General features: G+C 50.2%; 1 protein-coding gene across 2 annotated transcripts; it reads left to right on the top strand.

Annotated features, from left to right (window-relative positions):
• Positions 1 to 18,984: 18,984 nt before the first annotated feature.
• Positions 18,985 to 60,513, top strand: JCAD (junctional cadherin 5 associated). Of its 2 annotated transcripts, none has more exons than XM_022580664.3 (4): positions 18,985 to 19,036; positions 32,963 to 33,304; positions 47,005 to 50,531; positions 55,217 to 60,513. In XM_022580664.3, the coding sequence occupies exons 2-4, from the start codon at positions 33,021 to 33,023 to the stop codon at positions 55,249 to 55,251; spliced, it is 3,846 nt and encodes a 1,281-aa protein (XP_022436372.2). In that variant the 5' UTR covers positions 18,985 to 19,036; positions 32,963 to 33,020; the 3' UTR covers positions 55,252 to 60,513. The 2 variants fall into 2 exon arrangements, with proteins under 2 accessions (XP_022436372.2, XP_022436373.2); XM_022580665.3 differs by lacking the exon at positions 18,985 to 19,036 and adding an exon at positions 19,507 to 20,117.
• The last annotated feature ends 435 nt before the right edge of the window (positions 60,514 to 60,948 follow it).

Genomic DNA, 60,948 nt, shown 5'->3' on the forward strand with positions numbered 1-60,948 from the left:
CCAAGCATAGGGGGTGGAGTAGGGATGGACTGGGAGTTTGGGATTAGCAGATGCAAACTATCATATATAGGATGGATAAACAACAAGGTCCTGCTGTAGAGCACAGGGAACTATATTCAATACCCTGTGATAAACCATAATGGAAAGGAATATGAAAAAGAATATAACTTTGCTGTTCAGCAGAAATTAAACACAATATTATAAATTTTCTTTAAAATGAGTTTCAAATAAAGCAGATGGTTCACACAGAACAGGGCCTCAAAATGTGCTCATGATGGATCATTTTAGTTCAGCCTTGCTTTTCTCCTCAATTTTACAATTTGAGGGACTCCCTCTTTAACACCAAGTATGTAAGCCATACCAGAAAGACATTACTCCTCTGAAAGAGTAAACACATAAAAACTGAACTTGAGTTCATAAAGAAACCAAAAGATTAAAAAGAAAAAATTATGTAACGGGAAGAAAAGACACCAGTGATGGCAGAATACCCACCAGTATTTTAGAATCAGGATTCTAGTATTCCGCTAGGTCTAATATCAGGATTGTTACTTTATTTTGTGGGAAGGATATGAGGACAAACTAATCTGAAAACTGTATAAAAGTAGAGAACAGAGCAAACATGGATTGGGTAACTGTGATGATTTCCAGAGTGCAAATAATCACGATTTTTATTAAATTAATTTAACTTACTCTCCCACCTCATGACTAATAGACGTTTACAGATTCTTTAAATCTGCTTTGCTCATTTGCATGTTTTCTTTTTCTTATGATTTCGATGCCTGTATTTCTGTTCTGATTCTTGACTGACCTGTATTAGGGCTAATAGACAGACAGTTCAATTCATCCTCATGTAAAATCATGGATTCGGTTATTTAAACACAGATTTGATGGCTTAGTAAATAGGCATTTAAGCTTTAGCTATTAAATTAAACTTCTTCCAGTTATCTGTAGACCCCGTATTCTGGGCTGTACAAAGAACCTGCTATATCTATCGAGTACAGCAGGACACCCATAAATATACTTACCTTGAAAACTGTTTGTGGTCATGTAAAATGTTCTCTAAAAATCTTTTATCGAAGCATTTAGTAGATCCACATGAATATACATATAAGAAAATCTGATATGAGTGACTATTTATAGAAACAGTCCTTTAGGAAGTAACTTCTTAGCAGTGAAGGGAGGTAGTGGAAAGATGCTGGAGAGGGAACTTGTTTTCTGGTGCCTGCTCTGACTCTGAACTGCTGTCTGACCTCAGACAAGTCATTTTCTTCATCTGTAATGACTTCTAAGGTTTTTCAGTTCTAGAAAACTCTGCTATTTTTTACTGGTATTTTTCTTTCTTTTTTTAATTGAAGTATAGTTGGTGCACAATATTATATAAGTTACAAGTGTACAATACAGTGATTTGCAATTTTTAAAGATTATACTCCATTTATAGTTATTGTAAAAATATTGGCTATATTCGTGTGTTGTACAATATATCCTTGTAGCTTATTTTATACCTAATAGTTTGTACCTCTTAGTCCCCTTCCCTGTCTCCACTGGTAACCACTAGTTTGTTCTCTGTATCTGTGAAGAAAACTCTACTTTTGTAAAATAGGAGATTAGCTCTTCCTCCTTCTTATGGTTAACAAGAAGATAAAGATATTAAACGTTTCTGCAAATGGGGACAGGAAAATAATGCATATTTGGAAAACCTTAGAAATTTGCACCATTTGGCCTGGAATCAGTGACATCAGTTTGAATTAGGTTTTATATCATTTGATAAGGGAAGCCTTTTTTTTTTCTTCCAGTTTGTGACCTTCAATAACAGTGAGCTGTCATAGTTCTTCCCATGGCAAAACTTTTACAAAAGAATTCATATCTTAAGGTATTAGAATAAGTGGGAGTTTTTCTTAGCACTACCTGAGAACTGACTCTGTTTTTCATCCTACGGGTAGCTGGATTTGACAGCTAATTGGTCTGTTTTGTTCTAAAACTACCATCTGTTCCAAGGCACTTTTAAAGGTTTTCATCATCACCATTATGTGTGAGATGTAAAATATATATTCATAATTATTCATTTCTAAGAAAAAGGTAAAAAACAATTACACTTAGGCTTCAAAGATATAACATTTATACAAATGCAGCTGTTTAAATTGCAGCAAATAAAGAAATTTGATATACCCGTAGACCTTCTAGTTATGTACACATTTGATTGATATCTCTAAAAACTAAAGGAACATCTTTTTGCACCAGAATTGCAGTCAGTGCTGGAGGTTATAGTACTACATGCAACTTCTAAATGTGTGTCTCCTAATTCCAGGAGCTGCTCTGCAGCAACTGTGTGCTGTCCTCATGGGTGTGTCTCAGTGACACTGATTTCTCTTCTCGTCAGAGCCCTGCTAGGACCATGGTTCTACCTGCTGCCATTTGAATTCCAGGTTCTGATTCAACTCCACGCCTTTACTTACCAGATTTGTTTGTTCAACCCTTTCTTCAATTCCGTGATCCAATTTAAGCTCCCCATATGACCAAGCTAGTTCTAACTGGGTTTTCTTCATTTTACACTACGCCCCACTAAAAAAAAAACACCAAGAAAAAAAGAAAATCCTGACTGATATATCAAATATCAAACTACAGTGGCCCTTTGTTCTAGTCTTTATTCCTTATTCTCTAGCTAATCTGGTTAATTAGTCCATGGTATGAGTTCACTATGTGCCAGTAATATCTTATCCCTCCCAGGTAACATAGATGCCTCTTAAACTTGACCTCTGGGGGAATTTGCCTTCATCTGGGACGTGACAGATGGTCAGCAGTAAGGAGATTTGGGCCAGAGTAAGGATGTGTCCCGTTCTTCAGTGAGTTTAGAATACAAACATCACCTGGTATAACTCTACAGTAGAGCTGCCCCGGTGAAAAGAGAATCGGCTTTCCTCTTTCTGGAGGCCAAGAGCAAGTCTTGGTAGACTCCCATGTGGGAGAGGAGCTTAATGGAACCAACAGGACAGCAGGCATCATGGACAAGAAGACGCAGATTGAGCTGTAAGGAGGACAGTTAAATGAAGGCATGGGTGTATCGGGTCTGTGGTACAAGCTGGGGGCTTGCTGTTGGACTTGGGATTGCACGGGGCCCTGGGGGTGATGATGCGGGGTAACATACTAGAGAGGCGATGGCCTGTAGAAAGATGAGAAGGGGAGGGGTCAGAGGCGGGGCCATCCTACAGAATGGGGGTGGAATTGAGATAGTCTGGGACCTGGACAAACATCTCCTTGAGCAACAAATACAAAGGAACTATAAGGGACTAAAAATAACTGCATGCATGCACAGTTGGGGCAAATTATGGACAAGAAGACACAAAAAGACCAAAAGGACCAACTGCCATTTCTGAAGAGCCGGGAGCAGAAGCAGGGTGTCGGGAGCAGAAGCAGGGCACTGAGCACGCCCCCTGCACACAACACCACCTGAGGGGTGGGCGAACCACCTAAGCCACCCCTTCGGCCCGACCCCTGGACCCACCCCTATCCTTACCCCATATAAGGAAGCAGCTTGCCTCACTCGGGGAGTGAGCAAGCAAGGGAACCCCTTACTTGATCTTGCACCCCTCAGCTGCAGCAGGGGCCCCAATAAAGCCTTGCCTGAATTTCTTGTCTGGCCTCTGATCAATTTCTGTTGATTAAGGAGGCCAAGAACTCTGGTCGGTAACAGGTTGACAATCCATGAAGCACGTGATAAGGAGCTTTAATGTAGAAAGTGTGCAAAGTAGCATTTGAATTTGACAGAGGCTGTACCATAGGTTTGCAAAGAGGGGAGTGGACTGATCCAAGTGAGATTTAAGCTTTGTGTAGGAAGTCTGAGGGAGTAGAGGAAGGCCAAAGGCAGAGCCCCAGATGGGACACCTGCCAAATTTGCAGGAATATATTGGAAGGGATAGGTTGAAGGATATGAAGACAGGACTCACTGATGACTTCTGTTGGGGAAAGAGAGGAGAGAAGGGAAGGGCTAAGCTGACTCAAAGCTGTGAGCCCCAGGAACCAAGAGGAGAGTGCCATTAAGGTAGCTATTTGAAGGTGGGGAGGAGAGAAGAGGGGCAAAGGACAAACAACTGAATCTTGAAGAAGGAAGATGCAAGTGAGGCTTCAAAACTTGGTGGTTCTTCTAAGAAGAGACTTCCAAAATGAGAGAAGAATTTTTTCTTTCACTCAATCACTGTTAAATCAAACTACTGGACAGTAGGAGAATTAATTCCATCTGGACTTACTCTGGGAAACATCTAAACTACTCAACTCAGACAACTCATTAAGGAAACCCTCTTACAGATTTTTTTTTTCTGCCAAGAGATTTATATGAATATTCATTTTTATTCCTGTTCTCTCTTTGGGAGGGAGGGGTTGTTTGAAAAACTAAATAGTGATGAATAATGACAGGAATAATTGTGCAAGTAAGACTTGAGCTATATATTTTTTATAACTTATTCTCATAATCTGCAGAAGCTGTTCTAAGCAGGGGAGAGAACTGTGAAAACCTAGTGTCTGGTTTCTGTAAGTGCAGACTTAGGTGTGAATGTATTAGACCCACCAACCATGGATGCAATTCAAGGTCGCCAACTCCTGAAACTCTCTTGCCCACTGCCCTTCAGTATCTGAATGGGAGCAGCCATGTGGTGTATCAAGTGATCCAGGCCCCCAGACACAGCTGATTGGAGCCTGGTCAAGAAACTGACACAAGGTCAGCCAATCCATGGCCAGAAATCCTAGCAGAGGTTTTGTGGGGAAAAAAGAAAAAAAAAAGCTTTGCTCAGAGATAATGGTGATTAAACGCACTCATCAATTTCTGCCTCTTGGAAATTTTGCTCCTTAGAAACTCAAAAAGCCCATCGAGAGTAGTAATATCTCCATCACTAAGCAGTTCAACTGCACCTTTCTGCACTCGGCTGCCACAGGCCAGAAGCTCCTATAATCACTACTCTCCTTGGCTACAGACAAACACAGTCACATCCCTGGAACAGCAACCGTAGTGGAGGTGAGTTTCATTGGCATTGACTGGAATAGCCTCACCAGTGTCTGACAACTGGAGCCCAGAACCAGATTTGTAGAGCCCTTCCCTCCATCCCAACAGCATCAGATAAACTTTCCTGCTTCTAGGGCACACAAAAGAGGATGCCTATGACCTCTGACCATCCATTACCAAGGTGTGTTTAAGAATACTGTCTGCACCCCTTCCCTCCTGAATGCCGCCAACATCCCTATTCCAGCGGCACCATCCCCCTAAGCGTCATCAAGGAGGAATGCCTGGGGCAGCTCCGATACCTCTAATTCTGAAGAGCAATGCATTATTGTCCTGTGGACTTTCCAAGTAGTAGTGTAAAAGGGCCTGCTGCCATCAGCCAATCACTAGGGAAGAGATTTCTCTGATTGATTCTTCCAGATCCAGCTCTTTCCAATCATCACAGGTATAATTTACGGATCTTGCTGTTGCATTAGAGTAATCGGCTCTTCCCTCCAAAAAAGCAAGGCTTGCACCGCTCACCATTGTCTAGCCTGTCAGCCATTAGAGCAGCTATTTCAACCATCTTCACAGGCTTGATGGGTGAAGTGCCTGGTTTGCACTGAATGGCAGATCTCTGATGCTGCTACATTAAAAGGAAAAGGGAGGAAGGAAGGAAGGAAGGAAGGGAGGGAGGGAGGGAGGGGAAGGAAGGGAAGAAAGGAAGGAAGGAAGAGAGGGAAGGAGGGAGGGAGGGAAGGAAGAAAGAAAGAGAGAGAAAGAAAGAAAGAAAGAAAGAAAGAAAGAAAGAAAGAAAGAAAGAAAGAAAGAAAGAAAGAAAGAAAGAAAGAAAGAAAAAGAAAGAAAGAAAGGAAAAGAAAGAAAGAAAGGAAGGAAGGAAGAAAAAGAAAGAAAGAGAAAGACCGCCATCTGGCCCAGGAGCACAGAGTGCCTTTCCTGATCCAGTCTGCCTTCCTACAATTGCCATCAGTCTCTGTGTGCTATGTGGTTGTGAGGGTTACAAGGTGAAACCCCTCCAGAGCAGCTCTGAGACTTGTCAGGAAATAGGCTTCATACACACCCTGTTTGGTTGACCAGGGTGAGCTGCTGGAATTTCAAAGGATAAGCCATACCTGTCCTTAGTGACTAAATTATTAAGAACATGGAATGCAAATCAAAACTACAATGAGATACCACATCACACCCCAATTAGGATGGTTATTTTTTAAAAAGAAAATTAAAAATTTCATGGGCTTCCCTGGTGGCACAGTGGTCAAGAATCCGCCTGCCAATGCAGGGGACACGGGTTCAAGCCCTGGTCCGGGAAAAACCCACATGCCACAGAGCAACTAAGCCCGTGAGCCACAGCTACTGAGCTTGTGCTCTAGAGCCCACGAGCCACAACTACTGAGGCTGTGTGCCACAACTACTGAAGCCCGCACACCTAGAGCCCGTGCTCTGCAACAAGAGAGGCCGTGGCAATGAGAAGCCCACGCACTGCAACCAAGAGTAGTCCCCACTTGTCTCAACTAAAGAAAGCCCGTGCCCAGCAACGAAGACCCAACACAGCCATAAATAAATAAATAAAATTTATTTTAAAAAAAGACCAATCATAAAAAAAAAATAACAAGTGTTGGCAAGGATGTGTAGAAATGAGAACCTTCATCTATTGCTCGTGGGATGTAAAATGGCGCAGCTAGTGTAAAAATAGTTTGGCAGTTCCTCGAAAAGTTGAACATAGAGTTACTGCAGGATCTTTAACTCCACTGCTAGGTACGTACTCAAAAGAATTGAAAGCAGGGTCTCAAACATATATTTCTTCACCAATGTTCACAGCAGCATTATTCACAATTGCCCAAAGGTGGAAACAACATGAGCATCCACTGAGCAACAGATAAATGGATAAACAAGATGTGATGTATACGTACAATGGAATATTATTCAGCCCCAGAAAGGAAGGACATTCCGACTCATGCCGCAACATGGATGAACCTTGAGGACATTATGCTAAGTGAAATAAGCCAGACACAAAATGAGAAATAGTATATGATTCCACTTCTGTGAGGTACGTAGAATAGGGAAATTTATAGACAGAAAATAGAAGAGAGGTTAGCAGGCGCTGAAGGGAGGAGGAATGAGGACTTACTGTTTAACAGGTAGAATTGCTATTAGCATTGATGAAAAAGTTCTGGAAATGGATAGTGGTGATGGTTGTACAAGATGGTGAATGTATTGATACTTAGTGCCACTGAATTGTATACTTAAAAATGGTAAAAAAAAAAAAAAAAGTATGGAAAAGTACATTTCTTTGTTCAATTCCTTGCCAAGGGTGTAGACACCTCAGTTCCAGGTACCGCCTTCTGCCCACACCTGTGTGTCATCTTGCCGCAGAGAACCACCGGGAGCTCTCTGAAGGCAGGTGGCGCCGGACCAGTCCAGGTGCCTTGCAGCAGCGTGGTTAATATTCTGCAATTCCCAATGTCTTCTTCCATTTTCCCCAATTCAATCACATACATGTCCATTTTTCTGCCTGCCATTCTGGGCAAGTGAATTCTGCTGGGGAATGTCCCTTTTTCTCTCCCCGAGAAACCCTTCTCAAATGAATAAAACATGGGCCCGAGCAATTCAGCCTTCGCAGCTGGTCTCGCCAGGTTATAGTGCATCTTTTGTTTCCTTCCATCCTCGACAAGCATGATGGCTTTGCTCTCAGGCTAACTTTGATTCCTGGGAAGTTGAGGCTGGCAGGCGCCTGTCGGTCCCATCACGCCCGAGTTCAATTTAGACTAATGATTAGCAAGGCCACGCTCCCCAGGGTTACACGTGTGTCCTTCTGTTGTCCTAACCCCCCAGAGATGGCCCTTCACAGTCCCACTGCATAATTAGAGAAGGGATGACTGGGCAGTGCTGGGATGCTGTCCCTTGCCGAAACAGGCAGCCCTGCTTCTCTGTCTGGCAGAGTGAGCTCCACAGTCTTGGAGGATCTGACTTTGAAACTCATTCCCAGCTGTGGTTTCTGCCACCAAGGACCGCCTGGGCAGTGTAGCTATTCTGATAAAATGCAAACACAGGCGTGCGAACTCTAGAAAGAAATCACTCTGTCAGATTTCTGGGTGGGTACCAAATGCTCCAAAAGTGCCTGCGTGAACCATGTTGCTAAATTCGAAGTGAAAACACATTTGCCCCAGGAAACATCAGGCTAACTCCGATCGTCATCTCAGTGGAGAAGATTCAGAACAAATGACAGCTCTGGGAAGTGCGTGTTCACATGAAATGAGGATGCAGGAGTGGCAGGCTGGGCAAACGGAGGCGTGACATCTCTTTGCTTTTTCCTCTAATTCTTCCAAGGGATGTCTTCCCCCTTTAGCAGATACTAGAGAAACAAAGACAAGCCGCCCTCATTTCGAGTGCACTTTTCCCTTCCCACTCGCTCTGGCTTTTTCCACTGAGCTGCTCCATAATCTGATGGCATGGTTCTGGCAGGTTGGCTTCTGCCAGGGTTTTTGGCGTTTCTGATGTGACATTGGCTTCATTGGATGCAAGAATTTTTCTCTGGAATAAATGTAAGTTTCTAGAGTGGGTTAAGGGGACAGCTTTGCTTCGAAACCCACCAAAGTCAGAGCAAACCTTGGGCACCTTCTCTCCTTAGTCACTTATTATATAACAATTGCCCAGTGTCACTGCTGCTGACAGGAAGATTAGATCAATGAGGCCATTCCCTGGAGCTGGGATAAAACTGTGTGAAATGTCACCAGGCTAATGGGTTTAATGAGGAGAGGAAGCAAGTATTGAAAGCAGGTGTGTTGGGACGGGATGGACACAAGACAGGGCCCGGGGCGTTGACAGAGCTTCCAGCTGCCCTGCCACCTTCCACCACAACCTTGTTCTGAGGATTGCAAGGATTGTCATGACTTCTGCCCTTTCTGGATTCCTGTCCCCTGTGGGGATCATGGCAGCTGCAGATCTCCGGAAATCGCTGCTGTTGTGTGTCCGAGTGGACGCAGAGCTGTGCCCATCAGCTCTACCCCTGCTATGACGCACTCACACGTGAGGTGAGACACGATCCACCTGGGAACGTTTAAAAAAGCCAGGCCACATAGGCAGGCTGGCTCTTCGGAATGTCCAGGCCAGAGAATCTGGCTCAAGACACACAAAGAGGACTTGAACTTGAAATTGCCAAAACTTTCAGTGAGTTTTTTCTTTTCCTTGTTTTTGGCCGCGCTGAGTGGCTTCTGGGACCTTAGTTTCCCGACCAGGGATTGAACCCGGGCCCTTGGCAGTGACAGAGTGGAGTCCTAACCACTGGACAACCAGGGAATTCCCTCAGTGAGTTTATAATATGGTCACATTACGTTCATCTTGGCCAGTTGCCTGCTTGGTGCCCTCCCACTGAATTGGGAAGAAAAGGGTGAAAGGTCAGTGCAGTAATGTCCTAGCCGCAGGTCCACTGTGTGGTGATATCCAAAGGAAGAGTCATGCAAACTGGCCCCATCAGGGATGCTTCAGACACCTGATTTAGACTCAGAGAGCTTTTTTGTCCACAGTATTTTTGTCAAGATTTCTAACACGTTTCTCCATTCTGTCGTCATTGGGTTAAAACTACTTCTCTAAATCCTGAAAGCTAGTTCTTTTACTGGCCTCTTCTCTCTCCCTCTCTCTCTCTCTCTCTCTCTCTCACACACACACACACACACACACACACACACACACACACACACACGGAGCCATATGCTCAGATTAAGCTCTGAGCCTTCCTTTACATTTTACGGTAGGTAACAGTCCTCTCACTAAAGTGTTCCCTTGGGGTCTTGTGGTATCTGGGATCCCTGGCAGAATCAAGGTAGCTCTAAGTATCCTGCCTTGCACAGTCTTTTAACTAAATTCGTTATGATATTTCAGTAGCTTTAGTTAAAACCTTTGTTTTAACTTAAAAATGCAATGCTCTTTGAGATACCATTCTCTTGTCTGCAGAGCAGGAAGGAAGGAAGGAAATCACAGTCTTGCCTTTCAATTAAGAGGCTAAGTGGAACAGTCCCTACAATCTGTTAATCACCTAATATCTCTGTAACGTTTTTCCTACCACAAGCAAATGAATACCGGCAAGCCTCAGAGATCTTGTGGGTTCAGTTCCAGACCACCTCAGTAAACTGGAGATAGAAACAAAGCAAGTCATACAAAGTTTTTTGTTTCCTAACGCATATATAAGTCATGTTTACACGTCTCTTAAGAGTGCAATACCATTATGTCTAAAAAAAGTACATACATTAATTAAACGTTTTATTATTAAAAATACTAACCATCATCTGAGCCTCCAGTGAGCTGTAATAACAAAGATCACTGATCACAGATCACCATAACAAATATAATAATGAAAAATTTAGAAATATTGTGAGAATTATCAAAATGTGACACGAAGTCAGCAAATGCTGTTGGGAAAATGGCACCGATAGACTTGCTCAACGCAGGGTTGCCACAAACCTTCCATTTGTAAAAAACACAATATTTAGGAAGCACGTTAAAGCAAAATGCACTAAAATGACGTCTGCCTGAAGAGAAAGAAGTTTCTCCCTTGGTTCTCAACAAATGAGGGGATGTGTTCAGCAGTTACATTTAGTCCCCAGGACTTGAAGACGCTGGGAGCGCTTGTTGAGAGTGTGTGATGGCCAGGAGTTTCCATCTCTCTCGTTCATTCTCACGTGAGCCCCAGGAAAGGCGCAGCCTTCAACATTTATAACAGCTAACATTTATGGAATGTTGACTCTGTTCTGAATGGTTTCATAAAAGATCTCATTTGATCCTTGTAACCACAATGTGGTTTGTTGTCCTGTAAGGAAACTGAGGCTCAGAGAACAAAGTGATTTCCCTAAAGACACACAATCAATAAATGGCAGCCTGAAGACCCAACCCAAACCCTCAGTTATGTCACCGCCTGACAAGCAGGGGAACTGGGACGCATGTCACTGTGAACGCATCCACTCCCCACACTGGGCAGCCGGTGGCTTTGTAGGTAACGAGATCTACAGGGCAAGTGAAGAAGCATTACTAAGAGGACCTGTCAGTAGCAAGTTAATTCCAGGATATGTTGCAAACCGCGGCTCCTAAACTTTGCTGCTCATTTGAACCAAGGAACTTAGGTAAAATGCAGATTTCTGAGCCCCAGCTCTGGATTCCTAGCCAATGACAGCTACCCACTTCTTTTTTTTCAAACGGCCCATTACTTTAATAAAATCAGATGGTGACATTTTCAGCCTTAATGGTTTCTGTTGTGAATGGTAGTTGTCATCGGGTATCTTGTCATTTAGAAGCTTACAGTCTGGTGTGATGAAGGAGGCCTTTGTGTGTGTAGGTTCTGCAGGAAGCATGCGCTTATTCTGAGATATTAGTAAACATAGTGTCTCTACTATAGCGTGGAATACAAAGTGTAGCACACAACCTAGAAAATGGGAATGCTCAATAAATATACTCTACGAAGTAGCAGTGGGAGTTAACTGTGCACTAAAGATGTTTCATGGCCTTTAATTTAAATGTCATGTAAGTTTTTATGATACTAACCTGTGGTCGGCCAACTTTACTAGAAAGAAGAGAGTATTATTTTGTTTTCCCAAAGCAGTGATGTACTGGCATCTGGGGGGCTCCTTCTTATTTTCTTTATATTAAACTTTCAAACCTACATCTAAGAAAACCTATCTGTCTTTTAACTTTTAAATATATTCCCTTAAACATAGGTATTAAGACCTTAAAATCTAGAGATTATCATACTAAGTGAAGTTAGCCAGACAAAGATCATATCATAACGCCTATACGTGGTGGCTTACAAAAAACAGAAGCAATACAAGTGAACTTATTTACAAAACAGAAATAGACACACGGACATAGAAAACAAGCTTACAGTTATCAAAGGGTAAAGCGGGGGGATAAATTAAGAGTTTAGGATTAACATATACACACTACTATATATAAAATAGATAAACAACAAGGACCTAGTATATAGCACAGGGAACTATATTCAATATCTTATAATAACCTATAATGGAAAAGAATCTGAAAAAGAATATATATATATATAACACACACATATATATATATGTATTACATAACTGAATCACTGTGCTGTATACCTGAAACTAACACAACATTGTAAATCAACTATGCTTCAATTTAAAAAAAGACCTTAACATTTTACATCAAATGGCTGAAAGTCAGATTTACCCTCCAGCAATTGCTTCGACATTAGAATATTTAGTCCTTATATTCCTCATTCTGTCACCATCTCTGCTTCCATGTGCTGGTGCCCTGTTCATACTACAGTTCATTAGGAAAGCTGGGGAAATTAAAAATAAAAATAAATTAATAATTATGATGGAACAATTTATTGTGAGTTAGCAGCAGAGAATTAGTAACTAGGAAATGTTCTACATTTTAAATTCACCTTTCCACGTATAAAATCCATCATAACCTCATATGTAGATTTGCCCACTGATAAGCAGGTGGGCCCTGACCACAAATCAGGCAGTGTTCTCTGGAAAAGATATTAGTTTTGCTTATGAATAGCATCTGTTCCAAGAATGTATAATATTATGGCTCCAGCGTATGCTGTGTAGAGAGGAAAAGAAACAGGGGTGGATTTAATACTACATCTGTGACTAGTTAGTTATGGTAACCTTCAGGTATTTGGTGGTTTCGGCAAAAGTTCTAATACACGTTCCAGGCGTCAAGAGCTGTAGCGAAGGCTGTAAAAATATTGAGACAAAGAATTAATGCATTTGCTAGTTTGAGAAAACTAGAAGGTACATACAGCTCCCTGCTGACTTGAAAACTACGCTCAATTCATCCTCTCCAAGGGAGGTTCGCTGTGGGGTCCCACGCGGGGGCGGAGGCTCTGGCCCAGGTAGATGCTGAGATGGGGGCAACTTACCCGTGGTGACCCCGAACGATGGACTAATTTCCATTTATCCAGGGGGCAGTGGGTGACAAAAGGAACACTGCAGGAGTTAAGGTGTTACCCAGGAGCTCACTAACAATCGTCCCAGCCAAAGGACACACTGGGTTTGGACTTTTATTGTTATTTTTCAACCACTGCTGATGAAAAGCTGACTTTCACTAATGATTTATTTTCTTTTCTCAGGCTTACGCTTCGTGTCTATTAGATGCTTTCCTACAAACCACTAATTATTCTCCTTGACTCTCTTATTTGCATGTTTTACATTATTTGCTTCTAGAAAATTTAATTTTTGTGGGATTACACCAAATAGCATGCAATGTGATCTATCTATATCTATATCTAGTGATAGAGTGGATCAATCAATCAATCACCTGGGTACTTAAGAGACTAATAAACAAAGGAACAGTAGGCTGGGTTTAAGACGGAACACGGAAATAGCAGAAGTAAAACTCAAAACAAACTGAAAACCAATAGACCAAAACCTTGAGAAACCCTAGGCACTTTCTGAAAGTGTTGGTCATTTTTCCTTCAGTGGCACTCAGCCCTCTGCTCACTGATGTCGCTCTGTTCACATGGTGAGGAATTATAACTCAGGATTTGCACAATGTGAGTTTAGGTGGCCATTTTCCACTCAGAGATATTCAACAATTCAGTTCAACCCTATGGTGCTGGGTGTGGTAAACAGAGGGATTGATTTGGGTCTTAATTTATAAAGGTGAGTGAGTGACAACTCAGAGAGGTCAATGCCTTTGACAGAAAAGTTTAATGTCCCTCACAGATCCCCTAGAAAGGAGAGGCATGCCACGGCATGCAGGGCCACGGGGGTCCAGAAAGCAGTGATGGGAAAGCAGAGGCCACAGCTTTTACTGGGGTCTCCGTGGGTAAGGCAAGACAGGGCTGGGAAACAGCTTGGGATTGGCTGGTTTGAATGACTCTGGTGGGCTCTGGGACATCAGGGCTGTCCCTTGTTGTCTGGGTTGATTTAGGGCATGGAAAACATTGGCTTGGCGTGTGAGGGTTAGATAAGGAGGCTGTCTACAGCATGGACTCCAGATCCCAGAAGAGTTATAAACAATGGAGGCCACTGCTTTGGCCCTGTGATTAATGGATGACAGACAGATAAATATGGGACCTAAGAAAACACAGTTAGGACAGGGCGGAGCCAATCCCTTCCATCAGGAACTCAGAATCCAGTAGCTGAACTAGATATGTAGGCTGACACAGCAAATCCAGGTGTATCGTGATAAACACTATCCTAGCAACTTAGGCCAAATGCTGTGGGAGTTTTATGAAGGCCAACAAGCAGAGATGTGGAAAGCTTTCTTATACGGGGGATTTACAGTCTCTTCAGCACTCGACTTGAATCACTCCTTCAGAATCATCCAACCCTGGTAATGAATCCATGGAAGAGCTTAAGTCGAGGCCTAGCCAAGTGCCTGGCACACAACGAACACGAAACGAAAGGAAGGTCTTGCCTCTCCCCACCCTGGTGTCCTTTTTGTATGCTAGCCATCACCTACTCAATGAAAGCCTGATATCTTATTCTCTCCCCTGATGGAAGCTTATTTATTTATTTTTTTTGCAACTAATGTTGATAACCAACTTGTTTCATAGTTGTTCACGTATCTCCTTTTTTTTTTTTAACTTTATTTTATTATTTTGGCTGTGCCACTCGGCTTACGGGATCTTAGTTCCCTGACCAGGGATCAAACCCGTGCCCCCTGCAGCAGAAGCACAGAGTCTTAACCACTGGGCCGCCGGGGAAGTCCCTCCCATTTTTTAAATTGAAAGTCACACAGGGTTAAAGAAAATACTCAGTTTTGGTTGCTTCTCGATCAGCTGGTGTGAGATGTCGGGAGAGGAGGCCACAGTGCCTGTGCCTGTGCCTGTGTCTGGACACTGCGGTACTGGCCTACGTCACTGTCCTCCTAAAGCCACATCTGTATCTCCCGTGTCCCAGGTGCTCCCAGCCAGCCACTGTCATTCCCCGGAGGACAGGAAAATTGCGTTTTCCTTATGAATCTGGCAAAGACTTGTAGACCGCAGGCAGGGGGATGCTTGGAATGAACTGCACCTCTGCTCCGGGGGCAGGTGGCAGGGCTCGGGAGGGAGGCCGAGAGGCTTTCCCGCAAGTGCGTGGCCTGATGGAGGAGAAAGTGGACAGAGAGAAAACAATGAAAAGTCATTTTTCTCATGCAATAACCATGCAGATTCAATCTCCTTAGAGTGAAGGTATAGGACTGAAATATATTTGTCATCCTTTTTCTTAATCCCCAGGGTTGTAAAATTTCTGTTGGGGGTGGTGCCCAGTCTTCTAAGTCTGCAGTTAACAGACCTAATGCACTTTATTCCCCCAGGGCATCCGCCAGCATCATGTAATGATGACGACGGCTGCTGTTCTGTGAATGTTTATTACGTGCCAATCATTCCGTTAGGCCCTCGACACACTAGCTCTGTTTCTTGTGCTCTCTCCCTGCTTCTCAAACTTTCCAGTGTATGCGAATTATCTGGGCATTCATTGAAAGTACAGGTTCCAGGCTTTCAACTGTAGCAACTGGAAATTCTGATTGTGTCCAATGAGGCCCAGGAATCTGGCTTTCAGGCAAACCCCCTGGTTGATCTGGAAGTAAGTGGTCCAGGGAGTACATTTGGGAAAACAGATTTCTAGCTCTTGGTTAAAACTAATAATGCAGCATAGCATCTGAATTAATAGAAAGTATGTCGAGGTCTAAAAACAAGTTTTCTTAGCACCTGTTGCTATAAAACCCTTTCTAGTTTTTGTATAACTATTATTGTCTGACTTTCTAGAGCAAGCCAACAAGAGGGACTTCAAGATCTTATCGAGAACATTAATCTTTTTAGAAAACGAGAACTGGTAGTGTTTTTACAGACTGAGAAAAACATCAAAAAATAGTAAGTTAAAAGAAACCTTGTGGTAGGGTCATCACCGAGGCCCTAAAGCAAGGACGGCGGGGGGGGGGGGCAGGTTTCTAGGTCCTTATAAAAGCAGCAAGTCAAAGGAACAAGGGTTTTGTCCTTTTTATTATTTTTTTCCTTAAGAAGGCCGTTAAGCATTCTCTCTCTGGTCATCGCACATCTGCCCTGATGACTCAATAATCCAGTTCCTTCCTGAGTCTGTGAAATCCCTTCTCCAGGACTCGGAGAGAGGCGGAGACGTGCGGGCATCCGGGGCTGGATCCTGGCACAGGGTCCCGCTCAGGGTTGCTTTAAACCACATTTTTTGTTTTCTCACAATTGCATAAGCAGTAGATAGATTTTTTTTTTTCCTGTGTTTAAATCTCCCAAAATCAAGTAGATGAGAGAGAGGGAGTGAAGTTACACCAAAATGAGAGTGGGAGGTGATGGGGGAAAGGGGTTCTCTCTGCAGTCAAAATAAAACCTATGCAGGTGCTTTCTGAGTTACAGAGACCTGCCTTTCTTTTCTTTTCTAAAAACAATAACAAACATACGTATACACGCGTGTATATATAAAAGGCAGAAGACCACATATACGCACATGGATACACAGCTGGTTCGCACATCTGTCCACCACCCCTGGTCTATGTACTGGTGACCAGTGTGGGAAATGGGCGCAATGGATTTTCCTCGCCAGGTTTTACCTTCATCTGGGGAAACACCATGCTCCCGTTCACCTCTGTTTTCTTCCGTTTATAATTCCCCAAATCTGCAGAAAAGTCTCCCAGCTTCTTCCTTGCTTCCCACTGCCCCATCCTCATTTGTTCATTCTGCTTGTTCTTCTGAAACGGCCTTAGTCATGGCCGTGATTAGAGCAGGGCCAGTGATGTGTCTGTGCTGAAGAAAGAGGGAAGGCGAACACTCTGAACGAGGTTGTCATGATAAAGAGGCAGTGTCAGGAAACCACAGGAATCTTGGAAATCGTGAAGCCATCTTCTCCGGCATCTCCAATATCGCAGTCTCGGTACCTCCCTCTAATGAAAGCTGCCTTTGCCCTACCTTTCTGCTCCCACCGTTTCTTTCTGAAGAAGCTTTATGTGGGTTAGTTGAGTTTGTTTCTCCCACTGCTTCAGAGTTGTCTTCTTCTGCAACTACACAGCATTTCAGCTACATTAGGAAGTTTCCGTGGGGCTGACCCAGAAACCCGACAATATAACATTGTTCTATGGGGAACCGTGTCCTGATCTCAATGCGCTGGTTGATAAATGATCTTGCGGGAACATTTGGCTTCGTGTGTGCACATATGTGTACTGCTGGGCACATGTAGATGTTCCACGCCCCAAAAAAGTTATTTCATTGTGTTGACAAATTGAGGACAAACGGGAGTGGTGTGTCATTGAAGCCGTCTATCCCTGAGAGATGCTTTTATAACAAGAAGTAATGTCACCGCTGTATATAACTGCGATTTCCCAGAAAAGCCCCTGCATTTTATTTTCTTTGCTTTTTTCTCATCTTATTTTCCCAGCCCGGAGATGATCGCCTTCCTCTTTGCCTAAGTGCAACCTACCGGGCCTTCAGGGCGCTCCCCTCAAAGCCTTCCCACAGACCACTATTAGGACAGGTGTTAGCGGTAGGAGCTAACATTTCTGCGTTCTTACCATGTGCCAGCAGTATGCTGAGCGCTAAAAAGGCATTATCTCACTTAACTCTCATGGCTTCCCTATGAGGTGAGCACTGTCGTCATCCCCATCTCAACAGACAAGAAATTGAGGCTCACGGAAGTAAAGTGACACATCTAGAAAGTGGCAGAAGCGCCCAGGATCAGGACCCAAGCCGTCTGCCTCTTGAGCTCCTGGTCATGCAGTCTGCTCCCATCTCCCGGTCCTGGTTTCCTCGGATGCACTATGGATAAGGCACGACACGGCCCTTGATCATATTCTCTTTCTTTCCCAGCACTGGCGTGTTTGGCTTTTTTTTTTCTCTCTCTCTCTCATAGACTGCACACTCCTTGTGATGAGGGTTCAGAATGAGAGTCTTGGGCCAGATTCTGAGATTTGCTAACTGTGGGGCCTCCCCGAGACCCACCATCTCAAAGGACGGTGGTGAGGATTAAAAGAAAATAATGCATTTGAAGGGCTCAGCCTGGGGCTGCCCGCGGTGAGAGTACAAACGACTTTAGATATTATTGGTATGATGGCAACGAGCACAGCCCGAAATCCATAGTGGGGCTGAACGTTTTTCTAAAAATTCGTTCTGCAGGGGTCCCAGGCTGCTCCACCCACCCATCCTTGCTTCAGTGAAACTGACTTAGCCAATACCCTCTCCCTCTCTGTGAGTCATCAGCAAAGTTGAACGCTTTGTCTTTTCTCTGCCCTCCGAAGTACAAGGACTTTTGCCACCACAGAACTGGCAGCAGCCTGATCACTGCTTCGAGAGAGGTGGAGGGGGCTGGAAGCAGGTAAATGCTCATCCCGCTGAGCTCCACCTCCTCCTGGCTTCAGTTTCCTCATCTGTCAGAGACGGGAGACAGGACGGAGCCGCTGACCTGCCAGCGAAGACTCTCAGGGCTCTGCTTTTAAAGAAGGCGATCCCAGGCACTAAGCTGTTATCAACTGTCTTCCGCTCTTCACGCCTTTCTCGCGTGCCTGTTTTTGTGAAAGTGTGTGTGCATGAGTGTGTTTGTGTGAACCTGTGTGTGGCTGTATATGAGCGTAAATGTGTGCACCTGTGTGTGGCTGTATGTGTGTGTGTGTGTGAATATGTGTGTGTGCACCTCTGTGAGTGGATACGTATTTGTGTGTGTGTGTGTGTGTGTGTGTGTGTGTGTGTGTGGACATTCGCACAGGGTTGAAGCAGCCCAAACCAAAGGGACAGGAAAGAGAGGGAAGGGTGGCCCGCTCGCCTGTGCCTTCGGCGGGGCGGGAGGAGGCCTGAGCCCTCGGCTCTGCGTCCGCCGCTCGGGTGCCGCCCTCCGGCCGGAGACCAGAGCCCGTAGGCCGCCTGGCGGGCGGGGAGGGGCTGGGCGGAGCGAGGGGTGGGCGGGGACGATGGGCGGGGCGGCCTGGGTGGGCGGGGCGGCCTGGGTGGGCGGGGCGGCCGGCGGCTCCGGGCATGCTCGGCCGCGGCGGCAGCGAGCGGGGCGGGTCGCAGTGGTCCCCGGCGGGCCGGAGCGGCGGCGGCGGCGGCGGCGCGGGGCAGCATGAGGGAGCCGCTCGGTAAGTCCCGGCATCCCTCGCCCCTCCTGGCTCCCACCGCCCATCCGGTCTGCTCCCACGGCGCCTCGCCCCCAGCTTCCCGCGCTCGCCCCCCAACTTCTCCATCCCGGACGCGGCTCGGGTCGGCGCCCTCCCCAGCCGCCGCGCGGCCTCGGGCGGGGGGCGCCGCTCTGCTGGGAGCGCGAGTCCCCGCCCTCAGGTGCCCAGCCCCGGGCGCGCGCTGCCCGGCCGGCGCCGAGGGCCGCGGCTGGCGTCGGCGCGCGTGTCGCCCCTCGGCGCGGGGGGGCCCGGAGGGCGGGGGTCGCTGCCGGGTCCGGCGCCTTCGCGGGCGTGTACACCCTTTGAGCTGACAGCCGCTGCGCGGGGTCCCTGAGGTCCCGGTTCCCACGGCCCCCCCGCGCCGCGCCATCTCCGCCCGGCCGCGCGCGCCCGCCGCCGGGGGATCAGGGCCGCCGGTGTTAGGGCGCAGATCGCCGCCAGTGCCCGCGGCGGCTCGGCCCCTGGCTGCCGGCGGTGAAGCGGAGGAGGGAAAGGGAAACCGGGGGGGAGAAGGGCAGGGCCCCGCCCGAGAGCGCCGTGCGTCTGGCTGACCAGCTCCCTGTGCGGTCTGCAGCGCGCCCGCCCGCCGGGCCCGGGTCTCCGCGCGCACCCTCCGCGCCCCGCACCCGCGGTCGCCAGCGGCTCGCCCCCGAGGGCCAGGGGTTTCCTGCACGCCCGATCTACGGCTCAGGGCGCCGCTCTCGCCCCCGAAACGGGCCAGAGCAGCCGAGCGCCTGGGATTCTCCTAGGGGTTTGGAAAAGCAGCTGTGATTTCACTACCGAAGGAAAAAATGGAAACGGGAACTTGACGCCCGCGCAACCTGGCCGCGCCCCAGCCCTCGCTCGTACGCGCTCTCCGGGGGCAGAAGGCTTCGGGGAGCTAGCTTAGGCGGGTTCCTAGCCCCGCCCGTCCCCTGCCGCCCTGGCCACCCCGTGCTGCGTCTCCCGCCCCGGCTCTAGACGCCTGGCCTGCTGGGGAGAGAGCGGAGCCGTGCGGACCACACAACTCGGAGGTCTTCCTTTCGTCTTTTCAGTTTCGCAAGTGTGTATCCCGGGGATCTGAGATGCGGGTTGGACGATGGGAGGGGATTCTTGGGAGGGGGAGTGGGCCAGGGATTCAGGCGGCCAGAAACGCTTGGGTGAAAATCGCAGACGCAGTCGTCTGAGTGGGCAAAACTAAAGGGAAGCGTTGCCGTCTGTCAGGTAGTTTTAGAATTTAAGATGAATGGATTAAGACCGTCCAGCAGGGCAGGCGAGTGTAAGTTTGTTTAGAAGTTCCACGCAGATTCTATTTCGAGGAACTCGTGTTGGTTTTCGTGTAAAGTGGGGAGTTTGGTAAATTCGTTCGGTTTTCCGTAATGCTCTGTGGGTTTGGACTTTATGTTTACCTTGATAGTAGGTGTCTAATTCTTGGCCACCAGCTGAACAAGCTTCCTGAAGGGCTCCAAGTGTTACTCAGGGCAGGCAGCGTGCAGCAAACGGTTTCCCTCCCGCTAGAGGGGTGAGCAAATATTTGTTGAACAGAGGCCTTCATCTGCTGGGCCTTCCTCCAGACTTCACCCGCTGTTGCAGAGATGGGAAGGTCAGGCCTTTGGCAGGCCCAAGAGATTTAGGGGGATTGGGTGGGTGGAGGAATCCCGTGCCAGAAAGGAAAAAAAAAAAAAAGAATTTTTGTCTTTCCACCTCCTTGGAACATAACTTAAAATGCCGAGTGTCCACATGCTCTGGAGGGTTTGACAGGCTAATCAGAGTTATCCAGTAACGCATCTGAATAAGTCACAGATTCCAGAGACATTGGGCCGTAAAATTTTAGCTATAAAAGGTAACTGACGACTGGAGGTACACAAGGAGAATAAATAAGGACCAATTTTTCCGTTAAAAAAAAACAAAAAAACCTTTGAAAAGATCCTTGGAGTCTAATCTTTAAAATGCAGTTTAAAACTAAATCTTAGAAATGCTATGAGTAAAGAAAGCCCGGCAGTCTGCAGCCCCAGCAGGTTCTCAGTGTCCCTGCTGGAGAGCCCTCGAGTTTGGGAGGACCGCAGACACGGGCCGGGCTGTTCAGAGTCCAGCGTTTCTCTGTTAAAGAGCTTGGCGGGTCTTCTCGCTAATTAATCTAAAGAGAGTTTAGAATGCAGAGCGTTGGAGTGAAACAATTGTTCTGTTGTGGTTTTTATTTTGAGAAGCAAGGGCTACGTCTCTGACGTCCTCTAGGCCGGTGGCTGAACCCATTCCTGCGGTTTATTTGGCTTTTCAGCAGATGTTGTTGTTCACCTTTTGCATGGGAAGTGTTATCTCAGTCGTTGAAACCTTGCTATTGTGCTTTGTTTCGAGGGCGGGCTGACTTAGGGAATGCAGCACGCGCTAAAGGGGCGCTCACTTGCTAAAGCCAGCAGCCCAGAGGGGCTAGAACAGTCTCCAGTACTTTGATATAGTCTTTAAACTTTACATGTTATTGAAACATACAGGAACCGTCCGGATGCTAAAACCTCAATTATCTTGTTCTGAATTTGTGATGTTTTGTTTAGTTTGGCTTATTACCTTAACTTTCTTTAACTAAATATATTTTCCAGAAACTTTCTAAAGATAATATATTGACGGTTGGGGACAGCCTGGCCCAACTGACAGAGCCTTTTATTATCAGACCGCTAAATATCTTTGTAGTTTGCTGCTTCTTGGTTCTCTCTCTAGAGCTTCCTCATTCAGCCTGTTTCTTCTGTGTGTAAGCCTAAGAATTTAGATACTATTATAAAGACACACCAAGATACATATTTCAAGGAGGGAAAGAAAAGGGAGAGAGAGAAAGCAACTGTGTGTAGGAAGACTAATTGGAGAAACAGAAACCAGATGGTTTTATCTCTTGACACAGTGGGGCTTGGGGGGACTTTTACTTTTTACTTAAACGCTGAATTTTTCAGTGTTTATTTCTAGAATAACATTATATGGCTTTCGCAATTAGAAAATAAATAATGTAAGAATTATATGAAATAATTTAAACTTTAACATTTTTAAATGTTAAATGTTGGCTCTTTTATTCGAAACAAAACGAGTGTGTTATACGTTTAATAGACGACTTCAGGAATCTTCGTATGTGGAGTTTGATGTCTGTGGTGATAGTGGAATTTAATTCTAACCTATTATAAGTTTTACAGTTGTTTTTGCAAATAGCCAACAATTCCAGAAGATTTAAAAAATCGTATCCAATTTCAGTCCTTTTCTTAATGACTGCTAATCTTTTGGAAATGTTAATGAGGTACTTAGGGTCTCTTACAAATGGGTGAGGTCTCCAAAGCAATAATTGTGTGACAGAATTTAGAGGTGAAAGAGAAGACCTGTGTGTGTGTGTGTGTGTGTGTGTGTGAATGTGTATGTATGTGTGTTCGTACAAGTTGTGGTGAAGAGACAAAGAAGTTAGAAGAGGTAATATTTATGAAAAAAATAAAGTCTGTAATATTTGGTACTTTATTTTCTTCTCTTTTTGAATCAATGCCCTAATACCAACCCAACCCAGCAAGATGAGTGTTCCAGGAACCTTTTGATCTCAGACCCAAGTTTTCCATCTCGTTGTTGTTGTTGTTGTTGTTGTTGTTTTGTCACCTTAAAGAAACTTAACTCCATGACAGTTGCCCTACTAAAAACTATTACTTCCCAGGTTCAATATGCTTTTTATGTCTAAAGAGGTTTTCACCACTTGAGGGCCCTGGCAGAGCTGGTCATCCCTCTGTGGTGTGGTGACGACAGTGTGTGAGAACTTACTGTCCCAGGACTTAAACTGTTGAGCTCTTTATTTAATTATTAAGACTGGAAAGGGAAATGGCAATCCTCTTGCTCATAATAAAATACATGGCTCTACCATCGAAAAAAACACCAAAAAAAAAAAGCTGTAGAAAGCAATAAAAATCCATGCATCAGTTAGCAACATGCCTCAATCTGGTTTGTTTTGTGTCTTGGCTATTCACCTCTTGTTTAAAGAAAGTACTTTGTTATATATTAATCATAACATTTGACCAAAAAATTGTCAGTTGAAGAAATATTTACAGTCAACTGCCAACAATTTGAGGGACTAATTGCATCTTAAGGATGGAATGTCAGCAAATGCAACTGAGAACGTTTTCTAGAAGAGTAACAATGTCTCATCGAGACCTTTAGGATGCTGCTTGTAATCTTACATACAATTCTCTCAGCAGAACGTGATTTTGAGCCTCCTATAATCAGGTTAAGTATATCTGTAGCAGATAAGACGCCAATACCATATACTAGACCCTTTGAGCCTTACGTAATTTACTATTCATTTATTCTTTTCTTCTGTGTCACTTTTATGCTCATTGAGTCTTCCAAATATGCAGTACGTTTTCAGTGGTACATTTTCCTAATCCTACCTATGTAGCTTTTTGTTTTTAAGGTTTTTTTCCCCCTGATGATGAAATAATAATAAAGTATAAGAAAGTGCCAATATTTGACCATTTTTTACCCGCAAAAGTTCATACGGTTCGATCTAATACATTTCATGACAGAACATCATAAAATACAGTAAAGTATAAATAAGGACATTTTTTAAAAAACTCAGAATCCAATACCACTGTTGCTATTTTGGTATGTTTCCTCTTCCCCACACTGTGTGTGTGTGTGTGTATGTATATAAATGAAATTGTATTATATGCACTGAATCTAGGCTTTTGTAAACTGTCTATTTAACACGGTACCAGGAGCATTTTCTCCTGTGCCGTTATATATCTGAAAACATCATTTTATACACCTGTGTGCATATTATAGTCTACCACGTGGATGCACCAGAATTTTAACCATCCCTTAAATGAACATTTAGTTTAGCTTTTTTTTATTATCACAATTAAAACTTGGATAAGTATCCTTATATAAAACTTTGTGTGTATCTTGGATGATTTCATTAGGATGGATCCCAAGAAGTGAGATTATTAGTCTATAGGGTTTCAGATTTTTAAAGATTTTATAACATTAATCACTTTAAAGAAAGGAAATAGCATTTACTTACAGATCCCTGCACACAGTCATACACAAATAGGAGAACCCTTACAGCTCACTCACCGTGTCCTCACCAACAACAGCTATGGCTTTCTAGAAGCTTCAATAATTTGAGAAGTGAATAGTGGCATTTGGGTTTAATTTGTGTATCCTTGATCACAGGTGAGGATGAACATTTGGTTCATATTTTTAATTGGGTATTTGTCTCTTAGTTTTCAGTGCTAGGCAGTTGTTAAAAAGGCAGAAAAGTACTGGTTGATTTCATGAGTTTATTAATATTTTGTTTCATTTCACTGTCTAGCGGAGCCTGCTAACCGTCAATACGAAGAGAGGGAACATTTTTATAAATGGGAAGGGAAGAGGCAGTGGAGACTGTTTAGGTACCATTCGTTTGCAAGGCTCCGCCTCTAGTGATGAGAATGCCTGAGTCACGCCTCCCAGCCTAGGAGGTCCACAGGTGGGGGTGTCGGCGGGGCTTGTGTGTCTTTGTGTTCTCAGAGCGCAGGGCCTGCACATCCAGTGCAAAGCAAGTTTCAGTCAGTGGGCACCACTGCGCTTGGGGTCTTCTGGGAGCGAGGGTGCTGGGTGGTAGACTCCCTGGCCTTACCTGCGCCCTCGTCTCAGCGTGTGGCCGCTTAGCTCTGCTCTCTGGGCCGGCCTCTGTATGGGTGCTACTTACGAGGCCAAGGTCAGAGGGTCTCTCTTCCTGTGACCCAGTTAGCTTTGTTCTGTGTCAGAGCCACAAGCTGTATTCTCTTCACCGGGGCCAGCTGACTTAGAAATGCTCGCTGCTCATCACAGGGGAGAAGAGGCTAGAGAGAGGGGCGATTTCTAGAGCTTGAAGGACCCCGAAGAACCTCTAGTTCAGTCTTCTTAATTTACTTTTTAGGGAGAAGACTGAAACCCATAGGTTCTCTCCTTTTCTCCTATGCATCGTCTCAGGCCTCGTTCCACACAGCAGATGTGTACTGAGCAACGTGGAGGAATGGAAATTAGTCCCTGCAGCGAGGGGGCGGACAGCTCAAGTTCATGCTCGAATGCTGATGGGTTGTTAGCAGTGCTTTCCTAACCCCACCGTCCCTTCAGCCTGAATATAAAGGATACAGCTGCTATTTACAGAACTTAGAAGCCCACCACGGAGTAAGATGGCTTTAAGTGGTCTCATTCGGGCTCTTTGGAAAGGACAAAAACTCTGATGAAAAGCCATTCGAGAATGATTTGGGCACAAAGAAATTTTGCAGGAATAAGTTGGTTAAATTAAAATCGAATGACCTGTCATCTTCTCCAACCGGGAGTTATTTCCGACTTCTGTGTTTCTCCTAATGAAAGGACCATTACCTTAGTCACCAAGACCAAAATCCATTGTACTTCTTCCCTTGAAAGTTACTCTCATTAATTCCCTTTATTCCTTATCCTCTCTGCTGCCACCCCTGCACATTACAAAAGAGGGGACTTGTGACTACTTGTCCACACGTCTGTCCTTGCTCTGACCGTGTCCGTCCTTCACTTTCCTGCCAGAGTCAGTGTAAAGCGCCTTTCCTTTATCTGCCCAAACCCTTCTGTGGTTTCACACCGTGTGCTCGTCTAAGTCCAGATCCTGTTATCGTTGCAGATAAGGGTGCCTGTTTCTTTCTTATTTTTTTAATAAATTTATTTATTTATTTATATTTGGCTGTGTTGGCTGCACTGGGATGTGTGTGGGCTTTCTATTGTTGCGGCGAGGGGAGCTACTCCTCGTTGCAGTGCGCGGGCTTCTCACTGCGGTGGCTTCTCCTGTTGCAGAGCACGGGCTCTAGACACGCAGCCTTCAGCAGTTGTGGCACGAGGCCGCAGTGGTTGTGGTTCACAGGCTCTAGAGCTCAGGCCCAGTAGTTGTGGCACGCGGGCTCAGTAGTTGTGGCTCGTGGGCTCTAGAGCGCAGGCTCAGCAGTTGTGGCACACGGGCTTAGTTGCTCCGCGGCATGTGGGATCTTCCCGGAACAGGGCTCGAACGTGTGTCCCCTGCACTGGCAGGTGGATTCTTCACCTCTGCGCCACGAGGGAAGTCCCAAGGGTGGCTATTTCTATGTAGATAATTTTTTTTCTCTTAGAATTTAGTTTTTTCTGAAAGTTACAAGCTCCCCTCCCATCTCTTCATACGTGCAGTTTGTCCACTTTTCAGCTTCACACGGCAGCTTTCATGAGAACTCCAGGTCCCCAACCAAGAGCCTGGAACCCAAAATAATTGAAGAGGTCTGCTGAAGGTCGGAGAGCATCGTGTGGTGTATCTGTGAATGAATCGTGTTACTGAGTATTTGAGTGTTTAGAAGTCAGTGCTAGTATGGCCATCAAGACGTTGCCATCAGCGAGGCATGAGCCCTCGTGTGTGTGTGGTGTGTGTGCTCAGTGTACAAGGGAAGCATCGCCTCGAAGAGCCATCTTAGTCCAAGAGAATAAAGAATTTTTTCCTTTTAAATATAGTTTTCATCTTCATGCCACCATGCCTTCTCTCCTTTCTTGTTTATATTTATGCATTATTTGGTAAATTAGGAAACTTCTGTTGCTTATTAAGGAAGGAAATTTAGAGCCTACAATAGTAGCACAGGCTGTGAAGCTAGACAGACCTTGGTTTGACCCTTGGATCTGTGCTTACAGGCTGTGTCACCTTGGACTCTCAGCCTTGGTTTTCTTGTCTATAAAATGGAGACATTCCTATCCACAGCAGGACATTTACTGGGAGTAGAAAACAAAGTGTGCCAGGCAGCTAGCAGAGTAGCTGGCAGACTGCAGAAGCTCCGGGGATGGATGATGTTATTATCGTTCATGTGCTGCTATTCTGAGCTCATAGAACAGGCTCTTCCTTCTGCTTTGTACAGAGAGAGTTAATTGCAGCGGTGGCAGGGGGATAAATTAACCACAGATTGGAAGATGTTCTTGGTGAATTCGTCATGCATCTCCTGGAGGGTATTTGAGCATCTTACCACCTAGCCCAAGCATCCTCAAGGGGAAGAAAAGTAATAGAATATAAACCTAGTGATGTCATGACTCAATCAAAAAACCCAACCCGGGAAACTGAGCTGTTCGGCATTGTTATTCCTCTCCCTCCCGCCCTACCCCTCTAAACCACCTGAATCACAGCCTGTGTGCCGTAAGCATTTCTCTTTGGGCCTCATCTCATGAATTTCATCTAATCTAAACCAGTCCTGTCGAGGTGAACAAGAGAACTGTGGACTGAACCCAGTCTTCTCACCCAGCTCACTGTTCCTTGTTTTCTATTTCCTTCACTGTTTCTTCGATCATTTTTGGAGTCTTGATGCTCATAAGTATGCATTTTAATAACAGAACAGAGGGGAAAAAAGCGATAGTTTGCATTTTTTGGTGCGTTGTCACACACTCAGCACAAAAGTTTTCTTCTGTAAAAAGAGACTTGTTACACATCCAGTTTTCCTTCTTTGTATATACTGTCCTACAAAGTTTGCTTTAATCCAATGGCTTCTGTCGCTCAACTCAAGTTGTATAAACGGGTGAGAGGTTCTCTGAGCCGGGTGGCCAGGTTGGGCCCTGATTTCTCTTTGGTAACATTGAGCAACGCCACAAAGTCCAGTAGAAATTGCTCTCCTGACATCCTAGTAGCTACAAGAAGCCACATGCTTTTCTTTGGAATAAGCGGCCGATCCGTCAACTTTACAGATTAGAAAACTGAGGCTTGGAAGTTAAGTCACTTGGTAAAGGCCATCCACCAAGCAGAAGGCAGGATGGAAAGCTAGGCCTTTCTGCCAAGAAAGCTCTCTGATCTGCTCCGTTTTCGCTCTGATCAGGTGGAAGTCTGCAGGCAGCTCCCACCTGAGATGAGAAGAAACAGCTGAACCTACGCCACCCAGAGAAGGAGACCCACCAGGATGCATGGCCCTGTTGCCAGGCCATCAGGTTTTTACTGGGGTGGTAGAGTTTTTAAACTGGTTTCTCAATTTTGTCTTTGAAACGATGGACTTAACTCTAGCAGTCTGTGGGGCAGAGAATAGTAGGAAAAGATGAAAAGAGCCACAGTGAACTCAAAAGAGACACAGTGCTGCTTCCTGGCTCTCTCCAACCAAAAGGAATAAAAGCGGCAGCACTGCAGGCCCAATTCATGCTGAGGGCTCCTTGGTGGCCCTCTTAGCTCCTGCTACACTGGGTTTTATCTGTCAACCAGTGATGCTGTGTTCCAAGGCCTCAGGTCTCAAGCCCCAGGTAGATCACAGGCAGAGGAAGGAAGCAGCAGACTGTACCTTCCCTTAGGAGATTTATTTCTTTTCATCTTTTGCTCTTAAGAATAGGAAAGTAGCTTCACTTAGTTGCTGTGACTTTTCTTGAAAGGAAATTGTTGATAGGACAGAAGAGGTGTATTCACTGTTGAGAACAGAGCAAGGAACTTGTTAGACTAAGGAATTTCTCATAGCTTGACGGGGTCGTTGAACTTGACAAAATTTCAGGGGTCACCTAGTCCAGCAGCCTGACCAGCGCAGGATTGATTTCTACATTAGTGCTTTCCAAACTGTAGGTTGTGACCGATTCGTGTGGCACTGAATTTAGTGGGTAGTGGCCAGACATTTTTCAAAAGGGAAAATGGAATAGAAAATATGACAGCACCCGTCAGGATGTGAGGGTAAATACTTTTCCTTTCAAGTTTTGACTAATGTGTGTACACACACCTCCAGTGGATTTGCTGTAAAAACAACAGAGTTTACAAATCCTTGACCACCACTGAAGACTCTCCCAGCCACGAACTCCCCACTTTCAGAGGCAGCCGGGCCCTGATGGACTGTCCTGTTAACACGTGTGTCCTTATCTTAAATGTCTTCTCTGCATTAATGGTATTCAGATAGTCATAGAATGAAAAAGATACTGAAAGTGGGCTCCTTTGTCTCTGTCCTTGTGTCCTGGGATTCCTTCCCTGAGAGTGTATCTAGGTACCTGCGCTGACTGGACCGCTCTTTATTAGATGTTTCACTATGAGTATTTGATACAAGGTGACAAAGTAGCAAAGAAAAACATTTCTTACACGGACTGGCTGGAAAATCATACTAACAGGGTGATCTCACAGTGCAGCTCTACCTTGAGGGATTTGTTTGTCTTAAAAGCGATCTTCCAGAGGCCTTCCTGTCCCCTTGAGAGCCTGGGTGAGGGTCCCGTCTCTCCTCCTGTCCTTGTCTCTGTCGCAGCGCTATGACACTGTGGGGAGGGGCAAGCTCCCGTCGGTGTGCATGCGTGTGCCATGCTTCAACGACCTGTTTTCCCGCTGTTGCTACAGCAAGCCAGTGAGCTGCTTCTCGAGAGCAAAAAACGTGTCTCGTTCATTGTTATAGTTTCAGTGTCCAGTGCATCCTAGGCCCTCAGGAATTGTGTTTCCATGTTTGGGACTCTGTAAAATAACATTTGCTGTTGTCAGTGACTCAGATGGCGATGGAAGTGTCCCTTCCTGGAAGACAGCTGTCTGGGTGATAGAAAGCGGGAGTGACTTTGGAAATCAAGAGTCACATCCCAAGTGATACGAAGGGAATCAGGAACGGTCTAGTGGTCACAATGAAAAACGAAGGTGAAAGCTTTTCATCGGGCAGGTAACCCCTCAGAGACAAAGGAGCCATCGCTGCATGATAAACGCAGTCTCACATTTTTGCACGAGTTACGCTTTTCCCTGTACTTATGTGGCCCTTAGAACGGTCTGGTGAGCCAAGAAGAGAGTGGCCTTGCCATTTTGCAGATCAGAACACTGAGGTTTGGTGTGGTTCATGCCTTGCCCCCGGGATCAGGGCTGGGGCTGGGTGTCAGCACCACCATGGGGATGAAAAGGCTCCTGCCCGGGCCCTAGAACAACACGGGTTTGACCTTCACGGGGCCGCAGATACACAGATTCTTTTCAGTAAGCGCCTCCTTACAGGGTGTGAGCCTGCACGCCCAGGCTCGGTTGAATCCGCGGATGGGGAACCGAGGATACAGAGGGACCCTGTGTACAGAGGCCTGACTGTAAAGTTACCCCCAGATTTCTGATGACCTGGGCGTCAGTGCCCCAAGGGTCCACTGTACACACACATCTGTCCAAGTTGTAAACCCTCATGTTATAATAGCTTGCGTTTATGTCCAGCTTTGCTGTGTGCTTGTCTGAATAGCAGCCCTTTGGGCTGGTGGGCAAGGGTGGCCTCGGGTACCATCCGTTTAGAAGGCCACTGTCTCAGGGCTGGGCAGAAAGTTTGAAAGGGCGCATCTCCTTCTCAGTACCTTGGCGTCCCCTCCTGGTGGCCGGGGGGATTGATGCGTTAGGGACAGGCCAGTCCTTCTGCAGTAGGTAAGGATGCTACGGGAAGGACACTGAATCCGAGAGGGGTTGGAACTGCCGTGTGGCTATTGAGAACTCTGTCTGAGGGGAGGGGTGATGTTTGGCCTGGGGTGGAAAGGAGGCAGAAGACCAGGCTCTGAGTTGGGGTCGAGAAGTGGTGAGTGTCAGCCAGAGGGAGAGGGGTCCTCTGGGGATTGGCTGGGCGCTGGGCATCCCACCCGGGCGGCAGGGCCTGTGGGTCACCCCCTCCCATGGGGCCCCACAGCCTGCGTGACGAAGCTGCTGTGTTTCATTCTCCTGCTCCCCCAGGCTGCTGGCCTCTGAGGCCGAGCAGGTTACGAGTCCGCCCAGATCAATACACTTTTGACCTCAAACCTCTAAGGTCAAGTACGGCTTGTTTGAGTTTGGGTCTTTTTTGAAAGGTATTCACGGCCTGGCCTGATCTGGCGTGCCACTTAAGGGTTTGCTAACTATACTTACGCACAGACAGAGCCAGGATAGAGCGGCTCACCTAATCCCGGAAGGACAGTGACCCACGGACCTTCTCCTTGAGGGTCATTGCTTCTTGCCGCTCTCACAGTGGATTCTGTGGTGGACGCTGGCCTGCTCGTCTGCGTACTGGGTGGCCAGTTGGGGTGCAGCGCACTTGGCTTTGCTTTTCAAGAGCCTGACGTAGTAAAGGAGAGAGAAACTGAGTGTCCTCGGACCTAAACTCTAACTTTAGCCGTGGTGCCGACTGGCTGTGTCACCTTGAGCCAGTGAGTCTGGGGACCCTAGTCTAGGCTACCAGGATTCTGTTGCCGTGTCATTTCTTTACTCCTGGTATGACTGTACCCCAAGTCTATTTTAAATGCCAGTTCCCCATCTCATACACATACATGTGCAGTTTATGGAGTGAACTCCTAATCATTCTTCAAAACCTAGCTCAAATGGCCCTATCTCCCACTGTGCATTCATTCAACAGTGATTTATTGAGAGCATACTACGTGCCAGATGCCAGGGGCCTAGCACTGAACAAAACAGACCTTGCCTCCACGTCCCCACGGCCCTGGGTTTGTGATGGGATCCCTTTCCTCTGCAGTCCCAGCCCAGGGCCTGGCTCAGTGGAATCGGAAGAAACGCTCGCCTCTCTGGTCCTTCCATTTCTCTGGCCATGTTGTACAAGCGCCCTAGAAGACGCACAGCAGCAGGGTCGGGAGTGGCAGAGTTGCTGTGGAGACGGTTCCACTAGTAGTACAGCCACGGCAGGAGCTTGTGGAAGTTCCGTGACCTGTAGGTACCCGACGGAGAATCACAGACTTCCACAGTCTGGTCCCCCCACCCTCTCCGTGCTGACAGCGGAGACTTTGCTGCCGCCGGGCCGAGAGTGTGATGAGCTGAGGACGGGCACAGTCAGCGGGATCCTGTGATGGGCCCCGGTGAGAGGTCCCGTCAGCAGGAAGCACGTGCGCCCCCTGCGCCCCCCTTTCACCTGCAGGCGGGCGGCAGGCATTTCCTGGCCATTGTCTGCAGGGGCTGCCACGGTGCTCGAGCTACTTCCGTCTACGAGCCAAGCGGGGCTGGAGCTGGCCGGGCTCTTCCAGGCCCGCTGCTGTGTGCTGCTCTCCCAGGCCAGCATCACAGCCCAAGGAGAGGCAGCGGCAGGTCTCACCAAACCGCCTTCCACCCTATTAGCAATGGGAAGACGCAGGAAAGAAGATTCTCTGGTGTAAAAGTAAACATGGCAGTGCCACGTCTGTGCACGCGTGTGCTTTCTCGTAGGGCTCTGTCCATTTTCATTCTTCTTGGCCGGTACCGTTGTCTTAGGACAGTGTGTTTGGGGAAGTTGCCACTGTTAAACTAAGGTGCCCTGGCAGGATTCGGACGTGGGCGCCCTGGGCTCAGAGGTGCAAACCGTCTCCCCAAGATAGTGTTGCGGAGAGATTTGATTCTTACAGGTTTCTTGTGGGGAGGAACCTGGGATCGTGTAGAGCGTTGGGTGTGTAGGCTTGGTCAGCGTCTCTCATTAAGGACTGAAGATCTATTTTCAGCGGCTAGTTACCCACTCAGATTGCGTCTGCTGAAGTGCATCCCGGCCCCGGGTTGGTTAAAGATCTTGCTCCGCCCTCTTGGAGCAAAAGGTGTGTCTCCAAGATGAAAGCAGGGAAGTACAGAAAGATTAAGCTGGGAATGTCTCTTTTTAGCAGCATGGAGTAGTAATTGCAGCTTCCGAGTCTCTCTTTGTTTTGTCCTCTCTCCGGTGTGTGTTGTCCTCCGATGTCTGGGGTGTGGGCGCTGGGGACACTGTCAATCATTTCATGGCTTAAATCGCTAGTCCGACTCTCCCGCCAGGAGCGGCCATCCGAGGGCGCGGTCCCCAGCGTCGGCGCCCCGCCCTGGCTCAGCGGAATCAAAGAACAGACGCCACCTCTCTGGTCCACGAGGGGCCAACTCACCCAAACCCGGGCTTGAACGAGCTGCAGGAGCCCCCCTTCCCTTCCTCTGCTGGCACCGCACCCAGGGTCCGGACTGGTCGGGGTCGAGGGCGGGCGAGGCGCGGGGCCCCAGCGGGAGTCGGTGACGGCTCACAGATACTCTCTTTCCTTGTCCCGCAGTGTGGGTCCTGCCACCACGACGGCCCCGGCGGCGGGGCTTGGACGCGGCCCGAGCGCTATGTACAGCGTAGAAGACCTCCTGATCTCCCACGGCTACAAGCTGTCCAGAGAGCTGCCGGCGCCGCGCAAGGATGATGGCGAGGGGCGCCAGCCCGTGAAGCCCCGGGCGCCGGCGGGCCCCGGCCTGCTGAACGGGTGTGACGATGGCCCTGCCGCCTCCCCACGCGGCCAGGCCTCGCTGGGCACCGGCCGCCTGAGCGAGCCCGACAGCCGCGGCCGCGGGCCTCGGGGCCTCGGGGAGCCCCCGAGTGCTGCTGCCGCTGCGCGGATTTCCGAGGCTGGGTAAGCTCCAGCTGAAGCCACCGTTCCCCGTGCCCCGGGGGTCTGGCAGTGGGTGTGAGAGTCCGTCCCTGGCCACCTCCGGTGGGGCTGGGGGGCCTGGGAGGGGGGGGAGCAGAGCGGCACAAGGCGGCGTGCGCGGGGACGCAGGGCTGGTGCAGCGGGAGTTTAGCGCAGAGTGGCCGGTGACCGAGTGCCGCCCGCTGGCGCGGCGTCTTAATCCGCAGCCTCCTCTTTGTTCCCGTGTAAGCTCTTCGTGTCTCCTCAGCCAGGAATCACTTAAAAACACCGGGGAAGCCAGTGTATGTCAGGCACACATTCCCAACACGTTCTGCTTTCTCATCAACGTTTCACCGCCTTGTACATCACAGAGTTGGGAGACGGATACGCCTCCTCCACCCGTGCCGAAGCAAACCTTTCTTCTCGCGTATCCGTGTGATTCCACTGGCCTCCACCCATCTTTTCACAAACGCACACACACGTGCACACGCGCACACGCACACGCGCACACACGGGCCCTAGTGTGGAGATCGCGTCTGAATACAGCTGCGTCTGTGGGTGTTTTCTTAATAACCAAAAAGAGGGTGGACCGGGGAGGGTTGGTGGAGGAGGTGGGAGGTAAATTAGAGGGAATTTCGGCGGCTTTGCCCCAGAGCCTGTGCCGGAGAGGACTCCACAGCCCTCACCCGGCAGTTTGAACCTAGGGGAACCCTTTGCCATCACTTCCTAAAGCTGTGTTTGCCCTTAATGCTGCCCGGGGACCAGGCTCAGGCCGGGGGAGGGGCCGTGCCTACAAAGAGCGCGAGGCTGGATACAGCCGGGCAAAAGGGGCCACCCAAACAGGTGGGAGCAGAGGCCTCTGTTTAAGGGAAGCAAACAGACACGCAAACAAAAAGGGCAGTGAGTCAAGTCCAAAGGGAATGAACTAGCTTCCACGGTTACAGGTCACCTTTCACAGGGAGGATCTTCCTTGTTGGTCGACAGCCTTCAGGGGAGGGATTTTGCTCTTACAGGTCGGAGCGTTCAACAGCAGGTTTGTGTTGCCAAGTCAGAGCTGCCTCTCTGTGGAGGGCGAGGTTGTCACTGATGGGGCGGGTTCAGGAGGGCGCCCAGGATGGAGAAGGGCTTGAAGCTGCTTTTTTTTAACCTTGCCCTTCAAAACCTGCCCTTATGTCCACTACTGCCTTTGCAGCCGTATTCCCTGAAAAGCGCGCCCCCCGTGGGTTCTGGAGGAGGGTGACTGTGGGCATGTTGTCCGAGAGCCAGGACAGCCTTAGCTGCTGCTGCACGAACGCGTGCTGGGCTTTACCCCGCCTCCTGTGCTTCCGGTTCTGTGCACCTTCCGCCCTGGATTTCGGGGCACCGAGGCTGTGCCCTGCTTCCCCTTCTGCATTTCCTGCAGAGCTTGCTATGTGCTGGGCACACGGTGTGTCCAGTATAAGCCCAGGGATTCAGTTCATCCATCCAGCCTCGTAACAGTTGTTGAGAAGCAGAAGGTTTAGTTTCTAACGAGGTGAAGACGATGGCCTTGGAATCCCTGCACACGTGCCACGAGTGGGGTCCATCCCAGTCCAAAGGGCTGAATCAGAGATCAGAGGTGGGTCCCGCTCGGGAAGCAGTAGAATCCCCTGGAGGATTCCACGTGGGCAGTGAGGCTCCCAGCCCCGTTCACAGCTTGCTCAGGATTCCCTAGCGCTGTGTGATCACGGGGGCCTGGGAACCTCAAGGCCCTCCATCCCAGCCTCCCTCAGACCTGTAGGCGCCTTTCTTTCTGTCACAAGTGAAGGGCTCAGCTGGGTTGAGAGCAGCGCTGGGACGTCTTTGCCTGTCGACAGAGTTCTGAGAGATCTGGCCGTTCCCCCCCAGTTCTGAGGCTGCCCGGTTAACTTGGGAGGTGTCGAGGTGCTGTTGGATTGAAGGTTGCCTTGTAGGGTAGAAAGAGAAAACGCACTTATGTTTGCAAAGATCCATGCCAGCGCCCCGCGCCTCAGAGACCCGCTGCCCAGCTTCCTGGCTTGAAGTGAAAAGACGTTTTCTTTCTTTAGTGGCCAGTAGAGAACTGGAAAGAGGAGGCAGGCGGAAAGGTAGGCTGGAGGGGATTACGTTTCCCTGTCGGGAGAAGCGTGCCTTGAGAGGAAATAAATAGGTGCTAACAGTTAAAGCTTAAAAATGTAAAGAAGAAGGAGACTGCCAAGTTCTTTGGCTCCTGGGAATTCTGGGTCGGGAGGCATCAGTCACGGGGCGAGGCAGCCGTGCTCCTGCACCTGGCCTGGTCCCCACTGTGACCCTGCCGGGCTGGCCTCCGGGTCTGGGGGGCCGCTGGGGCCCAGGATGCGCTGTCCAACTCCAAGCCATTGGGGCGACTGGGGAGCATCACAGGGGTGCCTCATCCTGAAGTTCCTCGGTGGGGTGAGGTCTGCCCTAGAGAGTGCCCCCACCACAGGCAGGTCCTCAGCACCCCTGGACCTCCTGGGGACGGGGGGCTCAGAGCAGTTTGGAAGAGGCCACGGGGGCCGAAAGGAGACTGGTTTGTTTTATTCTGGTGGAATGGTGGAGAGGTAGGCATGTTAGCAATGTCGTTATTTTATAGCCAAGAGCTTGAAGCTCAGAGAACGTCAGTGACTCTGCAAGGGCCACGCACTCGGTGCTGGTGTGGAGGGAAGCCCGGCTCGGGCCACAGCAGCACCGGGCCTGGCCACCCTGCCTGGCGGGGCCTGTCGCCTGTGCTGGGCCATCCTCACGTCCTCCCCTGCCCTCCCTGCCCGTGGGCGGGGGTAGCAGCTCCCACGCGCCGCTGCGCCCCTTCCTGTCTGGGGAGCTGCGTAGGGACGGCATCTGTGCTCCCTGGTCAGAGCCGGGTAATGATGCCGCCCTGCACACACAGGCCGGGGCCACGTAGGTGGGGAGCAGTGTCGCCCGTCATCTGGGCGTGGCTGGAACCTCAGGGTTCCCGAGTGAGAATGAAGAATGATAGGATCGATAACTCACATCACCTTAGAGTTTCTCGTGTATGAGCTGGTTATATGCAGCAAAATGTTAAAAAAAAAAAAAAAAAAAAAGCGGGGAGGAACACAGAACAGATTTGGAGCCTTGACTAGGTTCCCAAATGCAGGATCCACGCTTCCTAAGTGGGTGGAGAGGCTGTGCTCTGAGCTGTCGCTGTCGTTAGATCGAGCGATACTGAGCTCCCGGGGTGGCAGGAGGGGTGCAGGACCGGCTGAACCTGCTGAGAAGCCCTTTGGCTCAAGTCGGGAGACCCTTCTCCTTTGGCACAGTTTATCCAGAATGACAATTAGAGTCACTGCTTTCCAAAGCTGTGTCCCACGTGTTGCCGGGACTGACCTTCTCAGGGCTGGAGACTCGACAAGCGTGTAAAGCGCAAACCCTGGCTGTGCGGCCCCCGTCACCTGCACTGTCGACCCCAGCTCTGAGGTCGTGGTCTTGGTGGCTTCGTTTATGCCAACCTTGGGGGACGAGTGGGGAGGGGCGGGGGGGAGGTGACAGTCACAGGCTCAGCAGAGCTCCCAGGGGGCCACCTGGTCCCTGGCAGGAAAGCTTCCATCCTTGTGGAGTCTCCGGGTGCAGGGAACCAGAGGCACCTGCGTGAAGGGAGAGGTGTGAGGATACCACGGGGGCTTGGCCCGCAGGACACGAAGACTGGCGGCCTCACCCGATGTGAGATGAGCAAGCTGGGCCCAGGACGGGCCATTAGCCCGGGTCTCTCCAGGCTGTGGCTCATCCCTGCGGGACCCTCTCCACCCGAGGTGTCGCCTGTCACTGCGTCTCCCTGAACTGCAGCTCCTCCACTGACGTCACCAGCAGTTCCCACTTCCCGCTAACTTGGGCTCCCCAGGACTTGAGTCCCACGTGGAGGCAGAGGTTTGGCTCCAGAGCCCCCGCTGACTTCCGCCCTTGGGTCTTAGTTTAAATTTCCGAGAGAAAGTATGTGTAGTTTGGGGCAGCCAGAGATGCTTTGGGCATGGTGAGCCTGCCGGCCCTGTTCTGATCGGCGGTCAGCACGGCGAGGGGCTGGCCAGGGCAGGGCGGCTGGACGGTGGTGGGTGTCCGAGCCTCACCCGCTCTGGGCGGAAGGCTTCAGATGAGGGCGCTTTCCAGGCCAGGGTGGGCGCGGGGCTGACCGTGCACCCCACACCTATTTTCTTTTCCCAGACCGTTGATTTAGGAACCCTAAAGCCCTGGCACGTCCCCCTTGAGTCATTCACTCCGCAGAGTTCACCTGGGTGCTAAACCACTCCTAGATGGTCTCAGGGATCGGACTGGGGTGATGAAACTGGCTGTGTGAGTCACCCACGTGGTACAGAAGAAAACTCACAGGTCACGTCAAATGTCACTACAGTATTCCCATAGCAGGGAAACCCAGGATGTACATAGCAGGGAAACCCAGGATGTACATAGCAGGAAAACCAAGGATGTCTGTAAAACTGCAGACAGTGTTCTAGATGTCAGATGATTTAATGCTAGGTTTTTGTTGTGTCCTAATCTTGGCCGTATAACCAACAGCAGATCCTAACTGTGTGCATCTTCTCTGTGTCCTCTCTGTCCTCCCCATGGCAACATGAAAAGGATGCTTCGGGAAGCTGGTATTTACGTCTGTGCTCAAAGCTTATAATGAGTAGACTTTCAGTTCATCAGTTTGGACCAAGTTTAACTATTTCTGCACATACTGCCTTGTTGCAGGGTGCGCTCGCCAACACACACACACACACACACAGATTAAGGGGAAACAGCGGAAACGCGCAAAGGAGAAGAGCTAGCTGTTATCTACATGTGGAGGAAACTGCATGCTTAAATGCAAGTAGCCATCGCTGAATAATACTCAGCTACCATTAAACTTGTGGAACACTGTTATCAGGCATTCCCTGTTTCCTTACTGTGTTTCCTTTGAAATGCTGTAATAAGAGGAAGCTGTAAAGTAACGTAACATAGCAGAGGTCTGAATCTGAAAGTTGTACCACAATGAGCTCTTTTCTGCTCAGCCCCAGAAATCCTGAGAATAGCTTGTAATTATGTCCTGTCGTCAGCGCAGTCACAGCTAATTAGAGACTCAGCAGTCTGAGAGGATCTCTGATGTGGGGTGAGGGGCCTCGTCTGGGGAGCCTTACATCCGATCAGTGGACATCGTTCTAGGTGGTGCTACTGGGTATGGTAAACAGTTCCTCTGCAGAGGTTTTTTAAGCTTCTCTCCCATCATATCCTGCTTATAATGGTTCTCCAAAAAAGGAATGCCGCGAGTTTAACATCTGTTTCCATGTATCTCTTTCTCTGTACGGAATTACACTTCCACAAACGTCATTTGTCTTGTAGCTGCTGCTTCATCTCCTAAGTGTTAGGCCTTGTTAGTTTGACCTCTTCACAGAGCAGAGTATGGACTGTGTGAGCTGGAGCGCTCATCGGCGCACGTGAAGCGTCAGACCTCCGATTTCCCCGCCGTCTTGTTGTAAACCCTTCTTCCGAGGCACTTTGTTTTTGTTCACCAGCAGTGTCAGCTTCCAGAAGCCCGGACGCTGGTCCTCTCCCTGCACGTGCTCCCATGTTGCTCTACCGTCACTATGTTTTCCCAAGAAGAATCAGGTTGGACCCTTTGAACATGAGACTTCAGGGAGAACAGTGGGGAGGAGGAGGAAGACATCAGCAGCACAGCCGAGAGCTCTATTTGTCTTGGCAGCAACATTATCACCAGGAGGAGACTTGTTGGTGACGAGTTCCTTCTTTAGCTGGAGGACTGGGCTAGTTAGTAGGTGAGGAAACACCCATATATATCCATAAGGATATGTCCTTATTACGAGAACACGGGGAAATTCTGGAATAATCTGCCTTACCTAGTGGATTCATGAGAGAGAAGATGGGCCCCAGCTTGCTCTTCCTGCTTTGTTTGAATAGACTAGATATTGGTTGGCTGGTCATCATTGTTACGGACCCTCCCTTAGAGCCTGGCTGGAGGGTCAGGGTCTTGTTATGGCAGTCAGTGCATCCTGGCTCCCTGCTGCTTTGCAGGCCCATTGATTACAGCTGAGGAGAGGACAGTACAGGTCTAAAATAACCCCACTCGAAGACAGACACTCATTTGTCTCTTCCCTGCGTGCCCCTCACCCGCTCCGTGTACCATGTGAGGCGAAGACTTTCGAAATGGATCCACCCTGCTGAGAATTTCTTTTAATGGGGTTCACGATGGTACTAATAGCTAAAAACAGGGGGTTCGTATGTTAGACACTCTGCCAAACGGTTGAAATGTATTATCTCATTAATCCTCCCAACAAACTTGAAAAGGAAGGCGTTCGGACCATCCGTTGGACGGGGGAGGAGTCAGAGGCCAGGGGAGGTGAGGCGTGTTGCCGAGGGTACGTGGTCACGAAGCCCTGCTGCAGGCGTCTGGACCCCCTGCCGTCCAGCGCCCCAGGAGACGCCCACACACTCCGGGCAGCATCCCCACCCCGCTCCCTGGTGGCGCCACCGAGGGGCCCCTCAGTCCCAGGCAGCTGCCACGCGCCTCGGCAGCCCCATCGCCGGGGAGCCGCCCTCCTTGGGGGTCCGCCGCAGGCTCCCCGGCAACCTGACCACAGGCCCTGTCTTCTCATCCCACTTCTCCCCACTTCAGCCCTTTCTTCCTGAAGCTGGGAAATCCGTCAGAAGGGGCCAGGTCACCCAGAGTAAGTGCAGGGCAGCCGTTGGGGGGAGGGTCCCACATCTGGGAGGGAGGGAACGGCGTCTGCCCCACGTGTATCCCCGAGAACTGCAGCTCCAGGCACTGGTTGTAAAAAGCAAGCAACGACCCTAAACGCCCCTCCCCGGAGCAGGGCCTCTTGGGCGGGGCCTCTGACTTAGGTCACTTGGATAAAAGGTCTTCACCAGACCTCGCAGAATCAAAAATCTCTTTAAGTCCTACCCCAAAGATGATGCAGAAAACTGCCTGCCGCCACGAGAGCAAGTTGTGTCCACTGCTGGTAACGCGGTCTGATAGCCAGCCCCACAGCACAGCTTCCCCTGCCCAGGGACGCTGCCCATCCTGAGCTCATCTCTGTGGACCCTGGACCCGGGCTCAGGCGTTCAAACCCCCGGGTGGAGGACCAGACTCAGAGGGCCTTCCATCCCCTGCGTCAGCAGATGTGTTTCCCGGGTGGGTCTGCTTAGTTACCTGTCCGTGTGGATACCTAGAGTGCTTTGGACTGTCTTCCTGCCCCGCCCCTCCCGCATATGCTAAAGTTAGCATCATTCATCAGTCCTGTCATTTATCATGCTTCCTCTTCCAGACCCATTGTTAAGTGTGTGTATTTAAAAAAAAAAAAAAAAAAAACCAAACAGTAACCTCCTGAAACAGCCTCCCCGGCCCTTTATTTCAGCCGATTCTGTAGTAGTTATCGTTTGCACTCACTCATCGCGACATTGTGGAAAGCAGGTGTAGCGGTGCATCCGCCGTCTGACCCGACAGTGTGTGTCTCTTAGTTACCTCTGTGCCGGTGCGACTTGCAGTTCTTGTTCACCTGAGCCGTTGGCTGAATAGTGATCTATCTCTTCTGACTGATCTTAATTTGTGCTAACCTCTAAACCTTAGTCGTGATGTCTTCTTGACCTTAAAGCTCCCCTTTCCAAAATTAGCTTATCTGTTACCCTGAGTCAGCGGCACGCTGGAAAGTGAAATTGCAGGCTCCCAGGCCCAGAGAGGATTGGGGAGGAAATTCTGTAGCACTAGATAGCTGACCGCGTCCCAGAAACGTGCCAGACACCCAGCACTGGGCTGCTGGCGCTGAGTCCCTCTAAAGAGATGCCCCAGTGCCCCTGCCAACCGAGAAGGAAAGCACTGCTCCTTCACGGGGTGGGAGGTCCTTTAAGGGATGTGTACTACCCTTATGCTCAGACTGTGCTCCTGGGTAAGACTGAACCTCCCATCCGGAAGAGGGCGTGGCTTCTGAAGGAAGTGACGACAGGGTTTCAAGGTCGTGGGGTGGCACCAGCATCTGCTAGGGTGGTGGCCCTGCCAACGGGAAGAAGTCACTGGACTGGGGACCACTTCGGTGGGGCCTCCCGACCTCCACAGAGAAGACGAGCCTTCGGGGGCTGCCCTTGGGGGACCAGATTCAGGATCTTGTGGGGAAGGGAGGAGGGCATCTCCCCCCGCCCGCGGGGTATCAGGCACAGAGCTAGGCTGCACTGAGCCCAGGCGATCCCAGGTTGGTGCAGCTCTGAGGACCGTGGAGGGGATAATCCTGCAGTGGGTGCAGCCATGGTTAAAAACCACGGCCCCTGCTGCCCTTCTAAGTAGGCTTTCCTTTTAAAAAGGATGGTGGGATTTCCTGTTGCGGTTGAAAATGTCATGGGAACAGACAGAAAGATCTCCTCACGTTTTTCGTCATCAGCCTTGATCTGCCTCTTTTCCTGTAGACGTGTTGTTTTCCACAGGCTTACGTTTCAGAGATTTTCCAAACACCGCGTATCAGCGGTTCTGTCGTCATCGTGTCTCTTTTCTGATACTCAGGGAGCTGCTCGCAGGTGTGGCTTCTGTCTCCTCTCTGACCTGTTCTCCCAGGGATTCTGTACAAAGACCCTGCTTGTCTCACTGACTTTGTTGACACCATTTATTTGGGCTCTCACACGCCACTTGGCTTTCCTTATCTTTTTCCCACCCTGTATTAACGCGTTCAGCATGTTTTTTGTGAAACGTCCCATTGTTAACGTTTTGTAAATGTAAATTATTAGTCTCATTTTTTAAAAAGAAAAATTTGATCTCAGCTTATTTCCTCAAAGGTACCGGAAAACACTTTCTTGGCTTTGAAGCCATGTGAAGTGGCACACATTTTAGCTGTTAATGGACGTCATACACTGAAGCCAGTAGATATCCAACTTGATAACTTGTCTGAAGGAGAAATTCACCAGAACTGTCACCGCGTGGGCCACGTGTGCCTGTGAGAGCCAGGCTCAGACTAGGTACAAACTAGATGTTTGTGAAATAATTGCTTCATATAAAAGTTTTCTCTGTCATGTGTACTCTTTAAAATAGATTATTTAAAGTTCTCCGGGTGGATCTGTGTTTTCTTGAAACTGGGGTTTTGCTGTATTGTGCAAATAGAAAAAAGTTTTGCCTAGAATGCCCAGCCGTTTTGATTAGTTACAAATGGCAGCTTTGACAAAGTTAAGGTGATAACGGAACATTTTTGGGCGGGGAAGAAAACTGGCCCCCTTCCTGGCGTAGGTAACTACAGCCTGTTTATATCCTTGTCCTGTTTATGTCATTCTTGGTTTGTCTGTGATTATGCTCGTGGCCCGAACGTGGACAAATTGCATCTCAGGATTTCAGTCCCTCCAGACGTTTGCCGAGAAACCAGAGTATCTATTGAGAAAGTGAGCAAGAGCCACGCAGTGTGGTTTCTTCTGTAAAACCAGGCGCCCCAGGTGTTTACAGGTCTGTAAGGAAGCCCGCTCACCGTCAGCTGCAGAACAGAGGTGAGAACGGAGCTTCCGATGCCGGGCGTTGACCGCCTACTTCCGAGTGATTTCTTTCAGTCTCTCTTAATTGGGTCTGTGACAATTGTGACATCTTATTAAGCTGCACTTTTTGAATCTTGCCCTTGGACTTGGCATAGAGTCTAAGACCCTGAAGCCCGTAGGTGCCGAGGGCCTTTGCACGGTTCGTCGTCTGCATCAGGCTCCAGAGGGGCATCCCTAAGGGAAGGGACTTCGGCTTCCGGAGCCCCGCTGGTGGCGGGGGGGCACGTCCGGGAGGCCAGCATGGTGGCTTCCACAGGGACCGGTCCTTGTAGAACCTGACCCGAGGAGGGCTGTGCCAGCCTTCAAAACCTAAGTGCTCGAACGACCATCTGATGGCAACAGAATCAGCAAAGAAACCGACCGTCGGCTCTGCGCAGGGTTAAGGCAGCTTACGGCGCGTGGGCAAAGTACACGCAGGAGTTAGGCGGCTGTGCAGCAAGTGCTTTGCCTCAAATTCATTTCAGACGTTTTCTACTTTTTCGGCCCATGACTCGCTTTGCCAAAGTGGCTGCTTAAGTCATTGAGGTGGGGATGCAGGACCTGAAGAGCGACCCTCACTTCTTAAGGCAAAGAAGTAATTCCAGAATAATGATTAATAACAGTAATAACAACAGTAGGTTTTTACCGTTTACTCACCATCTAGCCTCCTGTTGATCCGCCCTTCTTTCTGCCTGTGTGTTGGGAAGGGTGCTCCGGCAGCCCGTCCCCTGCAGTGGCCGGTCCCCAGGCCTTCACCTGCTGTGGCTGCACAGAACGAGTGGCCCGGAGCCCCTCCCCGCTTTCCGCACCATCCTTGCTCTGCCGTCCTGTCAGCTGACTATGGTATAGAAATCGTTCCAAACCACGAAATGTGGTTCAATGACACCTAAGCACATTAAAAAAAAAAAAAAAAGAACCAATGAGAGATTACTTGCACTTATCTAGTAAGGAAACACATCGGCTGTGATAGCCGGACACGGGAACAGTTCGGCAGGGCCAGCTCTGCTCCACGCTGCGGGTGGGACGAGCCTAAAACGGGCCGGACCGATCTGAGGTCACATTGCACAACAGGGGTAGCATGATCCCCTGATCTGCCGATTCCTTTTCTACGGATTGATTCTAAGTAACCGGAGACCTGCTTAGTCTTGGTGAATAGCATTTCTCAAAAGTGTTTTAGAACGTAAGCTACATGGATGTCTGATAGCAGTATGATGGTTAAATAAAGCACGTACACATGATAGGCTGCTATTCTCCCATTGAAACTGTGCTCGTGAGGAATTTGTCATTACGCTGGAAGAAGTGAAACATGGCGGCTAACTGGGCTTTATGGCCACACTTGCTGGGTTTGAATTCTTTTCCCACCACTTGCAAAAGCTGTGTGACTTGGAGAGTTGTTCAACCTCTCTGTGCCTCAGTTTCCTCCTCTGTAAAATGGGACTAAATGAGTTAGGAAGGCACTCAGCGAGGACCTAGCACACTGTCACCACTATGTAAGTGTTGGCTGTCGTGTGCCCTGCAGACGTTGGGGACTGTTGATGTAAAACCTGGAAGCAGGTCAACACTAAGGCTGTTTGAAAATCCACATCCTCGCACACACACAGACCAGAAGATATACATCAAAATGACTGTCTCTGGGTATAAAGACTACGAGCGATTTTTGGGGTTTGTACTTTCCTATATTTTTCCACATTCTCAACAATGAGTGCGTATTACTTTTATAATTTAAAAAGCAATCAGGACTTGTAGAGTTGGAACCTTTCCTGCTTAGCCCGTGGTTAATCGAGGTAGCGGAACGCCCCAGGCTTCCTTCCGCCTCATGGGTTTTCTGTGTTATAGTCCTGGTCTCTGCCGGTTTGTAGGCAGTAGCTTAATATTTCTGCACAGTTCAGCAGTGTTCAGACCCTTCCTTCAGCTGCAGTAGAGCAGCTCTAAACTCGGGCTGCCAGAGTCATTTGAGGAGGTTTTGAAATATCTGGGCCCGGGCTCCTGGTGGCACTGATGAGATCCCCTGTCTGGGGGTGGGCCCTGGGCGGTGGTATGGTTTAAAGGCTCACAGGGAAACCCCGATGCCCAGCCGGGCGGTGGGCCACAGCCTGGAGCTGGCCGGCCGCAGGTGCCAGCATCCGTTACCTGGCAGAGGGCTCTTCTCCGGAGCAGAGCCCCGCAGTCTCAGAAGGTGGCCCGAGCGTGTTTCCCACGTCCCCTGAAGACAAGATGCCCAGAGAGCTTGGTAACAATAGACACCGGACCCTAACCCAGAGCTACTGAATCTGAACTTTTAGGGGCAGGGACATTGATAATGTGTATATTTAATGAGCCCAGTGGGTGGTTGTTACCTTCGGGGAGGTGTGGGAACTCTGCTAGAGCCTCCGTCCCATCCAGACGCTGGGAAGAGCTGGGGGCCGCGGAGAGACGCGGTGCCTGGCTGCCCGCCTGCCTCGGAGACTCTCACGGGGTGGAGCTGGGGTACTGCCTACGGGCGTGGGGAGGCGGGGTCCCCCGACTGCCGTGCGCTCATGGTTGACGCCCGCCCTCAGTGATGGTGCTGGGCGGGGGTGCTGGGACCCACAGCACAGGCAGCACCCAGGGACCTGGCAGGAGTGCCTTTTATGGAGCCCCACCCAGGCCTGCTGAGTCAGCCTCTGGACTGGGACCCAGGGTCCTCACTTGAGCGGCCCCCTCGTGATTCCTGCCCACACTCGACGCGGGTTCCCAGACCCGCCCCCAGAGAGCAAGCAGCCGTCCCGCCTGAGCTGGGGATGGAGTCCAGGGCCCAGGGCCCAGGGCCACACTCTGGAAGCCCGGTCCCCTCGGGCATTTCAGAGCCCTGAGCTTGGCCTCGCTCACGTGCATGCGAAGTCCTGAAGTTCTTGAGCGCAGCCTGTCACTAGGCCCGCAATGGCAGAACAGCTGGCTGCCTTCCAGCCCTTATTCGTGGGCCGTGGCTTCTTCCAAGTCGACGAGTGCTGGGGTTGGGAGTGTGTTTTTGTTTTATAGTCCATTGCTTTTTTTTTTTTTTTAATTTTATTTATTTTTGGCTGCATTGGGCCTTCACTGCTGCATTCAGGCTTTCTCCAGTTGTGGTGAGCGGGGGCTCCTCTTCATTGCGGTGCATGGGCTTCTCACTGCGGTGGCTTGTCTTGTTGCAGAGCACGGGCTCTAGGCGCGTGGGCTTCAGTAGTTGTGGCACACGGGCTCAGTAGTTGCGGCTCACGGGCTCTAGAGTGCAGGCTCAGTAGTTGTGGTGCACCAGCTCAGTAGTTGTAGCATGCAGGCTCAGTAGTTGTGGCATGTGGGCTCTAGGGCACAGGCTCAGTAGTTGTGGTGCGTGGGCTCTAGAGCCCAGGCTCAGTAGTTGTGGTGCACGGGCTCAGTAGTTGTAGCATGCAGGCTCAGTAGTTGTGGCATGTGGGCTGTAGGGCACAGGCTCAGTAGTTGTGGTGCACGGGCTCAGTAGTTGTGGTGCACGGGCTCAGTAGTTGTAGCACGCGGGCTCAGTAGTTGTGGTGCACGGGCTCAGTAGTTGTGGTGCACCGGCTCAGTAGTTGTAGCACGCGGGCTCAGTAGTTGTGGCATGTGGGCTCTAGGGCACAGGCTCAGTAGTTGTGGTGCGTGGGCTCTAGAGCCCAGGCTCAGTAGTTGTGGTGCACGGGCTCAGTAGTTGTAGCATGCAGGCTCAGTAGTTGTGGTGCATGGGCTCTAGAGCACAGGCTCAGTAGTTGTGGTGCACGGGCTCCATAGTTGTAGCACGCAGGCTCAGTAGTTGTGGCGCATGAGCTCTAGAGCACAGGCTCAGTAGTTGTGGTGCACAGGCTCAGTAGTTGTAGCACGCGGGCTCAGTAGTTCTGGCGTGTGGGCTCTAGGGCACAGGCTCAGTAGTGGTGGTACATGGGCTCAGTAGTTGTGGTACGTGGGCTCAGCAGTTGTGGCTCTTGGGCTCTAGAACACACGCTCAGTAGTTGTGGTGCACGGGCTCAGTAGTTGTGGCGCATGGGCTCTAGAGCACAGGCTCAGTAGTTGTGGCGCACAAGCTTAGTTGCTCCGCGGCATGTGGGATCTTCCCGGACCAGGACTCACACACGCGTCCCCCCGCACTGGCAGGCGGACTCCTCACCCCTGCGCCACCAGGGAAGGCCCAGTGTGTGGTTTTCAGCAGTCACGGCCCAGGCAGGCTCCCCGTGCACGTCCTCCCTGGCGTAACCGCGTGCCTCTCTGTCTCGCAGGCTCCGCCAGCAGTCCCCCGCCAGCCGCAGCCATACCTACCGGAGGAGGGAGCAGGAAGCCCGTGAGGAGCCGGCCCGGGCCCCCAGCCCGCCCGCGCAAGCCACCCAGGGGCCCCGGGAGGCTGGCGGAAGGAGCGAGGACGTGATGAGGAAGGCACTTTGCGAGGAAGGGCTGGGACTGGCGGGTCCCGCCAGATGGCAGAGCGTCCGCGTCGGAGGCCAGGCCCAGCCACGGAACCCAGGGGGGCAGATGCCGGCTGGCGTCGGGGAGAAGCTGTTCCAAGACCTGTACCCGTGTGTGCTCGGAGGCCACGGCTTGACCTCCCAGGGCACAGGGAAATCCCATTCACTGCCGAGAGTTCTTTCACCCGATAACCTGAGCTGCGTGGAGATTCCCATCCCTTTGAGCGACGGGCACTTTCCAGGTGTCCCTCAAGTGCCATTTCAGCCTTCAGACGGTGCTCGCGATTCGGAAGCCACCAGGAACCCCGAGAAGGGCGGCTCCTCGGCCCCCTTACCCCGGCCTCGGTTTGGGAGACCCCTCAAGCCTCCATCTTATGGCTCCCACCAACACTGCAGGGCCGGCGCGGAAAACGGCAGCTACGCGGACAGCCGGCATCCGGAGTCGGCTGCCGCCCCCTCCGCCAAGGCGAACGACGCCGCCAGGCAGGAGCCGTGCGCGCCCGACCCCGGCCTGGAGCCCCCGGTGTACGTGCCTCCGCCCTCCTACCGGTCGCCGCTTCAGGCCGCCGCACCCGCCTGCCCGGTGGAGGCCCGAGGGCGGAGGCCCGAGGGCGGAGGCCGCCACGCGCAGCGGCACCTGGTGGAGAAGGCTGCTGCCGGTGGCCAGCCCCCTTCGGGCCCCCGGGGAGCCGGGGAGGAGCTGGGGCCCAGCCCGTGCTCTCCTGTCGGGGTCCTCCCGCAGCCCCGCCCCGCCACGGCTTGTGACGGCTCCGTCCTGTACATCCCCTTCGACGACCCACGGATACGACACATTAGACTCGCCCGACCCCACGGGTTCTGGGAAGACGTGAAGCTGGACGGCCCTGTCCCTGCCACAGAGCCGGCGCCTGGAAGCCTGCAGCGGGAGGCTGTCGTTCGGGGCCCCTCGGGGAGCGAGAGCTGGCTGTGGGACCGGCTCCCCGGGGGTGGAGAAGATGGTGGCTTTGCTGAGCACAGAGACGCCTGCGTCGTCACTCGGAGTCAGCGGCCGGACGTGCACGCAGAAAGCCTCGTCTCCTCCCCGAGCCCCCAGGGTGAGAGTACCTGTGAGACACAAACCCAGCTCAGAAAGTTCGAAGCTGGGCTGCAGACCAAGAAAAGTTCAAAGAAAAAAATGAGCGAGACGATATTTTGTTTGGTTTCTATCCCAGTTAAGTCAGAATCACATCTGCCAGCTACAGATACGAACAACAATGACTTAAAACAGAACATGGATGAAAGGCCTGGGCCCGAGAAGAGCGCGGCTCTGCAAGAGCAGAGTCTGCTGAGTTTGTCCTCCACCGACCTGGAGCTGCAGGCGCTCATGGGCAGCATGACCGGGAGGACGGAGCTCCAGAAATCAGACCCGGGGAGCCCCGGAGGAGACCAGCCAACAGACGACCCCAGGTTCCCACACCCTGTGAAACACCGAGCGCTCGCGTGTCCTGGCTTGTGGCCCGGGCAGCAGTACAGAGACCAGCAAACGCAGACCAGCTTCACCCAGGAATCCCAAAGCCCGCGGCCCCTCCCTGGGGAGATGTGGGGAGGGTCCCCCGACACCGCGCTGCCTCCAAGATGTTTGGACGCCTTCGAGGTTCAGATGCACGTGGCGGTGGCGTCCAGTGACCAGAACCAGAGGCCCGGGGCTCCTTCCCCAAAAGGCCAAGGGGGGCCCCTCAGCCCGTGCGGTGGCGGCGCCATCTCAGGGTCTTCCTCGCCCAGGAGCCAGGCCCCCGCACCAAGGGCCGGCCCGGGTGAGCCACGCGTGGACGGCCGTGTCCGCGGAGGCAGCCCGGTGCCCAGGGCCGAGGTCGTCAAGGGGGCGACCACAGGCCCCTGCAACAGCAGACAGCCGTTTGGGCAGTTCCTCCTGAAGCCTGTCAGCCGCCGCCCCTGGGACCTGATCAGCCAGTTGGAAAGTTTCAACAAGGAGCTTCAGGAGGAGGAAGGGGGCCGGGACGGCAGCAGCGGCCGCGAGGACAGTGAGACAGAGCCGCCCTGGGGAGGCCGCAGCCAGCCCGTGTCCACGCACCCAGGCCTTCCGGAGGGCCGGGCACCCGAGGACCCGGGGCCCAGGCCGGGGAGCGTCAAGAGCAAGCCCGAGAGCTGGGCCGAGGAGGCGAGGCCTCGGGCCCCCGGGCCCCGGCAGGCAGACGGCAGCGGGCGCGCTGCAGGGCCGTCGCCCCCCGGGAGCCGGATGGCGGAGGGGCGGGACCGGGAGGTCGAGGCCAGGGCGCCCGAGCCGGCCGTCAGCCCGAGGCCTGTGAGACGAGCCGCGTCTTCCGGGCCGAGCGATGCCGCAGCAGGGCCGCCGCCCGATGCAGCGGAACCGAGGGCGCCCCCGCCGAGTCGGGAGCTCAGTGCTGCGGAGCTGAGCGCAGCCAGCGCACCCAAGGCGGGCGGTGGGGGGCGGGGGAACACAGGGGCCCCCCTGTCCGTGGCTGGCAAACCCCGAGGCCTGTCGGCACCAGACTTGAGGTCTGTGGGGCTAACGCCGGGGCAGGAGCAGAGCGCCGGCCAGTTAGCGGGGTCTCCGGGGGAAGTCAGTGCAGTAGAAATCCCCCTAAACGAGTCCCTGCAAGCCAGGGCCGCCAGGATCCTGGGCATTGAGGTGGCCGTGGAGTCCCTGCTGCCAGGCGCCCGGAGGACAGGGCGGAGTCAAGACCCCGAGCCTGATGGAGGCGCCCGCAGGCTTGAGGCCCGCAGGCGGGACGCAGCGGCCGGCCCAGACCAGCGGTGTGACCCCGCCGCGTCTGCCGACGCCTTCTACAGCAGGAGGAGGTGCGGCTGGACCGAAAGCCCTCTGTTTGTGGGAGAAGTGGGCAGCGCCCGGCAGGCTTCCCAGGCCTCCGAGCCCGCCGGCGTGGACGGGGCCGTCCCCAGCAAGGCCCCTGAGCCTCAGCCCAGCCCCCAGGAGTGCCAGCCCTTCCATCCCAAAGACGTGGGGACAAAGCCACCCTTCAGGTCCACCTTGTTCCATTTTATAGAAAGGACCCCAAATTTAGCAGCCTCCGAAAAGAGGCTCCGAAGCACGTCCAAAGTGATTGAAAGTTTACAGGAGAAACTGGCGTCCCCCCCGCGGAGGGCAGACCCCGACCGCCTCATGAGGATGAAGGAGGTGAGCTCTGTGTCTCGGTTGAGGCTCCTGACCTCGCGGGGCGCGGACGCTGCGGAGGAGGCCGAGGACCTGAAGGCCGAGAGGGGCCCCGGGGCTCTGAGCGCCAGGCATAAGCTCTCTGACCCCAAGGGTGCCCCCCTGCTGGAAGAAGACGGGCATCCGACAGCACAAAGGGAGGAGAACGGCGCTCAGGACTTCTGGTGCCCAGGTGAGGATCGGGGCAGGCGGGCGGGCGCGTTGTGTTCAGTCGACGTCCCGAGAGCATCGGAACACAAGGTTGGTGGATGCTGAAACCTGCAGATGCAGAAAAGGTGCAATTGACCCTGTGAATTATGGGCCAAAAGAGTCTTCATTTTACCAAGAATCATCCAGAAGCTTTCCTTAAAAAGCAAGACCTTATAGTGTATTTTAAATGATCCAGTCTTGATAGAAATTATCTATGTAAGCAACTAGGTAGAATTCCAGACATAAACAACCTTGGGGGCCCCCAACTGTGAAGAGGTACATCAGTAAAGTATTCCAGCTTTAGTGCAGGAACCTCGATCAGTCTCGTAGGAGACCATGGCATTTGTTGGACTCTGTATTCTCTTCCCAGATAATAGCCATTTACCCAGATAACCCTCGTTGCTCTATTAACCTAATGGGAAAAGACGTACCAGTCGATTCGATAAACTCCCTGCCCCGTGATTCTTGCACAATCCTTTGTCCCCATTTTTATCTGTCTTCACCACCACACCATTCCTAAGACTTGAGAGGTCTAGACAGAATTAGCAGTTTGCTTTCCTCAGTACCCACCTACCCCTGGAAGTTCACCCGCCAGCCCTCTTTCTTCCAGCCCCCGAGCTCTGATGGCTAAGACCCAGGGGAGCTGGCTCTGGCCGCAGCATCCTGCAGGCCCATGAGCCCTGCATCCTCTCACCTTCACATGTCTCCTGAGCCTTCTTCAGCATGTAGAACCACAAGGCAGGTTCCCATGACAGTGACAGCGATGCCCCCAAACACCTGTTCACCCTCTCGGCTCTGACATGAACAGGCGAGAGAGCCCTTGGCATCTCTGTTTCAGGCGCCGGGGATTATCGATTATATACCCTAGACATGATTAGAGGAAATTCAAAGTCCACATCATAAACTACCGACTAGAAGGGACCCTTCTGCTGGAAGGGTGAAGTGCGCCCCTTACTCAGTGTTCCGGCGCTGTCCCCGGACCCCGACCCCAGCCCAGCCTCGTCAGCCAGACCCTCCCATCTGACTAGCTGTGCCGACCTGGTGATCCCCAACCCTCGCTGCTCTGCTTCCTTTTTTGAAATCCAAGGGTTTAAAAGGAGACGGAGAAGATCACTGGTTTCAGCTGGAAGAGTCCCGAAATTTTGGTTAAACAAAAAGATCTCCTTCTCACTTTTTCAGTTTTCCCACAAATGCAGAGTGATTCTTGTGAGCCAACATTGCTCCCACCCTCACGCAGCATCCATGATCGAAAGAACTCATTTGTCAGGGCCCTCTTGGGTCATCTGAGTTGACAAAGTTGGTCTTTGCTGTGGAAGAGAATACCAGGAATGCGGAGCCTTTGCCATTACGGTGGAAAGTACTCCGTGGCCCATTTTGTGAGCCATTGGGATTTGTCAGGCTGTAGCATGAGACCCTCTCCCCCCACCAAAAATAGGCCCCTTGGCTTTTAAGAGCTGGTTAAAAGGACATCATCACAGGCTTTTAAGGGGTGTTTCTTTATCTATAAAATCAGGATGATTTTGCCAGCGCTCCTGAGAATTATAAGGATTTTGAAGTAAGACACAGCCTGTTATAAGGAAAACACCGGTTTGTAGAGATCGCTATGCCTCTGTCCGTGGCCACGTATTTCGGGGAATATGTTGTAACAAAAAATTTCTAATTCAATTCAATACTCCCTCAGTTCGTAGCCTGACCTTTTGACACGTGAATGGGGCCAGATGGGTGTCTGAAATCACCTAGGTAATGTTGATTTTCATTTTAGCCAGCCATTCAAACTCCACCCCACCCCCATGACTTTATTATTATATTTTTTAACCATAGTTTCCGACAGTTCGAGATTTTGATTACTTTTTTGTCTCTCCATCTGGTGCATTTGTTATTGATACACAGTAAGATGACCAGAAATCTAAAGGCAGAGCACTCCTCGTGGTCATAGCTACCTCGAGCTTCCTGAAGTGGCCGCATAGCACGACCCACAGGGGCGATTTCACACACGTGCAGTGGCTCGGGTGACCTCGTCAGCCTTTCAGGTGATGGTCACCTGGCCTCAGGACCCAAAGCCAGTCCTTCTGAGAGGCCTTTGATTGACATAGTAAAGGCTTGTTGCTCATAAGCTTTTGGACTCTTTCCTTTTGATGTATTTTATCATTTTAGGCACAAGAGTCATCATCTCCGTCCCCGCCCAACCCCTGCCTCTGTCACCCCAGTGCGCCAGACCCCCTTCACTGCCCCCGAACTCACAGGCCACTTCAATTCAGATTTTGTTCTGGAATTTTCCAACAAGATTATACCGTGTACATCTGTAACCACACACACACACACACACACACACACACACACATACACACACACACCCTTCTAGAACCTTATTATCTGTGTTGTGCACCCATTGTATCATAAAGACTTCCCTTCAGCTTAAAGATGGTCATTTCAGTGAACATTTTTTAGTGGTTTTTTGTGCTCTAGCTAAGAAGTCAGCAGCTCAAAGCTAATTCAGGTCCTAGACTCCATCTCTGCCGAATGGATTATGTTCCAGGTCAGAAGTGTAATCCTGGCACATCAACGTCCGAACCTGCTGGTCCCGTCAGCCTCTGCTGGCTGCTCTCCCAACAGAAGTTCAGGAGAAGAGTGGGGGGAGCCTGTCTGCTTGGGCCCGCGGTGGGGAACCTGGGGCAGTTTAATGATGCCAGATAATGCCGTTAGAAGGCTGGGCGTCAGCACGTCCTCAAGGGCAGTAGCTTTTGAGGGTGTTCATACTCGAAATACCCACGAGGGCGGGCCTTAGTGATTTGTCTTCACCTGAAATGGTGCCTATGGGAACCAGGATTCCAAATACCGAGGGTGATGACTTGTCTGTTCTCTGGACCTCTGCCGGCCGGTGTGGTAGCCCCTGGTCACACACGGCTCCTGGGCACTTGCAGTGTGGCCTGTCCACATTGAGGTGTGCTGTAAGTGTAAAACACACGCCAGAGTTCACAGACATTCACCCCCGAATCTAGAACTTCTCAATAATTTAACATTGATCACCTGTTGAAATGATAACCTTTTGGATTTATCTGGTGAAATAAACTACATCATGGAAATTAATTTCCCCTATTTCCTTTTGTTTGCTTTAACACGGCTACTGGAAACTTTAAAATAACGTGCTGTGGCTCACGTTATATTTTTACTGGACCTCGACCCCCCCGTGATCTGAAGAGGGAGCCCCTTATTCTACAGAATTCTCTCCGTGGCCCCCTGTCTCTGGGCCCTCAGCTTCCGCAGTGGAGGTCAGAGAGGAGGCACGTTCCGTGGAGGCATCTCCGTGCACCTGCCCTCGGGTGGGCTGCTCCGGGCCCCGGGTCTGTGTCACTGGAGGCTTAATAGACACACAGCCTCCCCAGGCCCCTCTGCTGTCGGCAGTGAGCCCGCCCGCCTCATTCTCAGCGGCGAAAAGGGCGTCTTTGCTCACAGGGTGGCCCTCCGAATCCACCTAAGATGAGGCCGACTGCGCACAGAGACGTAGGCTCAGCTGCTACCCCACGCTGCCACGGTGGGTGTGAGGTGTGGGCCCTCGGAAGGCGGCTGACTCACGGGAACTCGGCTGCTTCCAGCCAGAGGGGCACCTGGTGCAGCAGGTGTTTACAGAGGAGCAGACTCCTTGCCACGAGAAGAGCCTGTCCCGTCTGGCTGTGACGCGCGGCTCGAGCGCGACAGACGCTGCCTTAGTCGTCGCGGTTGCGGTGTCTGGTCGTAAACACATCATGGGGCGTCGAGAAGGCGTCCGGAGGAGGCGGCAAACGTGTTGCTGCCAGAGGTGTGGCCTCCGGGATGCACGTGGTCCAGAGGCTTTGGGAGGAGATGGCTCTGCAACAGCTGTAGTAACTGCTGAATTGTACCACCCTTCCAGGTTTCCTACGTGTTTTCTCTTGAGAACTTAAGAACCGTTTGAGCTGCCGTGGCAGGAAGTTCTGACCATGGGAGCCACACGCGTAAGCCTCAGGTTTGCCTGGGCCCCAGAGATCTGTGGCCCCCGAGGGCCTAGCCACAGCCCTAATGACGGTCTAGGACTGTTGTTCTTTCGTGTGGTGTCCCGTTTCGGAAACCCAGGCCACCTGGGCCCAGTGTGTGTGCCTGTAGAACGCATCAGCGTGGCAGCCCAGACTCCCAGGGCCTGCTGCCGGCTGTCGGGTCAGGGACAGGAGCCCTGTCATTGCCAGCCCAGCTCTCAGGGTCTCGGGGTCCTCAGGCCCTTCTGGGACATCACTGATCTCAAGGACGCGCATTCTGCAGCAAGGTTTCCTTAGAGTTGTAATTTACGCGCACACAATATCCTCTATACCGTCAGCTAAGAGCGTCACTGCTGCTTTACAAGAGTTGCATTTAAAGTTAATTATGTTCCACTGTGAACAACAGGAAGGGACCATCAAAATACTAAGCAACTCCCATTTTTCCGTCTGTGATTAGGTAGTGGTCATACACGTCCCTTTAAAACAGCCTTTAGACTGTTTAGATAGCTTTTTACTCCGTAGTAAAAAATACCAATAAGATGGGTGAGATGTCTGAAAATGAACGTTTCTACACGTGTGGACTTGGTTCCCCAAACATATTTATTTCTGGTCTGAGGATTAAACAGACAAAAGACCAGCTGAATATACCGCTTCTTGTCTTTCGTTTTCTTTTTTGCAGATTCGTACGACCCTAGCAGGGTGGAGAGGGTGTGATGACGCGCCAGTGGAGTGCGGGGCTGTCATCTGCTAACAGAGTGATCTCCGAGGTGGCCTCAGCCCCGCCGCCTGGGAGGAAGCTGGGACCCTCGCTGTGACATCCTGTCCCCACGGCCGCCAGGAAACTCGTCAGCCCTAGAGAGTCACTCTGTGGAAGTAAAGCAGTAGTCGGTTGAAACCATCTGTTTTTATGGCACGAAGAGTTAATACCTGTACTTAGAAAAGAGTCACAAAGACCCTCCTTAATGATGGGTTTAGCCAAGCTGGTAAAGAATTTGGTGTTAATCTGGCTGTATGTGAAAACTCAAATGTGGATGATATAATGAATGATTTTTTAAAAGGACCGTGAATGTCGTAAATCCCCCTTCGCTTCCCCGTGGCCTGTGGTCCACGCTCGTGTCACGGAGTTTGGGACGCAGGCCATTTCTAGTGTGTCAGCACTTTGAGTTCTGGGGAAATGTGAACGCATATGTATGATCCATTTCTCATCAGTCTGGCCTTCTGCTGAAGTCACTTTACGTATAAGTAACTTGCCATCAGAGAATAAAGCTGTAGCTTTTAAGTTCCCGAAAGATTCAAACTTGTACCATAATGAACTAAGAGTGTTATTTATCTGGCAATGAGATGCTTTGATCGTTTGCAAACATGATGTTGTCTGCTTTGCACTCAGTATTATCTATTTTTATTTCCTGTATGGATGTTTAGAAATTCTTTATATGAAAAATAATTGCTGGTTTAAAATAGACCATTTTAACAAAGTAACTATATTTCTTTTTACAAAAACGCTATTTTTCTATGATGTAAACAATTGTTAGGCGGCAGATTTTTAAGGAAGTTTATTGTATTTAAGACCCTGTATCCCTTTGTGTGAGAGGAACCCAAAGAGGGTTCACATTTGCTTTAAAGCATATAGCCCTTACCCGTTCACAACTCTGCTACTTTTAGTTTATCTTAGAAAGAGATGTCAATATAGGCATTTTTCAGGGTTAATAAAATTAACTTTTCACAAAGATTTTTTTACAAAGAGAGCTGTACGGTTATATTTGAAAATAACCCTCTTAAAACCAGCCAACATCCTTATGACAAATTTTTGCTGCCATATCCACTAGAATTACCAAAAAACATAGTTTCAGCTTTGTACGTCTGTGCGGATCCGCCCTGAGACCACCCCTCCCCTCCTCCCACCCCGCCCCTTTAAAGAAATATGTATTTTTACCTAGAATCATCCTTAATTAGTGTCTGCATAGTTTTCAAAAGTGCTAGAGACATTATATGTATGCCATTACAAAAGTATTACGAGGCCTATGTATTCTACTGTTTACTATTGCATTAACCTGCGCAAAGTTTATGCATTTTTTATGCGTTTGTCCCTTCTTTCTAAGTCGGGCGTTCTTGGGAGCTAACATTTCCTGAATGGTTTCTTGTCTCCTCCCTCCCTCCTTTTCCTCTCCTTTTTTTTTTTTTTCTTTTTCTTTCTTCTTTCCTTCTCTCTCTCTCTCTTTTTCAGAAACCACCTTATCTATTTTTAGGCATTTCAAATTCCTAAAATGTGAACTATTGGGTGGTCTGCAGTTTGGCCCTAAAACAACTCTGGGCTTTCATGGCCTGTTTTTATCTGTACCTTATGATTTTATTTCATCAGAACTTCATGTATTTGGATGGTAATAAACAACACAGAATCCAAGCAGTACTGAAAAGTCTTTTCAAACACACTTCCCCGCAGCCTTGGTTCTTACCTGTTACTCCTAGTTACTCCTTTCCAGATTTTGGTTCCTGTGAAATTAGAGGATTCTCTGCTTCTCACAACACACGGGGATGATGGGCCAGGCCTCTGCCAGGAATGGCTGAAGCTGTTTTTCCCAGGAAAGATGTCGTGGGGAAGAGGCCGCTTTACTCTGCTGTAGTTGGTGAACCACGGGGGTCATCTGGTAGCACTCAGTGAGGGCGGCTCCTGGGGGTCCTCGTGGGTGTGCATTCCTGTTAAGTGCAGATGAAGGAGGGCATGTGTGTATATACGTATGCATATAGACACATACATGTATCATCCATGTACATACATCTTAACGGTTCTGACTTCCCCTTACATTTTGTTGGTCCCATCTAACACTTCTTTTAACCCAAAGAATCCAATTACAGCTTATTCCTCGAGAGAAAGAGAAGGACCCTAAAGGGAAGAAATTACCGAACCTTATGTATATCGCAAACCAACCAAACTGCGACACTCTTCCTTTCTTCTAAATTGTTGTAGCATAGCACTCTGAAAGCGTTCTGAAAATGCGGTGGAAATTATCAATATTTATACTTCTAACCTTAATTTCTGGATTCCAGCCTGTACATAAGTCTTCCGGGGGTGGGGAGGTGTGGGGATGGAACTTTGAAAATGTGGCTTTTAAACTTGCGTATTCTGAGGTAAATGATACAGTCTCTAATCAAAAAGAGCTTTTCCAGGGGTTTGGAGTTCAGCTGATTATGCTTTTTTTATTTCTGTGTCTTATACACACACAACCCCCCTTATCATTTGTGGCTGGAAAAGGAGTTTTCGTATTTTGTGTTCGTCATTCTTCTCATTCAGACGACTTACTATTGGTGTTTAGTAATTGGTGGCTTATAAAATTAAAAGTTCTAATTTTGGCTATTTGGACTAAAAGAATTATATGAGGAATCACATTTGAAATGTATGTGTATTTCTCGATTTGCAAAAGAAGGGGACTATGTTAATATAGCTGTAATTACCTTTCTTTGAAGAAAATTTCTGAATGATTGAAAACCAAATATCTTTAGTATTGTTTTGAACCTTCCGTTTCTGCAGACCACAGGAAACACCTAAGGATGCACAGCCCCTGATTGCATCTTCAGAATCCTTTTCCACGTTGTACGTTAACTCTTTGGGTTCCTTTTTTAAAACTCCCTTAAAAATGTATGTGCTCTCTGAGATCCTGGCTTCCTTCTGAGAGTTGTAGGTTGAGGTTTGATTCATGTGGAAATTCTCAGTAGATCTTTTTTTTTCCACGTGACTGTTGGTGAAGGGCTGTCTGTCGTTAACGGAAGTCCGAGTGTTCGAACTCAAATGACTCTGAAACTAGACACCGAACGCTTTTTACAGCAGTGAAATGACCTGCTCTGATAGCACCTTGGTTTAGGCCTTCTGGGGAAAAGTGATGAATCTGATCCTCTGTTGACACGACTCCTTCCCAGCTCTGAGCAAAAAGGGCTGATGGAAGATAAGATTAACCCACCATCTCCTCCGTGACCCTCCAAGATTTTGTTTGTGTGGTTTGGCTATTCTTTTGTTTAAAATGACTAAATTATACACAATTCAGCGTCAGGTCAACATCTCCTAGTAACTGACCAGTACAGCAGAATCCCTCTCTGAAGATCTGGGCTTAGAGACTTGTACGCAGTTACTTTACTGCTGGGACTTTGTTCCCCCAGGTCCGTGTGCGCGCGGGAGACGGTGCCCCAGGGATGGAGTGAAGGGTGGGAGTGTGTTTCTTAAGCCGAAGCTATTGCAGGCCTGGGGGATTTTTGCATTTTCTTCTTATTTTGTTTTGAACTGCAGATTCTGTACATCTGTGTGTGGGAGGAGAGTTGCTTCTCAGGACAGGATTTAAGAGACAGATTCCAAGTGACCTTTAAGAGTCTGCCTGGTGGGAGGTCCTTTGCCAGGAACGTGGGTTGGTCCACTTGGGGACCCGCCAAGCCAAGACGGGGGAGATGATAAAATAACACGAAAGATAGAATGGTCCCCCAGCCTGCATGTTTTGTTTTAAAAAGAAAAAAGGGGTGTGGGGAGTGGTGAAGACTCTAATTCAGCCTCTGGAAAAGGTGGACGGGGCCCAGCTCACAGCTCCCCGGGAGAGTCTCGGGTCCGCGGGCGGCGAGGGAAGGGGCAGAGCGCCTGCAGAGCCCCGCCCGTGGCTGTTGAGAGCCCCATTACGGCGTTGTTCACTGCACAGGGCAGGGAGGTCCTTGTTCTGTGGCCTCTGCTCAGCGACTGGACTTGAACCTCCGGCAAGTCCAGGTCGTCGAGCGATTCGTCCCAGGGCCTTGACTCGGGGTGAAGAGGGAGCCCTCCGCTCAAGGTGAGCCCGCTCCAGGGGACAGCCAGGCCACTGGGCGGCCCACACCCCGTCTCCGGACCCTCACCCCACGCACAGCAGGGCAAGTGCCGGGGGGCCCGAGGGAGACAGAAGGCCAGTCCAAGTCCAGGTGCGTTCGGCAGGGAAGCCAGAGCAGCCTGGGGAGAAGTGTCGCCTGCGCGCGATGCAAGTCAGCCCGGCGCCCGGCCTGCGCGAAGCTACGCCGAAGCCCTCAAGACACAAAGCGGGCCAGACAAACGCAGGGGATTTGGTGAAGGCGCGCCGTAATCCCATCATTTCTTTGGGCACCGGTATAACGTATTAACACAGTAAGGCGGGGAGAGAGGGTCCCAGGAAAAGACGCAGCGGGTCACGGCCGATTCCCAGCCGCAGCCGTGGCCCCCATCAGGCTGCCCCCGAGACCCCGACTGGGGAAAGGTGAAGCGGGGGAGACGAGTGGCCCCAGCAGAGCTCAGCTGACTGCCTTCAAGGGACTCTTCTTGTGTTTCTCCGCACGATGTAAATACTGGCTATTTCGGGATGGTTGACCCGCTAGGTGACACGTATTCCAAATAAAGACTTCGCTTGAAAGTACCTACGTCTGTTGTCTTTGGCCTTGGGGGTGAGAGCTGCCCCTTAAGCCTTAAAGGCTGGCCCCTGGAGGGTAGCAGGCTGCAGGGGAGCAGCTCAGAAGGGGCCGGTGATGCAGGAACATGGGGCCCAGGGAGTTGGGACACCTCTGGTCCCCACCGAGCGCCTCCTGGGTGTTCCAGCGCCTCTGCATCTTCCGCAAGGTGGGGAGAGGCCTGGAGTCGATCTGGGGACTGAGTTTGTATTTCGGCTCTACCACTAACCGTGTGGCCTTGCACACGCCCCTTCCCTGACTTCTGTTTCCCCGTCTGCCTCTGTTACCCCTTGAACATAATAATCAAGTGTATGAAAAAGCCCCTGCCTGACCCGTGATGGGTGTTCGGTGCACAGAAATGCACGAAGACCTGCAACCCATGGGAAGCGGGCAGAAGGTTTTCAAATCCAGGCCTTGGTCCTGCAGGGATTTACTGCCTTGTTTTCAGTAGCGCGGGTCTGGAGGTAGATGCAAATTCGGTACCCCATCGGGCTCTCGGCGTGTTTCTAGCAGCCCAGCAAACTGCTAAGCTGTTGTTTCTGAGTTGTAAGAAAATGTTCTTTTTTCCTCTTTCCCATTAGCTTTTCAGACCGTTGTCCTCATTCTTTCCTGGCTCCACGTGTGTGGGCCTCAGAGCTCAAGCGCTCCAGTGCCCTCTCGGTAGCCTGAAACTTCAGATTATGTTAAGATGCGGGTTTTAAAATAAGAGCTACTCCCAGCCAGCTGGTAGTTCAAGGCACACATTAGAACATAACTGAAAAAGGAGTCCCTTGACCAAATTAATGCTATGAGATGAAACACGCAAGCCAGGAATCGGGGGCCCAGTCCTGGGCCTGGCTCCGCGTAAACCCTGTGTGACTGAGGCCACCTCCTCTACCCACTTGGAAACACTTCACAAGTGGAGAGAAGGGATTGAACTAAATTAGCTGGTTTCTTCCAACTCTAATATGATATAACTATTTTTTTGGCAAAATTGGAAGTCCGTAGGGT

The sequence above is a fragment of the Delphinapterus leucas genome, chromosome 2 (genome assembly GCF_059928025.1).
Source record: "Delphinapterus leucas isolate spDelLeu-1000000601 "Yukka" chromosome 2, BTC_Dleu_Yukka2, whole genome shotgun sequence".
In the NCBI taxonomy this organism is placed as follows: domain Eukaryota; kingdom Metazoa; phylum Chordata; class Mammalia; order Artiodactyla; family Monodontidae; genus Delphinapterus; species Delphinapterus leucas.

Excerpts from the sequence above, each read along its gene's own strand:
- JCAD (XM_022580664.3), top strand. The coding sequence starts at position 33,021 with ATGTACAGCGTAGAAGACCTCCTGATCTCCCACGGCTACAAGCTGTCC. Across the intron at positions 33,305-47,004 it reads GCGCGGATTTCCGAGGCTGG|GCTCCGCCAGCAGTCCCCCG; the intron begins GTAAGCTCCAGC and ends TCTGTCTCGCAG. Across the intron at positions 50,532-55,216 it reads TCAGGACTTCTGGTGCCCAG|ATTCGTACGACCCTAGCAGG; the intron begins GTGAGGATCGGG and ends TCTTTTTTGCAG.